This window comes from Capricornis sumatraensis, chromosome 14 (genome assembly GCF_032405125.1).
Source record: "Capricornis sumatraensis isolate serow.1 chromosome 14, serow.2, whole genome shotgun sequence".
Taxonomy (NCBI): Eukaryota; Metazoa; Chordata; class Mammalia; order Artiodactyla; family Bovidae; genus Capricornis; species Capricornis sumatraensis.
In genome coordinates, this window is record NC_091082.1 from 10942601 (window position 1) to 11014149 (window position 71549).

Below are 71549 nucleotides of genomic sequence, written 5' to 3' on the forward strand. Positions count from 1 at the left end.
GATGGTGTTACAACAACCATTCTGCAACTCTGCACGTGGAGAGGTCAAGATTTCTTTCCTAAGTAGGAAGTAACCTAGGCGGAGGGGGAGTCCTGTCAGTTTTGGCGTTGCTCTGTACACGCCCTAATGCCTTTTTCCCATCTCCTCTGTCTGCAGGTCAGGAAGCAATAGTTAGAACTGGACACGGAACAACAGACTGGTTCCAAATAGGAAAAGGAGTACATCAAGGCTGTATACTGTCACCCTGCTTATTTAACTTATATGCAGAGTACATCATGAGAAATGCTGGGCTGCAAGAAGCACAAGCTGGAATCAAGACTGCCAGGAGAAATATCAATAACCTCAGATATGCAGATGACACCACCCTTATGGCAGAAAATGAAGAGGAACTAAAAAGCCTCTTGATGAAAGTGAAAGAGGAGAGTGAAAAAGTTGGCTTAAAGCTCAAAGTTCAGAAAACTAAGATCATGGCTTCTGGTCCCATCACTTCATGGCAAATAGATGGGGAAACAGTGGAAACAGTGTCAGACTTTATTTTGGGGGGTTCCCAAATCACTGCAGATGGTGATTGCAGCCATGAAATTAAAAGACGCTTACTCCTTAGAAGGAAAGTTATGACCAACCTGGACAGCATATTGAAAAGCAGAGATATTACCTTGCCAACAAAGGTCCGTCTAGTCAAGGCTATGGTTTTTCCAGTGGTCATGTATGGACGTGAGAGTCAGACTGAGCGCCAAAAGAATTGATGCTTTTGAACTGTGGTGTTGGAGAAGACTCTTGAGAGTCCCTTAGACTGCAAGGAGATCCAACCAGTCCATCCTAAAGGAGATCAATCCTGGGTGTTCATTGGAAGGACTGATGCTGAAGTTGAAACTCCAATACTTTGGCCACCTCATGCGAAGAGCTGAGTCATTGGAAAAGACCCTGATGCTGGGAGGGATTGGGGGCAGGAGGAGAAGGGGATGACAGAGGATGAGATGGCTGGATGGCATCACCAACTCGATGGACATGAGTTTGAGTGAACTCCGGGAGTTGGTGATGGACAGGGAGGCCTGGCGTGCTGCGATTCATGGGGTCACAAAGAGTCGGACACGACTGAGCGACTGAACTGAACTGATGTCCCAATTTGCAAAGGAAGTTCCAAGGGAGACAGAAGCCAAGGCTATACCCAGCATGGGGACTCAGTTGCCACCTGGCTCAGTGAGGCACACTCACATCCCATCAGCCCCACCGTCATTGGGCCCTTGCCCATGTGTCCCTCACCCAGGGTCTACAATAGGGTAGCAATAGTCAGAGGCTGTCCTCAGCAGAGATTACCTGTATGCCTGCAGCTGGATGAGAGAAGCCAGAACGTGGCTATACGTGCAGGCTCAATGGAGCTAACCATCCATAGCTACCTTGCTGAAACACCATTTCAATGCATGTAAACATCATTACAAATCTGTCAAATTAGTACCCCAAGGATATGTCCACTGTCCTGCCTGGAGTGAGGTTATCACACTCTATTCTGGTGAAAACAAAGCGAAGGTGTGTGGGGGGGGCGGTGGTGTGCTAGCGGTTGACAGAGAGGAAAGCTAAGTGAACATGTGCGTGCATGTTTGCATGCTAAGTCGCTTTAATCATGTCTGACTCTGTGCAACCCTATGGACTGTAGCCTGTCAGGCTCCTCTGTCATAGGATTCTCTAGGCAAGAGTACTGGAGTGGGTTTCCATGCCCTCCTTCAGGACCTGACAGCTTCTACACACTCCTATAATACAGGGCTCCTAAACAAATAGTTATTACCATCTCCCTAAGTTGTGGGCACTAATCGATCTAACAGTTGTGTAACCATCTGATGCATGTAACTAACCTGGTGACTGACTATGCCATAAGGGTCACAGTCAGTGAATAAGGTCAGCAGTTACTCTTCAAGGACTCTAGCACACTAAGGCAACGGCTGATACCCAAGTGTGACCCTAGCCTCGATGAGTGAACATAAGTGTCAAAGAAATAGAAGGAAGGAAACAGATCTTTCCCCCACCCCCACCCTATCTGGCATTCTGTGCCAGGTATTGTCTTGTTTCATCCTGATAACAATCCTTAAATGTTTATATTATTATCCTTACTTTATGAAAACAGGAAAGGAATTGAGTAATTTGCCCAAGGTCACACAAGTAGTAAGACTGAGTCAAACGATTATAAATCAATTATATGTCAATAAGCAAATAATAAAAAAAAATTTAAAATAAATAAGTAAAGGCTAAACTGAATCTTGTTTGAGGCCAAAATTGTTTGAGGTCTTTTTCCCATTCTTCAGGGCCCCATGCTCTCCCACAAACTGTCACTCATGCGCGTGGCCTCTGGGACACGCCTTTGCTCACGCGAGCGGCCTCTGGAACATTTCTTCACTCACATGAGTGGCCTCTGGAACACTCCTTCGCTCATGCGAGCGGCCTCTGAAACATTTCTTCACTCACGCGAGTGCCCTCTGGAACACTCCTTCGCTCACATGAATGCCCTCTGGAGCACGCGAGTGCCCTCTGGAACACTCATTCGCTCATGCAAGTGCCCTCTGGAACACGCGAGTGCCCTCTGGAACACTCCTTCCCTTACGCGGGCGCCCTCTGGAGCCCTTGTTCGCTCAGGCAAGTGCCCCTCCTTCACTCATGTGAGTGCCCTCTGGAACACTCCTTCCCTTAGGCCAGCGCCCTCTAGAACACGCCTTCGCTCACGTGCGTGCCCTCTGGAGCCCTCCTTCACTCATGCGAGTGCCCTCTGGAACACTCTGGCTTGCCCGACCTGCTCTTATGTTAGAGCCTTCTTTCATCTCTTCTGACTGAAAGTGACTTTGCTCTCTTTCAAATGTCTGTAATAATTTTAATGCATCCCACTGTATTTATATTGTTTGGTATTACCCCACTGGTGATTAGAATAAAAATAACTTATCCATGTAGGTGGGGCTTCCCTGGTGGTACAACGGTAAAGAATCCGCCTGCTAATACACGAGCCATGGGTTTGATCCCTCCGTCAGGAAGATACCCTGGAGTTGGAAACGGCAACCCATTCCAGTATTCATGCCTGGGAAATCCTACAGTCCATGGGGTCGCAAGAGTTAGACACGACTTAGCTACTAAAAACAACAAAAACAAACATCCATGTATGTGGTTTATAACTACAAAGCACTTTATAAATATAAGCCCATTAATCTTAAGGAAAAAATTACCTCCTGTTTGTCTTTGTCTTCCCCACAATACTCAATACAACACGTTACGCACAGGACAGAGTTGCTAAACACTGTGTTCTGAGGGTGCTCTGACCAATCTAGAGAAGAATGAACACTTTCCTGTTGTAGCATCAGGGTTTCTGAAGCTAGATAAGGAAAGGAAAATTGTAATTGATTTTTCCAGGTTGTAATTGATTGTAATCAATTGTAACTGATTCCAGGTAGCATTTATTAGGTTCTCAGAATTCGTGTCCCCCAAAATATTAAGTACTCTAGTCTTAGTTTCTATACTTTTTTAAGAAATGCTGCCTTGGGGCAACCATAGGACAACTGATTCATACTGAGCTTACAGAATTAACTCCTACATGAAGCTCATCTGTTCACTTGAGTTTTATGGAGTATAGTGTGGTTACCCCAAGATCAGGGACCATGTTGAACTCAAGTGTATATTCTGAGGGTTTAGCACCTGCTACTGGAAGATGATAGAATAGCTGACCGCCACCATCTGCTGAGTCCTCGCCATGCATCAACTCCTACTCCCAGTGACTCATTTTGTCTGTCTTCCCTGCTGTGCACTCAGGTTCACCATGTGCATTCAGTGCATAACGGGTGATGGATGAACAAGAGATAAAACGCAAGCTCCTCCAATGCTGCTGCTGCTGCTAAGTCACTCCAGTCGTGTCCAACTCTGTGCGACCCCATAGACGGCAGCCCACCAGGCTCGCCGTCCCTGGGATTCTCCAGGCAAGAACACTGGAGTGGGTTGCCATGTCCTTCTCCAATGCATGAAAGTGACAAGTGAAAGGGAAGTTGCTCAGTCGCGTCCGACTCTTTGCGACCCCATGGACTGCAGCCGACCAGGCTCCTCCATCCATGGGATTTTCCAGGCAAGAGTCCTGGCCAAATTAAACTACACTTCCTTTACCTCGTTCACCACTTGTTTCACTCCCCGTTCCATCCCAACACCTACTGATTGAAGTTCAGATCTCAGCTAACATTTCATTTCCACCAGGAATTCTGACCACTCTAAATGCCTCATTTATGAATTCTTTAAGCATCCCATACTACAGCCTACTCACTTGTCTATGTTCTCCACCCGGCAGTAAGTTCTGGAAGGCTGTAGGTGCTAGCCACTGAAAGCACCTAAAATCATTAGCATGCACTCAAAAAACGTCTGTGAATGAACCGATGAGCTCTTTTTAAACATTAACTGACAAGCTTTCTTCCCTCTGTGATCACGTCTTCTTCCACAGATGACTTTAAGAAGAACACTTGTTGCTATCACCTGACTTTTGAGGAAGCCCCGTCTCATTCAGAGCCTGGGCCTCATTGACATTTTTCTTCACAGGTGCCTCCAGTGCAGCATAGAAAGAATCCAGGGTCTAGAGGTATCTTGACCTACATTCAAACTCTGGCTCTTTTCCCGTTAGTTGTACAACCTTAATCTTGGTTTGAATCTAAACCTAAGCTGAACCTCAGTTCTCTCATCTGCAAAGGAGGATGAGACAGTTTCATCATCTATTTCCTCCAAGGATTGCAGTGGGGGTGGGAATTAAGATAAGGTTTGAAAAGCTACAGGAAGACAGACACTCAGTGCTGGTGGCTATTCTTTTTTATCATGCTTTGCTTGGTATCTGTATCATTCCTTGCTTGGTTTTTGAACTTTTTCTCAAATGGCTCCTTTCCGCCTTCCTTGTTTGGACCATCTACAATAGCATAACCAAAACTGCACTCCAGAGAACTGACAACCCTTTGGAGCCACTCTTTCAAAATCTCTTGTCAGGGAACTATATCCATCTTTTCTCTTAATTAAAAAAAAGAAAAAAAAATGTCTTCCTGAATTCTAAAGTATAAATCTGACGTCCTAGTTATAATACTTTGGGGGAAAATACAGTTGCCTTCTCCCAGGTGCCCATAATATCCAACTTGCAAACAATCTCCCCATTTTGGGTCAGAATTAAATGAGTCCTCCAGTGTTCCTCGTACTTTAACTTCTTTTACCCTTTGGAAGACACTTGAGAGTGACAAGTCAGGGATGGGACAGACACTCGGGGCCCTCAGAGGAGGCTGGGCACCATTAATCACTCCAGTCTGGGTTCTAGGTTAATTTGGACCTAAGATGAGAAGAGCTCATATCTGTTTCTTCACCTGGCAAGACAAACTGTACTATTTCCTCAAAATGGAATCTCCTTGGCCCTCTCTTCCTTTCCCCTCACCCTGTGCCTCTGGTCTGCTGTCAAGGGTACTAAGTAGACTAAGACAGAAAGAGAGGAAACCTTGGCAGGAGAGGATGCCTCCATGCAAGCTTATTCCTGGTGGGCCTGGGGAACCAGAGTGAGTGACCAGCACTCAGGAAGGGCATCCACCTCCACAGTGGGGAGGTGCAGAAATAGAAGCTAACCTCTAAGACAGGATCCATGGGCTGAGATTTGGAATGAGCCATAAAACATAGTGGGAGAAAAGCCAAGGAGAAAAGGAGCCACTGCCCAGGAAACTAGTCTCGCAGTGACTAGGGTTGGCTGAGGTTAAGAGAGAAAGGTCCAGGATGAAGGGTGTCAAACACCGTTTTCAAGAAAGAAGAGTGGCAGGTGCGAAAGTTAAGGAGGAAGGAAAAAAGTTTCCCAAGAGGCAAATGATTTTTGGCCTCTTGTTGAAATACTATGGAGCCTCTGCTAGGTGAGACTTCCTACAGGAAGTTCTCAAGAAGAGGAAGGACAAATTGCTAAAGATCCCTTGTCACAGATTTTATATTCTGCCCCAAGACTATTGGGACTGCTCTCCTCTTCCTCCTCCATACCTTGCGGGCTTCTTCCCCAAAGCTCAAAAGGTGTTTTGTGTCATTAATCTCTTTAACACTATGGAGATTTGAGGACAGTGAATTCCATCACCGATATCCTGAGAGAAGAGAATTTTCCAGCAATGATAGGGTCAACTGATAGGTACATTCCAAAGTGCTAAAGGACAGGTCCTTTCATTGGTAGTAAAATGATCTGTGGAACAAGTTCCAGCATTGTTAAGAATCGCGTGACCTTGGAAGAGTCATTTCTTTGCAGAGTAATGACTTTCCAATTCTAAAACTATATGTGATCCTAGGAAATGCAAGAATTAAGGAGGTGCTATGCTGTACTAGGGCTGGGTGGAGGAAATCTGTCCCCCAGGATCTCTGTCCTTGAGAAGTGAGTTATCTAAGGTATGTCCCAGTCTGGTAACATCTCACAGGCATTCAAATCAAGGAGTCCAGTATAAATGAATTCGGTAACTCTGCTGCTCCTTTCCCAGGACCCAACATCTCCCTGAGAGGGGCACCCAAGTTATGAGCACAGGGTCTGGAGAGGGAATGCCCGCTTTGAATCTCTCCTCTGTCACTGACCAGCCAGCTGGCATCAGTAAGTGTCAGCTACAATATTATTTGCCAGCTCAGTACTACCCTGTAGACGGCAGTCAGCCTTTGGGGGTGTATATATCCCCCTGGGTCCCTAGAAATATCATTAAGTAAACTTTCCTTCTCTCCCAGGACCCATTCTAGCAACCCTATTTAAAGAGAAATACCCGAAGAATAGTCACCTGGGCATTGTCACATTACTTTCCCTTAGCCAGAAAGGAAAGTTTCCAGAACATTCTGTTTCGTATCCCTTTCCTCTCACCCCTCTCCCCCATCCCCACCAGCTTTCCCTCTCTCATTACTGAGACTAAACTCAGGATGTAAACCTACTTTTGTACAGCACTCTGCAGTTTTCAGCGCTTTTGCATACATGATTTTATTCACATGGTAAGCAGTGTTTTTCATTCTCAATCCTATGAGCCAAAGGTATTTCCCCCCATTTTATAGATATGCAAACTGAGTCTTAGGTTCATGAGTTGTTCACACTCACACAGCTAGGAAGCCAGGCCTCCTGACACTGAACCCACCCACTGCTTCTCTACTAGTCCACACTATCACACCCAAGTTCACATCCTGGGAGCATGAGGAGCCTGAAGTTTATGGCCAGTTACAAGTTCCCCCAAAGGGAACAGAGGTCCCTCATTTTTATTCCTGTTGGCCATACGCACAAGATACTTGCAAAATGTCAGGCCTTGGTGGGGTGGAGAAATCAGAGAGAGGAGACCTAAGGCCCCCAAGAATGTGGGATATCTGCGAGAGCATCGTTACATCCTGGCCAAGTACGCAGGTATTCCAAGTCACTGGACAATCCAAAGGAGCACTCCAGGGAAAGGCCTGAGGACCCAGATAAGCGGAGCCTCCCTCACCAGTCTTTCCAGGAAGAGGGAAATGGACTAGCTCCCTTCTGGCCAGGGCTGAGAGTTTGGTCAGAGTCAGACACACACACCCATGCACACTCAGCAGTAAATTCAGAGCCGTGGAAGTCAAACCTTGGGCTCACCCAAAGGCCAAAGGGGAAGCAGCCACAGCTTCAGATCAGGGCTCCGGCTCCAAGCCACCACCTCCTCAGACGCTGGCTGCCAGGCAGGGCTATAAAATGGGACTCGACTTAATTTTTCCATGGACACAGCCCCAGAGGGGACCGCCAGGCTCTGGAGGAGCTGCAGTTCTGAAGCCTCATAACTTCTGTGTTCTGGGATGCACAGCCGGAGCGCGGGAGGGAGGAGTATAGAGGGATCAGGTTTGCCACCCCCTGGACCATTTCTTTTCCAGTATCTTCCTGAGGCCTTGTGTGGCAAGAGAAGTTTTCATTCAGCGGCTGATACAGGGTTGGAATTCAGTGCAAATTACTTACATCTGCTTGGCCACAACCCATACAGTCAGGTAGTTTAGACAGAGAAGGAGGGGCATGTTGGCCCACTTCTGGAAGCCCGGGTAGTTGTGTGCTAAGGAATCTGGTGCCACGCTGGGACCAGCCACCCAGGGTACAAAATTCTCTAAAAGAACCGAGAAAAAAACATCAGGGCAGCAGAGACAATAGAGATTCCATCGCAGCCAGGCTGGAGGGACTGGGAAGCCATAAAGACCCCACAAGGGGGTGGAGACCAAGAGAAAGGAGGTCGGCCTGAAGAGCCGGAGCAATGGCAGGGTCTTCACACGCGCCCCGCGGCCAACTAGGGTGTGTGCGCTAACCTCACATGTTAGTAACCTCTTCTCACAACCCGGGAGCCTGCCGAGCCCCTGGGCTTCCCACCCCACCCCACCCGGGCTTGGCAGGCTCCCCTGGGCTTCCTGCTGCTGCGATTGCGCCCCAACATCAAAGCCACCGCTGTCGGGAGCTGAAAACCAGAGACAAGTACAGGCCGGGGGAGCTGCGCCTCCCTCCAAGGACCTGGAACTCCGGCATGAAGGCCCCTCTCCCTCTCCCAAGCTTTCCCCTTTTGCTGCAGTATCCTTATAAGGCAGAAGCCAATTTTCCTATCTGTCCGCATAAAAAAAAATGTATATCTATTATATATTCCCTAGGCTAGATGCTGACTTTTCACCTACCGCAAGAGAAAGCACCACCCCACCACTCTCACTCCAGGGCAGGTTTTGCCTTTTATTTTCTCATCTTAAGCAAACCAAAACACCAAAACCATTGGCTGATTCAGGGCGCCTTGCCGCTGGGAGCCAGGAAGTGTGTTTAGAGGGAAAGGGGTGGGGAAGAGGGCGTTCGGGGTCCGAGACACTCGGAGACCCCAGGAGCAGGGAGGCGGCGGGGCCGCCCGCTCGGGTGCGGGGCCCGGGGCTCGGCGCCCACCGCCCACGCGGCCCGCGCCCCGGGAACCCTCGGCTCCTTCCATTGTTGAACCTCGCAGCTGCCATGCTGCAGGGAGAGCCCCCGACCTCCGTCCGCCCCACTCGGCGGGTGATCCGCAGACGCGGGCCGGGTCGCCCGGCCGGGTGCGCGCCTTACCTGCGCCCACTGCGGTTTCCTGCGGTCGTGCGCTCGGAGACCCGGGCTGCCGGCTCCCTGCGGCTCCGGCGGCGCACCGCCTCCTCCGGGCCGCTCCCTCTCGGGCAGCACGCGGCGGGCGCCGGGCCCGGGGCAGCGGGGAGGCAGAAGGGGCGCGAGGACCGGCTAGGGAGTCGGCTCAGCGGAGGGCGTGCGCGAGCCCGCGGGGTCCGGCGGGCCCGGGGGAGACAATAGCGGCAGCCGCGGGCGAGCGCGGGGAAGCCATCTCCCGGAGACCCCGCGCACTGCACGGCGGCGGAGGCTCGGCCGGACGCGGGCAGGGCGGGCAGCCGCAGGCCGCGGCCCCAGCCCGCAGCGCCCGGAGCGCGGAGGAGGGCGGGCCCCGAGCCCGGCCGTCTGCCCCTCCCGCTCGGCTCCCCGCCTCCCCGGCCTTTGCGCTCGGGGAGGGAAAAGCAAGGCGTCGAGTTGTGCTTCGGGAACCCAGGGGCCGAGATCTCCACTCCCCACTCGCGTGAGGGTGTTTGCAGATGGTCGTTACCTTCCCCTGCTGGGACCCCTTTGCTGAGTGCAGGACGAATGCCCGATCATTCTACTGGAAATGACAGAGTTTTGAGGTCCGGGTATCGGTGGATGGAATTTCCTCCCCCCCATCATTAACAGAGCGATGCTCGACAGAGTCCCTACCTTGAGGTCGGAGGAGACGGCGGGGGGAAGCTGCCTCTGCCTTTTGCACTTTTCTGCTTCATCGGTTTTTCGGTTCGCCCTAGTGGGTCGTGTGACCCGAGCCCCGTTAAATAGCAGTCTACAACCTGAGGGGGAAGGGTGGTGGTTGATCCTCCAGCCCAACCAGAGCAAGGGGAAAATCTTTCATACATTACGTTCTATTTAAAATTTTGACTCAGTACCTTTGTTTGAGCAGTGGTCTCTAGAAGAATTTTCCGAAGGGCTCCACCCAAAGATACCCATATAGTTGGCCAGCACCTTATTTGCATTTGGTTTGCATAATAACGATGCTCTCTGATCTCAGAGTGTGTTTTCCTCAAAACTTGAGTCTTGCTCTCCACCAGGATCCTCCTTGTTTCTTCCTTGCCAGACTACGCTCAGCACCTGGTTCTCAGCGTCCCTCCCCTGCCGTCCCCTTCAGGTATCTAGGGCTCAGTACTCCCAGCCTGAGGTCAGAGGCCCAGGACTCCCCTGCCAGGGTTCTCAGGGAAACATCTGCAAACCCGTGCCTTCTCTGGTCTCAAAGAAATGTTTGTTAAAATGCTACTCTTACAGTCTGTTTGGGGTTCATTGGAGTTTTGTGGGGTTTTTTGTTTTAAGAGTGTCAGAAAGAACTTTTAAAAAAGATAAGGGCGTTTTAAAATTTCCTAAATGGAAGAGACTTTAGAGCTCGAAGGAGGATAACTATTTTGGGGAAGGAAATTTGAATAACCAGATGAAGTCCTACGTAGAGGGAGAAAGCAATGTAAAAAGTGAGATTATGATTTGGAGGTACCTCTTGGGATATTGTTTTGTTCTCATATAAGGTGAAATCTGGGCCAGTGCAAAGAACCATTAATTGCAGGCAACCTTGAGTGAGACTGGGAGAAGAAGCTCATGAAAGGAGAAGGGACAAAGGCTCGTGTTTGTTTTCTGCTCACTGCCCCGTGGCCTTGGGTAGTCCACTTCACCCTCTGAGCATCAGTAGTTCTGCTGGCTTTGCTTCCCACTCAGGCCTGCTGTGAAGATCAAAGAAAAGAACGTAATGGACCATTTTGATGACCACAGCCTGTGTGTTCTGTACATATAACGTATATATGACGCTATTCCTAAGGCTCAAGAGCCTCGGGGGATAAAAACATGCATTCATTCACTCGTTCACTGCGTGATCACAACACACATTTATGACCGCTTGCTATGTGCCTGTCATCAGGCTAAGCTCAGAAGCCTGAGAGGACACAGTAGTGTGGAGCCATCAGTGGTCCAGGGTTGCTGGCGTGGACAGTCTTCACTGAAGAGCTAACAGGAAATAGGCCTGCCCGAGTTGCTGGGATCATATTAAAGGCTTTTTAATGCATCTTGGTAGGGAGAAAATTCTGTATTATAAGAGAAACCAGGGCATGTCAAAAAGTTTAGGTTTAGCCCTGCACGCCACAGAGCACCCAGGGTGCAGACTGGGAGTGCTGTGATCGGTGATGCGGCCTGTTACAGGGGGATTTGGAAAATATACTGATGTCTTCCGTTTGCCCCTGGAGATCCACTCTGGGCCCTCTGGTTTCCTAGAAGCGGTGGGCCAGTGGGGAGCCTTCTCAGAAGAGCGGAAGGAGGGAGGTCAAGAGGTCTGGACATTTCTTCCTTGGGCTCCTTCTCTTTGGGGTTACTGTGGGCTGGCTGCCACGCTCAACAGAGCTTCCTCCAGGTGTTTCCCTTTCCCTCTCCCTTTCCCTCTTCTCTCTTCATTTAGAGAATCGCTCACTACCTTCCTTCGACTTTCAGGCCAAGAAGTGGAAACTCCCTTTTCTGCTGGCCCGGGGGACTGCACACTGTTTCTTTTGGCTTTCTATACCCTGCTGGCTCTTCGTAAGTTGTTCCTTCAAATTGGAGTGTGCCATTTGCACACTTAGGAGTACCAGCTGGGAACTCAGGGGAGGCATGGCTGCATTCAGGGTGCAAGAGCAGAGAATCTCGAAGCAGGGGCAGAAGTATGGGATGGGAGGGAAGGACAGATACAAGAGAGTCAGGCAGTGGAGTCAGTAATGCTTGGTACTGTACTGAATGTAGGGACCATCAGTGAGGGGTAGAGTGTAGAACTACTCCCCACCTGATGCCTTAATTAGGGGTAGGTGGTGCCATTTACTAAGTGAGGGACTGTAGTAAGACAGGGCCCGGGTATTGGGGGTGCAATCATGACTCTGATCTTGGACATTAAATCAAATTTGGACTTGCAGTGTCTCTGGAATGTTCAGGTGGGGATGTCTAGTAGACTTTAGATTTATGAAACTAAATTGAAAGTAGAGGCATGGACAAGTGGTTTCAATTTTGGACTCTTCCATTCATAGATGATAAACAAAGTTACATATGTGACATCACCCAGGTGGGCAAATAGAGGAAGGAAGAGGCCTGAATGGGAGGAAGAGCTGAGATGCCAGGGTGTCAGCAAGGAGGAGGAGAGAAAGTGTCAGGAAAGAGGGATGGGAACACAAGTGCGGCTGAGACATCCAGGGGGCAGGGCTGGAAATGCCTTTTGGATTGACAAGAAGTCAGTGAATTCTGGATGCTAGAGGGGTTTCTTGAGTTGTTAGCCTTTCTGTCGTGGAGAGGAGGGTGGTGGGAGAGAGCTTGAAGAGCCCACCAGAAACCCAGGCTGCTCTCAGTTTGGAGTTATTGGGCCGAAAACACAAAATGAAACTTTTCAGAACAACTCCTCTGTACCATGCATCTCTGCACCTTGTCATGGTGTCAACTCAAAGACTCCGTACAGTGATGGGGAAGCACTGGGTCTCTGAGTAGGCACGTTAGGCATTGGTTTAGGGACCCATTTCTTCATCCACAACTTTCCTAGCGCTGATACAGAGTTGATGGAAATTTTCAAAGACCAATGAGACTGATGAGTAGAAGAGCAAAGAGCATGTGTTTAATAATTAGTGGGGAAATTTCAGTTTGAGAAGGTGGGGGGGGGGGTGGGGGGGGGCACAAATCCAGAATCTGTGAGTTTAGACTGCCCTCCAGTGGGAGAATTAAGTTCAGCAGTCAATGTGAGGGAAGCTTGGTAGCACTCCAGGAAGATTTCACGCTTAAAAAGGAGAAAGCTCTACTGATGGTATTTTATAACCCAATATAGAAAAAGCAGATTCAGTTCATGCTACTTCAGATGGGACTTTACAATGTTAACAAGCCAAACTTTCAATTTGACTTGCAAACTTTGCTGTTGCCTATATGATAAAATTATTCTCCTCTAGCCTGAAATAAATCCCGTCAGCTGTCTCCAATCCCACACTTTCCCTGTCTACTTCCCTTTATTACAGCCAGATTAATTTATTCACCATCCCCAAAACACAATTTTCAATTCTCATTTTCCTTCCAGACTTATTGTTTTCCTTCCCACTGTGCCTATCTCATTGCTGTGGAAATAGTAGGTGCTCAATAAGCAATTCATGAGTTAGTCTATTTAAACAACTGGTTTATTTTCCTGGAGGAAAGGCAATACGATGTAATGAATGAAGCCATTGGGCAGGAAAAAAAAAACTTTATTTTTGCTTTTTTAGGGACACTGGACAGCTACTATTTCCCTTCCTTAAAAAAAAAAAAAGAAGAAGAAGTTAGGTATAATACATTTTCACATCTCATTCAAACAGAGCAAAAAGTTTTTCCTTATTTCACACATGAGTGCTCAAGAAATATCTGAATAGATAAATGTCTGTCTGGCTCACTACAGTTTCCTCTGCATACCTCTGACAGTTAATTTGTTGAAACTTAACTTTCTGTTAAGTTTCCTGTTTTCCTTGCTGAAAACTAAAGGACCCCTTGCCCTCATCTTGTACACCCTTTCTGCCCATTCTCATCTCCTGCCTCTTGTACTTGAATTCTTATTACTGCATTTATTACTTTGTTAAAATTAATTGCTTAAATGTTTGCCTCCTTTCCTAGACTGTGAACAGGATTCCAGGTCCTATATATCTCTGACTTTCATCACAGAACGTAAGCCGTAATATCCATACATGATCAATAAATGTTTGTACAATTACATTATTCCTTCCTGTTGCATTTTGAGTCTTCCTTCTAATCTTATTCCCCGCAGAAAAAGGAAGAAGAGTGGTAAAAATTTTAGATTTAGAAAGTGTCTTACAGGTCGTCTAATCAACTTCCCTCGTTTTATGGATGTGGAAACTCAGGCCTGTTTAGGATCACACGGTTCGTTGGCCTTTGTTTTTAAAGAATCAGGCAATTGTAGGAAACAAACTTCTGCAACTGAGGCTGGGCAATTTTGTTCATTGTGTCAGAAGCCTCAGGTTCCCAGAAACAAAAACTCACTCCCTTATCAGTCTTGAAATTTCATAATCCTGTTTTCCTCACCCTATGCATCACAGTTGATGAAGGTGATTTTAGGAAAAGCCAGGCTGATCTGGAGATTTTTATTCTTAATAATTTATGTTGCTTTGACTGGTATACACTAATACTGCTTTAGAAGGATTCACCTTAGGAGTCTGATTTGAAAACTGCACCTTGTCTGGAAGAGGGAGAAAGGGAAAAATTCAATCAAAATCTGAATCAAAGGTCTAAACTCCCTTTCTCTCAATCTATATTCGGATCCACCTTTCCACAGCCACTTCTCTTTTCCTATGTTGCTGCTGCTGCTGCTGCTAAGTCGCTTCAGTCGTGTCTGTCTCTGTGTGACCCCATGGACAGCAGCCCACCAGGCTCCCCCGTCCCTGGAATTCTCCAGGCAAGAACACTGGAGTGGGTTGCCATTTCCTTCTCCAATGCAGGAAAGTGAAAAGTGAGAGTGAAGTCGCTCAGTCCTGTCCGACTCTTAGCGACCCCATGGACTGCAGTCCACCAGGCTTCTCCGCCCCTGGGATCTTCCAGGCAAGAGTATTGGAGTGTGGTGCCATTGCCTTCTCCTCCTCTATTTATAAGTCAAATGTATCTTTCCTTCTTTTGTGCTAAGGAATGCCTATTTAACAGCTATATCATCAAGTGAATGGAAATACATTGTTCTTTTAAAATACGGGAAAAATACTGTAATCTGGCTTAGTAGAATGTAACCAAAATTAAGAGGCCCTGTTCATTAAAAATATGTGGAAAATACTGTAACCTGGTTCAGTAGATATAACTGACATTCAGAGGTCCTATTGATCATTAAAAATATAGGGAAAATCACTGAAACCTGGTTCCGCAGAGTATAACCGAGATTCAGAGGCCCTATCAGGGAAGCAGTATACTGAAGACAGAAGTGTAGTAAAAAGAGGTTGCAGCTGTTTGAATTTTTAATGTTCGTCTCCGTTGCCCATTTTTCTGTAATTTACTACCACGTAATTTTAGAGAGCTTAGTGAATATTGGAAATTCATCAGACATGAAATATGAAGGAACTTGAAGAAACATGTATTAAGTGAATGGAGAAAACCACAGAAAAATGAATGTTTGCGTTTGCTCATCTTACTGGAGAAAATAATACTAATTAAAATTTAGATTTGAGAGCCAATTTATTAGAATATCATCAAGTAAATAGAAAAGAAAACCGTTTTTGAGAGAGCCCGGATAGCTCAGTCGGTAGAGCATCAGACTTTTAATCTGAGGGTCCAGGGTTCAAGTCCCTGTTCGGGCGCCTTCTAATTTTTCGAAAATTCCAAGGTTTGCTTAGTTGCTAAATCTACTTCTACCTTAAGGCGCATCAATTTTATTTTTCATTGATTTCGGAGTATGATAGATAAACGTACAGTCAGGGAAGAATGAAAAGCGGCTACGCAAAATGACTCAATTTCTTGGTGAGTGCGGAGGTTTTGCACTGTGATGTCCTGCCCGGGAGGAATTTTTTTCCTTTAGATTTCTAAAAACTGGGGAAGAAAACAAAACAGAAGGTGAGAAAAATCGGAGCGCCCGAACAGGGACTTGAACCCTGGACCCTCAGATTAAAAGTCTGATGCTCTACCGACTGAGCTATCCGGGCTCTCGCGAACGCACGGCGCTCCTGCGGTGTCTTACTTAAGGACGACAAGCGCCGCGCGCCCGCTGCCTCCTGCCGGCACTTTGTGAAGCCGCGGTGAACCCGATGAAGCCCTGGGTTCGCGCGCCAGGGAAAACAGAACGCGCATCGCCAACCTTTCACCAGCATTACCGGCTAACTCAGGATTGCGAGACTCTTCTGTGCCCGATAACCATTACTAGGTAATAATAATAATTAGATAATCTCTCTGACAAGTCTAGGATGAACTGAACGGTTAAGTAGGCCACTTTTGAAGAGCCGTAGTGACATAAGGTTTATTACACTCGATAAAAGGGTGGGTATCTAAAACGTTCCCGACAATTAAAAAACAAAAACAAAAACAGAAAAAAACTCTAAGAGAATGCAGATACGCTGCTGTGAAGCTGTTGAACTGAGCTGTGTAGTGTGGAGCGGGAGAAAGGACCCCGCAGAGGGCTGGTGGGATTGTCCTGCGGGTCCCGTCATGGGGTCCGAGTCATGGTTTTACGTGACACAAACCCCAGTGGCCTTCCAGTTAGAAATCCCAGGAAACCAGACTGGAAAGCTGAACACGCCAGCGGTGAGACATTTCAGCGATCTTGGCATCGGAGGCTCTTCTCTTCCACAGCCGCCAGGACTCTGAGCGCTGCCCTCTGCCACAGGGCTGGCGTGGCGGATTAACCCTCCGTGGGGCTTAGAGCGGGACATCCAAGGGTTTTCCTTAGCTGACGTTGCTTTCCCTTAATTCCAACTGCTTTAAGTGATTCCCCTGGTCCAGCAATTCCACTCTCAGGAATTCGTCCTAAAGAAATAATCAGGGATGTCCAAAAAGACTTGATTACAAGAGAGAAAAGAACATCAAGGCATTTTAACTGGAAAAAAGCTGTAAATGACATAAATGGCTATATAAATTATGGTACGGCCTATTAAGAATGAGCGACTTCACTTTCACTTTTCACCATCATGAATTGGAGAAGGAAACGGCAACCCACTCCAGTGTTCTTGCCTGGAGAATCCCAGGGACGGGGGAGCTTGGTGGGCTGCCATCTCTGGGGTCGCACAGAGTCGGACACGACTGAGGTGACTTAGCAGCAGCTATTAAGAATGATATGTAGCCATTAATAATCATGTAAAAGAACACAATTTGGGAATAATTGTAAGATAGTGTTAGGCTATATTTCAAATTTAAAAATTAAGCAACAAAGATATACTGTACAGCACAGAAAATTACAGCCATTACTTTGTAATAACTTTCAATAGCAGTATCTCTAAAAACACTGAATCACAATGCTGTTCATCTGAAACTAATATAATATTGTATATCAACTATACTTCAACTTGAAACTTTTTAAAGGATGCTTGTAAGTACCTTCAAAAATTGAAAGGATCCATAAAGCCTGGGTGCTGAAGTTAGGTGCCCCTTTTTGAAACCTTACTACCTTGTGTGATCTAGAGTAAACTATTTCTCTGTCTCAGGACAATAAAATGATTGCAAGAATTAAATAAGATTGTTTATGTAAATTGCTTAGAATAGTGTCTGACATATAATAAGCATTCACAAAGTTAGATAAAAATATAACAAGATCAGACTCCATGGTTCTGTTTCTATGGTTCTCTGACACTATCCAACCTTCAACAAGTGCTTAACATATTTTTTAAAATTAATTTTTATTGAGGTAAAATCGACATGTTACATTGTTTCAGGTGCACAACCTAATGATTTGATATTTGTATATGCTGCAAAATGATTGCCCTAATAAATCTAGTTAACATCTGTCACCATATATAGTTACAAAAATTTTTTTTGTACTAGAACTTTCAAGATTACTCTCTTAGCAATACAAATATATAGGACAGTATTATTAACTATAGTCATGCTATATATAAAGTTTAACACATTTTTTTTTTTATTAAAGTACACTTGCTTTACAGTGTTGTGTTAGTTTTTGGTATATAGCGAAGTGATTCAGATACACACACACATACTTTTTCATGTTCTTTTCCATTACGGTTTATTACAGGATACTGAATATATTCCCCTGTGCTATACAGTAAAACCTTGTTTATCTATTTTACATACAGTAGTTTTCACCTGTTAACCCCAAACTCCTGATTTATCCCTCCTCTTCTCCTTCCCCTTTGGTGACTATGTTTTCTATGTCTGTGAGTCTGTTTCTGTTTTGTAAATAAATTCATTTTATCTTATTTTAGTTTCTACATGTGTATGATATTTGTCTTTCTCTTTCTGACTTCCTTCAGTGAGTATGATCATCTCTAGGCCCATCCATGTTGCTGCAAATGGCATTCTTTCTTTCTTTTTATGGGTGAGTGGTATTGCATTGAATATGTGTACCACATCTTCTTATCCATTCATCTGTCAATGGACATTAAGGTTGCTTCTATGTCTTGGCTATCCTAAATAGTGCTGCTATGCACATTGGAATGCATATATCTTTTCAAATTATAGTTCTCTCTGGATATATGCCCAGGAGGGAGATTGCTGGATCATTGGTGTTGAGTTGCTCAGTCATGTCCAACTCCTTGTGACCCCGTGGACTGCAGCACACCAGGCTTCCCTGTCCTTCACTATCTCCTGGAGTTAGTGGCAACTCAATTTTTAGTTTTTTGAGGAACCTTCCTCCATAGTATCTTCTATAGTGGTCGCACCAATTTACATTCCCACCAACAATGTAGGAGGGTTCTCTTTCTTCCACACCCTCATCGGTATTTATTTATTGACTTTTTGATGATGGCCATTATGACTGGTGTGAAGCGTGTACCTCAATGTTGTTTTGATTGTATTTCTCTAATAATTAGCAAAGCTGAGTGTCTTTTCATGTGCCTATTGCTCATCTATATATCTTCTTTGGAGAAATGTCTACTTTGGTCTTCTGTCCATCTTTAGATTGAGCTGTTTGGGTTTTTTGTTATTGAGTTGTATGACTTGTTTGTATATGATTTGGGAAATGAATCCCTGGTCAGGCTCATGTTGCAAATATTTTCTCCTAGTCTGTAGGCTATCTTCAGGATATTCTTTGCTGTGCAAAAGCTTGTAAGTTCGATTAGGTCCCAGTTGTTCATTTTTGCTTTTACTTCTATTTTCTTGGGAGACTGAACTAAGAAAATGATGCTTCAATTTAAGGCTTAACATGTATTTGACTGGAGTAGAGGGAGACATAGAGAATTTAGAAAGCTGACAATATTAAGTTAACTTGAAAGAATAACTGTCCCCTAAGCAATGGGGAACTATTACATTTTGGCTCACTCAAGGAATACACATTAGATTTGCAGGTCAGGAAGCAACAGTTAGAACTGGACATGGAACAACAGACTAGTTCCAAATAGGAAAAGGAGTACGTCAAGGCTGTGTATTGTCACCCTGCTTATTTAACTTATATGCAGAGCACATCATGAGAAACGCTGGGCTGGAAGAAGCACAAGCTGGAATCAAGATTGCTGGGAGAAATATCAATAACCTCAGATATGCAGATGACACCACCCTTATGGCAGAAAGTGAAGAAAAACTAAAGAGGCTCTTGATGAAAGTGAAAGAGGAGAGTGAAAAAGTTGGCTTAAAGCTCAACATTCAGAAAACGAAGATCATGGCATCCAGTCCCTCATGGCAAATAGATGGGGAAACAGTGGAAACAGTGGCTGACTTTATTTTGGGGGGCTCCAAAATCACTGCAGATGGTGACTGCAGCCATAAAAGTAAAAAATGCTTACTACTTAGAAGGAAAATTATGACCAACCTAGACAGCATATTAAAAAGCAGAGACATTACTTGGTCAACAAAGGTCCATCTAGTCAAGGCTATGGTTTTTCTAGTGGTCATGTATGGATGTGAGAGTTGGACTATAAGGAAAGCTGAGCGCAGAAGAATTGATACTTTTGAACTGTGGTGTTGAAGGAGACTCCTGAGAGTCCCTTGGACTGCAAGGAGATCCAACCAGTCCATCCTAAAGGAGATCAGTCCTGGGTGTGCATTGGAAGGACTAATGTTGAAGCTGAAACTCCAATACTTTGGCCACCTGATGCGAAGAGCTGACTCATTTGAAAAGACCCTGATGCTGGGAAGATTGAGGGCGGGAGGAGAAGGGGACAACAGAGAATGAGATGTTTGGATGGCATCACCGACTCAATGGACATGAGTTTGGGTGGACTCCAGGGGTTGGTGATGGACACAGAGGCCTGGCGTGCTGCAGTTCATGGGGTTGCAAAGAGTCGGACACGACTGAGCGACTGAACTGAAGTGATGTCCTCATGAGAAAAGGAGATTAGGATACACACAAAGTACACAGACAGAAGGGTAAACATGAAGACAATTTTTTTTTTTAATTGAAGTATGAAATATTTGAAAGGAATATATACAGGTATAAATCCTAAAAGACTAAATGGTTGCAGGGGTAAATACCAAACTCAGGATAATGGTTCCCTCTTCAGTTGAAAGAGGAAAATGTCATCGGAGGAGAGACTGAAGGGGAACTTTTAAAAGTACTTATTTTTATTTATTTCTTTGGCTGCACAGGGTCTTAGTTGTGGCATGTGGGAACTAGTTCCCCAACCAGGGATCAAATCCAGGGCCCTAGCATTGAGAGATCAGAGTCAGCCGCTGGATCACCAGGAGAGTCCCACATGCAGGACTTTTTTGTACAGGTAATGTATTGTTCTCTACAAAGAATTGTGGGGGAAAGGAGTCATATTCTTCATTATACTTTTTTGCGTGTCTGAAATAGTTTCTAAGCTTTTCAGAAAGGCTATAGGCCAATAACATTGGCTTTTAATTCCTTTAAAACTGCAATAGGCCTTAGAAAATTTATTCAGTTCACTCCCTTTACATTACAGATTGGGAAACTAAAGACCTGTGGAACTTTCTGGTTTCTAGAATAGTTAGACTAAACCCAGATTTCCTGTGTAAGAGCACAGTTCTTGGAAGCAGCGATCACTAAATCAGTTATGATCTTGTTAAACCAATTTTGTTTTCTTTTTCGGCAAGATTACTTGACTGGTAGAAGAAATACTATAAATATGATTTTTTTTCATTATAGCAAGTTATTTATTTATTTATTTATTTATGAACTCCTTGGGAAAGGTCAGAGAAATGTTGCCAGATGTTGACCTCTATTAAGTGGAATAATTGGTTTGAGAACAGCTCTAGAAGAGGAACTCTGGAATCATGAATCAGAGTCAACTATGAGGGGTAAGCTCTATTCTTTTTTAACAATAACTTACTTACTTTTGGCTGTGCTGGGTCTTCACTGCTGTTCAGGCTTTTTCTCTAGTTGTGGAGGACAGGAGCTACCCTCTAGTTGTGGTCTGCGGCCTTCTCACCGCACCAGCTTCTCTTAGTGTGGGACACTGGCCCTAGTGCAGGTGGGCTTCATTCGTTGCAGCACACGGGCTCAGTATTTGCTGTCCGTGGGCTCTAGAGCACAGGCTCCGTAGCTGTGGTACACCGGCTTAGTTGTTCTGTAGCATGTGGGATCTTCCTGGACCAGGGATTGAATCTGTGTCTTCTGTATTGGCAGGTGGATTCTTTTACCACTGAGCCACCAGGGAAGCCCCGGCTCTGTTCTTAATCTTAATCATTTCCTACTCAACATATTTATCAAGGCTTTAAATGAAAATAATTTGTATATGTTAATCAACAATATGCAAAAGCGAGAGAGTTAATCCCTCCTGACTCTCCAGGCAAGGCCAACTGCAGCTCTCATTGCACTTAGCACGTTCTCCTTACCTGGACATTCTGACGGCACCTCCAGACAGACTCCAGGTGTCACTTGTTTTAGAATCCTCTAAATTGGTGCTTGGCACATAGTAGGTGTTCAAGCAATACTTGTGGACCTTAAACTGAATTGCATAACAGGATCATAATCCAAAAAGTCCAGTAGACAGTAGGAAAGGACCTAAAATAACCAGGTGCTAGTTAAAAGATTCAAAACAAATTTTTGTTTGGGATTTTTTTAAAATTAAAATTAATTGCAGAAAAAGAGAGGAGAAATAGTTAACAGTTCACCTAGAAAAGCCTTCTGGGAGCAAGTGTGAAAAAGGAATTAATTCTTCAGCTCATTTACAGAACTCTGGATCTCCACCTAAGTCGGAGGTGAAGCCAGAAACAGGGCAAGGTGCAATGTGCAAATAAAGAGAGGTCATTGCCTCATTTTATTTTGCATAGATGTGTATCTGGTTCCGGAGGCACATTTTAAATAGGACAAACAAGTTCTTGAAGTCACAGCAGATAAGTAGTTGAAAGCTCTGAGGGGATTTTCAGCAAGCAGAAAAACAGAAGGTTAGAGATGGGACATGGTAGCTGTCTGCAAAAAAAAAAAGTATTTATATTAGAAAGAATGAAGCCTTAGTCTTCTCCGAAGTGCAGAATTAAAACCAAAAGAGGTGGTAAAATAACATATTTCAGCTCAAAAATTCCTCTAATATCTAGACTCATTCTACGATAAATGAAATGAAGTATTTGGGAGGGGTCATGCCATTTGGCACCGGCAAACAGCCTGCCTGAGAAGTTTGTTGAAGGCACTTGTGTGTTGTGAGCGAGTAGGCTAGACGACTTGAATTATGTGATCCAAATAAGCTCCACCTCATTGTCCTTTGCACTTCTCTTTTAACATTTACCACATATTTTGTAGTGATCTGTGTATATACTAATCTTATCCTCGCCCAATTAGCGTCAACACTAGCGTGCCGCTCCAACACGTCTGGGGAGTAAGAATGAATAAGCTAACACCGAGAAGCAGAGCGGGTGGCTTTTCAGCTTTCTGAAGAGCTAAAAAGGTGTCTCTGATGGTGCTTTTAGCTTTCTCTCCTCCCTGTTTGTTTTTTGTTTGTTTACTCTCCCAGGACATGTTTATTAATAGCATTATAAACATGATTATGTTTATAAATAGCATAAGACCCTGCGATTTCCTCAAATAGTATCTCTTGAAACCTCAGAAGTCTTAGTCGTCCAGGCCCTACTACTCTCTTTCCCCGGACTGGCGTCTCCTCTATGGTAGGGCGGGCTCAGCCTTCTAGCTCTCTAGCCCTCCCGTCGGCCCATCTATGGTTTCCGGAGGCCTCACCGGAAGCTCCTGTGGGCGATGGGTTGCGGAGGCCGGAAGTTGCGCCTTCACTGCTCGCCGTTTCAAAATGCTGCTAAGACCTTAGGGACAGTTGAGTGACGCCCCCACACCCCCGGGCTCGGCGGAAAGCGACTCATGGAACGGCCGTGAGGTGTGGCTTTTGGGTTTCGTTGGCGAGGTGCCGGCAGGCCGGGAGCGGGGGGCGAGGGGGAGGGAGAGCCGCGGGCAGGTGTGCGGCCCGGGGCAGGGGGTGGCCGGCGGGAGGAGCCGGAGGAGTGGGTGGCGGCGTGCGGAAGGTCGCCTGGGCCAGGCCGGGCTGGTGGGGTACGCGCCACGCGACGCGAATCCGCGGAGGACGGCGGTGGGAGTGCAGTGACTAGGCGCAGGTCCGCCGGCGGGTTACCGACCGGAAGTCGGGATAGATGGAAGATGCTCGATAGGACGCCGTGTGTGGGGACGACTGAGGCACTTTGGAAGAAAGGCGGGAAAGAGGGAGGAGAGAATGACACTGCGGTTGTCTTCAAAATTTTATGGTAGTGAGTTTCAGGGCCACGGACCATCTGTCTCAGAGGCACCTGAGTACTCGTTTGAAGTCTGCTCATTTGGGGGCCACACCCATACTTCCCCTACCAGAATATCAGGAGCGGGAGCTCGGGGAGGTGTATTTTAATCAGCGCGTTCCCCTGTTGGTTCTTGTACACCCCCAAGTCTGAAAACCATTGTTACAAAGCGACACGCAGAGAAAATGCTGCTGCTCTTTTCCTTCATCTCGGAAGCCCTCTTAGGAAGCTCCTCCGTGCCGTGGGATGTTGGCATGGGAAACAAGTATCAAAGGTCCTTGGTACTTTTTGGTATTAAGTATTACTGCATCTCAGTTTGGGTTTGGTCTCCTCCCTCTTACTTGGACCCCCCAGTGGCTCAGCGGTAAAGAATACGCCTGCAATGCCGGAGTCGTAGGTTGAATCCCTGGGTCGGGAAGATCCCCTGGAGGAGGGCATGGCAACCCACTCCAGTACTCTTGCCTGGAGAGTCCCGTGGACGGAGGAGCCTGGTGGGCTACTGTCCATGGGGTCGCAAAGAGTCGAAAACGACTGAAGCGACTTAACCTGCATGCACGTACTCCTCATACATTTCTGCTACGAAAAGTTCATTTCGTTTAGAATATTTACTCAAGAATATTTTGTTTCACAGTATAGTCAGGATCACAGCTTTTTTATTTTATGGTTTTTTCAAAAAAATCAAAATACTAATTGCCTGTTGTTGAAGAAAAGCACACAGTATAGAAGTGTGTAAAATGAACTGTCTGTTAACCTGCCCCCTCCTCAAGCTAGCTACCCTTAACTGCTGGATATTATGTTCTTCCTGACTTTTTGCACATGTATTCTTACTTTTAAACAACAGTGGGGTCATTTTGTATCTATTATTCTGCACCTTAAATTTTTCAGTAGCAACATCAGAGAAAACTTTCCGTAAAGTGTATATACAATATTTTCTTTTAAGGACTTGAGTATTGCGCCCAAGAATTTCTTCAGGGGATGTTTAGGTTGTTTCCTAAAGCATATTGTTTGTTTTGCAAACTGTGCTGGAGTATATTCTTGCTACAGTCTTCACTTTTTTAGGTGTGTAGCAGATCTGGTAAGAACTAAAACAATATCTGAATGTTAGTTTGTTGTTGTTGTTGTTTTCTAAAGGAAAAAGTTGGTTTTATTATTTTCATGTATCTAGCTGAAAGGGAATCAGACAGTAGTGTTTAGTAGAGGTGCTCAGGACTTCAAAGAATTGATAACAATGATCAGTTTTGCTAACTTCTGACAAGAAGCTTTTATTTTAGTTAGTCTTTAAATTATAGTTCTCTTCAAAGGTAGAGATCAAAGATCAGGTTTAAGAGTCTCTTGGACTAAGTGTAGGGTAAAAATGACTCTTCCATTATCCTTGAGAGACGTTTAAGACTGTTCTTGCACTCTATGATTTCAGTCCAGTAGGGGCCACACATAAAAACAGAAAATTAATATTGTGGGTATTTTAATAGAGGTGCTTTTGTGTTGTCACCTTCTTTGGGGAGTCAGAAAAGCCTTGACTAAGGAGGTGACTAGAAACCAAGATTAGTAGTTTTTTCAAGCTACAATTGGCAAACACATGGGATTTTTGTGTTTTCTTATGGGAAATGGCAGCCTACTTCAATATTCTTCCCTGGAGAATCCCATGGACAGAGGAGCCTTCCAGGCTGCAGTCCGTGGGGTCGCACAGAGTCAGACATGACTGAGCACACTCAGCATACATTTACTCTGTACCATTCAATAGGGTAATTAAAACCCATTGTTTAGATTCAGTATTGCTTTTTCTTTTTTCCCACCTTTGTAGTGAAATATTTTAAAGTTTCACAGCTGTGCCATTTTATTTACCTTTAAATATGTCATGATGTAGCTCTTACTAAGTTGTTGTTCAGCCGCTGAGTCATGTCTGGCTTGTTGCCACCGCGTGAATTACAGCGTGATGGGATTCCCTGTCCTTCACTATTTCCCAGATTTCCTCAAACTCATGTCCATTGAGCTGATGATGCGATCCAACCGTCTCCCCTGTTCCCCTCGGCCTCCTGCCCTCAGTGTTTCCCAGCAGCAGCGCCTTTGCCAGTGAGTCTGCCTCTTTGCATCAGGGGCCAAAGTACTGAAGTTCCAGCTTCAGCATCAGTCTTCCAATGAATATTCAGGATTGATTTCCTTTCAGATGGACTGGTTTGATCTCCTTGTGGTCCAAGGGATTCTCAAAAGTCTTCTCCAGCACCACAGTTCAGACGCTTTGGCACTCAACTTTCTTTCTTGTCCAGCTCTCACATCTGTGACTACTGGAAAAACCATAGCTTTGACCATACAGACCTTTGTCAGCAGAGTAATGTCTCTGCTTTTTAATATGCTGTCTAGGTTCGTCATTGGAGAAGGAAATGGCAACCCACTCCAGTGTTCTTGCCTGGAGAATCCCAGAGACAGGGGAGCCTGGTGGGCTGCCGTCTATGGGGTCTCACAGAGTCGGACACGACTGAAGTGACTTAGCAACAAACAGCAGGTTCATCATAGCTGTTCTTCCAAGGAGCAAGCGTCTTTTAATTTCATGGCTGCAGTCACCATCCACAGTGATTTTGGAGCCCAGGAAAATATAATCTGTCGCTGTTTCCTCTATTTCCCCATCCACTTGCCATGAAGTGATGGGACCGGATGCCATGATCTTAGTTTTTTAATGTTGAGTTTTAAGCCAACTTTTTTCACTCTCTTTGACCTTCATCAAGAGGCTCTTTAGTTCCTCTTCACTTTCTGCCACTGGGTGGTGTTATGTGCATATCTGAGGTTATTGCTATTTCTCCCGGCAGTCTTGATTCCAGCTTCTGAGTCATTAAGCCAGGCATTTTGCATAGTGTACTTGGCCTAGAAGGTAAATAAGCAAGGTGACAGCATACAGCCTTGACATACTGCTTCCCCAGTTTTGAATCAGTCCATTGTTCCGTGTAAGATTCTAACTGTTGCTTCTTATCCTGTTTACAGGTTTCTCAGGAGAAAGATAAGGTAGTCTGGTATTCTCATCTCTTGAAGAATTTTTCAGTTTGTTGTGATCCACACAGTCAGAGGCTTTAGCATAGTCAATGAAGCAGAAATATATGATTTTTAAAATTTTCTTGCTTTCTCTATGATCCAGTAGATGTTGGCAATTTGATCTCTGGTTCCTCTATCTTTTCTAAATCCAGCTTGTACATCTAGAAGTTCACGTACTGCGGAAGCCTAGCTTGAAGGATTTTGAGCATAATCTTTCGTGCTTGTGAAATGAGTGCAGTTGTACGGTAATTTGAACATTCTTTGGACTTGCCTTTAAATTTGGGGTTGGAATGAAAACTGATCGTTTCCTGTCGTGTGGCCACTGCTGAGTTTTCCAAATTTGCTGGCATATTGAGTGCAATACTTAACAGCATCATCTTTTAGGATTTAAAATAACTCAGCTGGAATTCCATCACCTCTACTAGCTTTGATCATAGTAATGCTTCTTAAGGCTGTGAAGACCCTTGTCTTCACAGTCCAGGATGTCTGGCTCTAGATGCGTGACCACACCGTCGTGGTTATCTGGGTTATAAAAACCTTTTTTGTACAGTTCTTACGTGTATTTTTGCCGCCTCTTCTTAATATCGTCTGCTTCTGTTAGGTCCATACCATTTCTGTCCTTTATTGAGCCCATCTTTGCATGAAATCTTCCCTTGGCATTTCTGATTTTCTTGAAGAGATCTCTAGTCTTTGCTGTTCTATTGTTTTCCTCTGTTCGCATTGATCACTGGGGAAGGCTTTCTTACCTCTCCTTGCTATTCTCCTGAACTCTACATTCAGTTGGGTAAGTCTTTCCTTTTCTCCTTTGCCTTTCGCTTCTCTTCTTTTCTCAGCTGTTTGTAAGACCTACTCTGACAACCACTTTGCCTCCTTGCATTTCTTTTTCTTGGGGATGGTTTTGGTCACCGCCTCCTGTACAATGTTACGAACCTCCATCCATAGTTCTTCAGGCACTCTGTCTACCAGATCTAATCTCTCAAATCTATTCGACATTTCCACTGTATATCATAAGGGATGTGATTTAGGTCATACCTGAATGGCCTAGTGGTTTTCCCTATTTCAGTTTGAGTCTGAATTTTGCAATAACGAGCTGATGATCAGAGCCCAGTCTGCTCCAGGTCTTGTTATTGTTGACTGCATAGAGGGTCTCCATCTTCAGTTGCAGAGGATGTAATCAGTCTGATTGCAGTATTGACATCTGGTGATGTCCATGTCTCTTGTGTTGTTGGAAGAGGGTTTTGCTATGACCAATGTGTTCTTGTCGCAAAACTCTTGTTAGCCATTGCCTTGCTTCAGTTTGTACTCTGAGGCCAAATTTGCCTCTTAGCAGTTTTTAAAAAGTTGCCACAGTGCCTTTTAACTACCGTTAACAGCTTCTTGCTGCTGCTGCTGCTAAGTTGCTTCAGTCATGTCCGACTCTCTGCGACCCCATAGATGGCAGCGCACCAGGCTCCCCCATCCCTGGGATTCTCCAGGCAAGAGCACTAGAGTGGGTTGCCATTTCCTTCTCCAGTGCATAAAAGTGAAAAGTGAAAGTGAAGTCGCTTCATCATGTCCAGCTCAGCTACCCCATGGAGGTGCAGTCTACCAGGCTCCTCCTACAGCTTCTTAGTAGTATCTAAAACCTAGTATTTAATTCAGAATTTCTTGATTGTTTAGGAAAAATGACACTTTTGCAGATGGCTTGTTTGAACCAAGACTTGAACAAGGTCCGTCTGTTGTATTAGGGTAATGTTTTTTAAGTCTCTGTGAACAGTCTTCCACTTTAGCAGTAACCCAAGGTGCTGTAGAATTTCCTACATTCTGGATTTGGCTGATTGCCTGCTTTTAATGTTCCTCAATTTTTTTCCCACTACAAATAAGTAGTAGTTAGATCTAGAGGCTTGATTAGATTTGGACTTGAGGGCAGGGGGTCATAGAAAGTACTGGCTGCTTTCCTTTGCTTCTCACGGAAAGCACACGATTTGTGAATGCCTCTCCCTCTTAGAGATAAGTTTGGTCAATGGGTCAAATGTCGTAAGCCTGCTCAATGTGTTTAAAAGTTTCCCCTTCCCCCAACCTTTCAGTTAAATGATTTTTGAGAAGATGACATTTAACCCAGAGACTTGAAATTTTAGGATGAGTCAGTCTGGTACAGAACTCAGTGTTCAAAATGAAGGGACAATGTGTGCAAAGGCCCTGTTTTAGAAACAGGAAAGATCCTTGTGGACAAGGTGCGTGGAGCGTGGGGTAGAGCAGTGCAAGCTGGAAAGAGGAAGGGTGCTATTTTTAGAACAGTACCAAGCAGTGGAGTAGGGTCTGGCAGGGTAGGATTGTTTTTTCAATCCTCTGGCTGTAGTGTGGAGTTTGAATTGAAGTGGGGTTAGAGACAGTTACAAATCTACTGCAGTGACACAGGCAAGAAATAATCTTTTTTGATGTGAGGAATTGGTCATGAAAATGAAGAGAAGGGGTGGTTTTGAAAGATTTTTAGTAGTTAAAATCCATAAAGTTTGATGTGATAATGGAGAAGGAGGGCGAGAGCAAGATGATGACTGAACTTTCTATTTTGAGAAGTGAAAGTGAACGTCACTCACTTTCTGACTTTTTGTGACCCCATGAACTATACAGTCTATGGAATTCTCCAGGCCTTTCCCTTCTCCAGGGGATCTTCCCAACCCAGGGATCGAACCCAGGTCTCCCGCATTGCAGGTGGCTTCTTTATCAGCTGAGCCTCAAGGGAAGCCCCTGTTTTGAGAAACTGAATGTAAAAGAATAAGCATTAATCTTGGACAAGTTATTTGACTTCCTTAAGCCTCAGTTTTCTCTTTTAAGGAGCGAGCAACATACCTAACTCTGTTGCACTCAAAAGAGATTCCAGGTGGGAAAGGAAGAAGATCCTGCTTTGGGTTCAAAGCCCATCAGCTGGATTCATTTCTTGCCTATGTCCTTGAGTAGTGCCATTGCTCCAGGTATTTTTCTGTCCTATTCTTCCAGTATTCTCCCATTTAAAAATCCTTCCACTGCTTTCTGTTCCCTCTTATTCCTCCTCTGTGTAGTCAAAAGTAATTTGTCCTGCTCAGAACTACTCTGGCCCTTAAACCAGTATCTTTTTTTTTTTTTTTTTTAACTGAGGCTCTGTTATAATTCATGATTTCAGTTAACTTATGTATGACAAACAATATGTAGTAAAAGCAAAATAATAGGAAGTGACAGATAATGAGATTTCATAATCAACTGTTACATGCTATTATGGATCTAAGTACTTTGTAAACTCCAGTCGTGTTTTGTTTTGTTTTTTAAATAATAATTATCGAAGATATAATTGTGCAATATTGAGACATAGAACAAAATACAATCATTAGAGGACAGTTGCTCTGCAATATTGGGTTGGCCTCTACCATATGTCCTATCCCTCCTGAACCCTCCTCCCGTCTCCCTCTCCAGTGTCTTTTTAATGGCACAACACTTTCTGCCAGATGTTAAACCCTTATTGAGGCTTAAATTCTTCAAGTCCTATTCCTGCTAAGTTGCTGAGATGGCATGACTGCTGACTCCGTTCTCCCAGTCATCTCGAGAGGCACTATAAAAGGAAAAGACTGAGAAACAAGTGGGTGATGTGGGCGTTTTTGAATTGCTGGGTGAGTGAGGGGAGGGTGGCTGGGTGCTTGGCCTTAGGCAGGAGTCAGCCAGGCGTGGCTGTAGGAGAATGAAGCCAGGGAAGAAGAGCACTGCTGGGACGCCCTAGTTTCTTCCCTGCCTCACTACCTTGGAATTATCTTTTTCCACACTTGTTGTGACTCAGCTCTGGTCTAGCTCTCCTCAAAAGTAAATTAGGGCGTAACAGGAGTCTGTACTTGGGAGGAGGGATTGAGGAAAAAAAAGTGATGACTGACTTTAGGCAGTCCATTCTCTGTCCTTTGCCTCCTTATTTCTTGTTCAGTTGCCCAGTCCTGTCCAGCCCTTTGCAACCCCATAGACTGCAGTATGCCAGGCCTCCCTGTCCCTCGCCATCTCACAAAGTTCGCCCAAGTTCATGTCCATTGCATCAGTGATGCTATCCAGCCATCTCATCCTCTGATGCCCTCTTCTCCTCCTGCCCTGAGTCTTTCCCAGCATGAGGGACTTTTCCAATGAGTCAGCTATTTGCATCAGATGACCAAAATACTGGAGCTTTAGTTTCAGCATCAGTCCTTCTGATGAGTATTTAGGGTTGATTTCCCTTAAGATTGACTGGTTTGATCTCCTTGCTATCCAAGGAACTCTCAGGAGTCTTCTCCAGCATCACAGTTCAAAGGCATCAATCTTTGGCATTCTGCCTTTACAATCCAGCTCTCACAACCGTACATGACCACTGGGAAGACCATAGCCTTGACTGTGTGGACGTTTGCTGGCAGAGTAATGTCTCTGCTTTTCGACACACTCTCTAGGTTTGTCATGGCTTTATTGTCTTCTCACTTCATGGCTACAGTCGCCATCTGCAGTGATTCTGGAGCCCAAGAAGAGGAAATCCATCACTACTTCCACCTTTTCCCTTCTATTTGCCATAAAGTGATGGGGTCAGGCGCCGTGATCTTAGTTTTTTTAATATTTAGTTTTAAGCTGGCTCTTTCACTCTCCTCCTTCACCCTCATCAAGAGGTTCTTTAGTGCCTCTTCGCTTTCTTCCATTAGAGTGGTGTCATCTGCATATCTGAGGTGGTTTTTGTTTCTCCCCCCTATCTTGATCCCAGCTTGTAACTCTTCCAGCCTGGCATTTCTCATGATGTGCTCAGCGTATAGGTTAAACAGAGTGACAGCAGACAGCCCTGTTGTACTCCCTTCTCAATCTTGAACCAGTCAGTTGTTCCATATAGGGTTCTAACTGTTGCTTCTTGACCCTCATACAGGTTTCTCAGGAGACAGGTAAAATGGTCTGGTACTCCCATCTCTTTAAGAGTTTTCCACAGTTTGTTACGATCCACACAGTCAAAGGCTTTAGCATAGCTGCTGAAACAGAGGTAGCCATTTCTCTGGGATTCCCTTGCTTTTCTCTATGATCCAGCGAATGTTGGCAATTCGATCTATGGTTCCTTTTCCTTTTCTAAACCCAGCCTGGGCATCTGGAAGTTCTTGGTTCACATAATGCTAAAGCCTAGCATGCAAGATTTTAAGCATGACCTCAATAGATGGGGAAACAGTGTCAGGCTTTATTTTTTTGGGCTCCAAAATCACTGCAGATGGTGATTGCAGCCATGAAATTAAAAGACGTTTACTCCTTGGAAGGAAAGTTATGACCAACCTAGATAGCATTTTCAAAAGCAGAGATATTACGTTGCCAACAAAGGTCCATCTAGTCAAGGCTGTGGTTTTTCCAGTGGTCATGTCTGGATGTGAGACTTGGACTGTGAAGAAAGCTGAGCACCGAAGAATTGATGCTTTTGAACAGTGGTGTTGGAGAAGAGTCTTGAGAGTCCCTTGGACTGCAAGGAGATCCAACCAGTCCATTCTAAAGGAGATTAGTCCTGGGTGTTCTTTGGAAGGAATGATGCTAAAGCTGAAACTTCAGTACTTTGTCCACTTCATGCGAAGAGTTGACTCATTGGAAAAGGCTCTGATGCTGGGAAGGATTGGGGGCAGGAGGAGAAGGGGACGACAGAGGATGAGATGGCTGGATGGCATCACGGACTCGATGGACGTGAGTCTGGGTGAACTCCGGGAGATGGTGATGGACAGGGAATCCTGGCGTGCTGTGATTCATGGGGTCGCAAAGAGTCGGACACGACTGAGCGACTGAACTGAACTACTAGAATGAGAGATGAGTGCAGTTGTCTCATGGTTAGCCATTCTTTAGTACTGCCCTTCTTGGGAATTGGAATGAGGATTGACCGTTTCCAGTCCTGTGGCCACTGCTAAGTCTTCCAGATTTGCTGACGTATTGCATGCAGCACCGTGATGGCATTATCCTTTAGGGTTTTGAATAGCTTTACTGGAATTCCATTGCATCCACTAGCTTAACAGCAATGCTTAATTCTTAGGTCTCCCCAAATCCCTATCATAATGCTGTATCTCTCTGGGGAACAAAAGATGAATCCTTGGTTGAGCAGTGATTGTATGGGGTGGAGAGTAATTGTGGTTTTCTGGTGCTTGGGATTTCCTGCTTTAGCGCTTATTTCCTACCTTACTCAGCTTACTGTGACTGATACTGAGTGGAATTTGGTCTTGTCGCTAATGCTTTACCTGTTGGAATAGCTTCCGTCCTCTAGGGAAAAATAACAGAATGTTGAAGAGCACAGGTATTTCAAAAGGAGAACAGTGTGTAGGTTTCTTGGAACAGAAATAATAGAAGAGACAGATCAAGGGTTTAAAGTTAGATAATCATTCTGCAAGAAAGAGGGATGATATTAGCAACTTGAAGCAAGAATAAGCAGAGGCTGAGAGAACCAAGCAGAAATAGCAGGCTTAAAAATACAGTGGTTGAAACATAGAACAGTGCATCAAATGGGTGAAATAATGCAATGGATACAGTTGGGCGAATTAGAATTCTAGAGTGAGGAAATCTCCCAAAACAAAGGGGAAAGACAGATACATATATATACATGAAAAGCTAAAAGATAAGGAGAATAGATCTAGAGATACATCTGAATAATGGGCCTCTTAGAGGAAAAAGAAGGCAATGGCAGTACTCTTGCCTGGGAAATCCCAGGGACGGAGGAGCCTAGTGGGCTGCTGTCTGTGAGGTCACACAGAGTCAGACACGACTGACTCCCCAGATGGCTCAGTAGTAAAGAATCCGCCTGCAGTGCAAGAGTTGCAGGTTTGATTCCTAGGTTGGGAAGATCTCCTGGAGAAGGAAAGGGCAACCCACTCTGGTATTCTTGCCTGGGAAATCCCATGGGCAAAGGAGCCTGGTGGGTACAGCCATTGGGTTGCCAGGAATCGGACACGACTTAGTGACTAAACAACACCAGGAGCATTGTAGTGAAATTTAAGAGTATCATAGCTAAAGAAAATTATAGGAGCCTCAGGAAGAACAGATCACACACACAAAAAGCAAAAATTGAATTGACATTAGTATTTTGAACAGCATCAATAAATGCAAAAAGACAAGAGTTTTTTCAGGGTTTTATAGGAAACTAAAGAGTTTTATACCTAACCAAGTTTAAATAGAAGGGCATGATACAGGTATATTCAGGTATATAAAATATTGGAAGCCTTGCCACCTAAAGACCTACATTGAAAACAGTTCTAGATAAGTACTGAGTGATTCAAATCAAGAAAATGTTACAGGAGATACATGAAGTGAAGGTAATCAAATATCTTGTCATTTATTGTGGTAAAGGCTAAAGCAAAAGGAAAAAGGGGAGAGTAAGTGGGAGAGGGAAGGAGAAAAGGAAAAATAAAGAGAGAGAAAAATAGTTCCGTTCCAGAATTTAAAGTCCAAATGATACTGTGCTTAAGTTCATAGCTTACTAGCAGGGAGACAGATGCAATTTCAAGAAAGGTAATAACATATTAAAATGAAGAATAGGACAAATTGCAATGCTAAATTAAGATGATAGAGAGATTTATATATATCAGTTACAGTAAATGGACTCAATTCACCAGTTAAAGATAAAAATCGTGACATAGTGATAATCACTGTATACTAAGAACGCACCAAGAGATACAGCAGTTTGAAGTATGAATGCCTCAGGTTAAAAATACTTACAATAGGACTTCCCTGGTGATCCAGTGCTTAAGAATCTGCTTGCCAATGCAGGGGACCAGGGTTCAACCCCGGGTCCTAGAAGTTTCCACATGTGGCAGGGCAGCTAAACCTGTGCCCCAGAACTGCTGAGCCCATGCTCTCGAGCCCGAGAGCTGCGGCTGCCGAAGCCTGCGCGCCGAGAGCTTGTGCTCTGCAGCGAGAGAAGCCACTGCAGGGAGGAGGGAGACGGGCGTCACCACAAGGAAGAGAGAGCCCAGTACAGCAAAGGAGGCCCAGCGCGGCGAAGGAGGCCCAGCGTGGCCAAAAAGTAACGTAAATAATTTTGAAAAATTCTTCCAGTAGATGAAGTGAAATTGGTAGAACTACCCTGGTGGCTCAGATGGTAAAGTGTCTGCCTGCAGCACAGGAGACCCAAGTTCGATTCCTGGGTCGCGAAGATCCTCTGGAGAAGGAAATGGCAACCCACTCCAGCACTCTTGCCTGGAAAATCCCATGGACGGAGGAGCCTGATAGGCTACAGTCCATGGGGTCGCAAAGAGTCGGACACGACTGAGCGACTTTGCTTTCACTTTCTTTCACCCTGGGATCAGTGGACAGATTCACCCATCATGGTGGGAGATTTCATTTTATGTCTCTTAATTGTAGGTCAAACCTAGACAGTGTGTTAGGAAGCAGACACATCACCTTGCCAACAAAGGTCCGTGTACTCAAGGCTATCTACGGTCTCTCCAGTAGTCATGGACGAATGTGAGAGTTGGACTTTAAAGAAGGTTGAGCGCTGAAGAATTGATGCTTCTGAACTGTGGTGCTGGAGAAGACTCTTGAGACTCCCTTGGACAGCAAGGAGATCAAACCAGTCAATCCTAAAGGAAATCAACCCTGAATATTCATTGGTGCTGAAGCTGAAGCTCCAATACCTTAGTCCCCTGATGTGAAGAGCCAACTCATTGGAAAAGACCCTGATGCTGGGAAGGAGGGAGGGGAAGGGGACGACAGAGGATGAGATGGTTGGATGGCATCACTGACTCAATGGACATGAGTTTGTGCAAACTCCAGGAGACAGTGAAGGACAGGGAAGCCTGTCATGCTGCAGTTCATGAGGTCACAAAGAGTTAGAGATGACTTAGTGACTGAACAACAGCAAAGTGTCTAATTTGTGGTATCGGGAAATAACAATAAATTCTTTTTTTTTAAGTTGGAGAGGTAATAAGATATAGTAAACAATATCACAAATGGAAAGGAGGATGTATCTGTACACTGAATAAAGGTTAAAAGAATACTATCAACTGTGTGCCATCAATTTTGAAGATTTAGACAATGGAAGAAGAAAAAAGCTTGAATAATATTTATTAAACTCAAGCAGCGATTAGAAATTTTCCCAGAAAGGAAACTGTGTTTTATAAGTTTTGTAGGTGAGGCTTTCAAAGACTAGAACATCCGAGTTTTATAGAATTATTTTTCCAGACTGTAGACAAATAGGGACTAAACAGTTTATTCTGTTAGGCCAGCTAACCCTGACATCCAAATAAGACAAAAACTTGACAGTGGGAAACAGATTTATTTCATAGAGACTTTATAACCTAACCAAAGTATTTATTAGGAAATCAAAGCCAACAGTATACAAAAAGAATAAGATCCAAACCTAAGTTGGATTGATCTCAGATGAGCAGGAATTTAATATTAGAAAATCCATAAATGAAATTCAAAATTTTATCACATTAATAAAAGATGAAAAAAATCATGGTCATTTCAATACGTAAAGAAAAAACCTTTTCTAAATCACTCTTCCATTATATATTCTTTTTTAAAAAAATTTTAAGTATAGTTGATTTACAGTGTCATGTTTCAGTTGTCCAACACAGCTATTCAGTTTTACACATATATATAAATATAGATAGATACACACACACACATATATATTCTTTTTCAAATTACTTTCCCTTACAGGTTATTGCAAAATACTGAGTACGGTTATATGTAGGTTCTTGCTGATTTTCTGTTTTGTGTATAGTAGCACGTTTGTCCTTGATATATTCTTCGGTTCAGTCTCTCAGTCGTGTCCGACTCTCTGCAGCCTCATGGACTGCAGCACGCCAAGCTTCCCTGTCCATCACTGGAGCTGGCTCAAACTTACATTCATTGAGTTGATAATGCCATCCAACCATCTCATCCTGTGTCGTCCCTTTCTGCTTTCGATCTTTCCCAGCATCAGAGTCTTTTCTAATGAGTCAGCTCTTCGCATCAGGTAGCCAAAGTATTGGAGCTTCAGCTTCAGCATCAGTCCTTCCAATGAATATTCAGGCCTGATTTCCTTTAGGATGGACTGGTTGGATCTTGCAGTCCAAAGGACTCTCAAGAGTCTTCTCCAACACCACAGTTCAAAAGCATCAGTTCTTCCACGCTTAGCTTTCTTTATGGTCCAACTCTGACATTTGTCCATGAGTACAGGAAAAAAACATAGCTTTGACTAGATGGACCTTTGTTGGCAAAGTAATGTCTCTGCTTTTGAATATGCTATCTAGGTTGGTCATAGCTTTTCTTCCAGGGAGCATGCGTCTTTTAACTTCATGGCTGCAGTCACCATCTGCAGTGATTTTGGAGCCCAAGAAAATGAAGTCTGTCACTGTGTCCATTGTTTCCCCATCAGTTGGCCATGAAGTGATGGGACCGGATGCCATGATCTTAGTTTTTTGAATGTTGCGTTTTAAGCCAGCCTTTTCCCTCTCCTCTTTTCCCTTTCATCAAGCAGTTCTTCAGTTGCTCTTCGCTTTCTGCCATCATCTGCATATCTGAGGTTATTGATATTTCTCCCAGCAATCTTGATTCAGTGAGGCAGAAAAGGAACTCTCTGAAGCCAGTAAGGTATAACTATTAGGAAAATACAGAGAAAACATGTTATATAGGGAAGCATTAGAAACACTCCCTTTAAAATCAAAGACAGAGATGCCTGATACAGTGTGCATATTCAATATTATATTGACAGTCCTAAGCAGTAATGTAAGACAAGTAGAAGAGATTAGAGGCACAAGAATTGGAAAGGAGGGAATGAAATTTTTATCCGCAGGTGATATGGCCATTTACATAGAAAACAGAAGGATCTATAGACAAATTATGAGTTTAGCAAGGTGACTGGATATGTTTATTGAAAGTCATTTGTATTTCTGTACGTATGCAAAGCTCACTAAAAAAACAGTGAAAGAGAAGGCATCACAATAGTATAAGAATATCAACTTAAGAAATCAGTCTAAAACAAATACGCTAGACCTCTAAAGGGAAAGTTGAAGACTTAATAGGAGATATTAAATAAAACCTTAATAAATAGAGGAATATGTCATATTAATGATTGGAAAACAATTTGAGCAAGGATTTTCATGGAGCTTGATGATGCTAAATTTTGTATGGATGAGTTAAGGGCCAAGAACAGCTTGTCACTTCTAAAAAGGAATGGCTGGGGACTTGCCCTATAGGGTAACAAGACTCATGATAAGATGTAAGGATTAGATGTGGAGTTGTATAGACAGAAAGATCACCTAGCAGACTAGAGAGCTTGTGAACACCAGTATGTGTTGCTACATAACAGAGGTGGCTGTCAATCAAGAAAGTATTCAGCAGATAGAACAGGAAAAAAAAAAGGCCATCCATATATTGGTGAAAATGAGACCTTGAAGAGGCAGAGACCATTGACTGCAAAAGAGAAGATTGATAAATATAAATTTGATTTCATTAAAATTAAGTTTTTGCCCATAAAAGTTTTTTTCCACCTAGAAAATGGAAAGGATGTTAAAATTGGGAGAAGGTATTTGCAGGACATTATATTAACAAAGGGTTAATATTAAAAATATACAAAGAACTATTGCAAATTGACAAAAAATCAATTAGAAAAGTGTAAAAGACAACATTTCACAAAAGAGGAAATATACATGGCTGATAAACATGTGGAGATAACATCATTAGTGATCAGGTAACTAACTATAAACCAAACCCATACCTATTTGGGAAAATTCCTGTAATTACATATAATGTACTTCTTTTTTTGTAGGTTGAAAGCAACCAAACTAAAAATATGTATTTTTTTTAGGATTCCATTTTGATGCAGTGAAGTGCTTAAAAAGAAGAGAAAATTGAAATAGGATTCAGAATGATTGGAGGAGGCAGGGGATCGTAGGAGAGAACCTTATGGTTAAATGTAGATTGTTGTCAGAATCATAGTTTGTGGGTGCTTATTGAATTATTTAAAAAACCGGGTAAAAGTGGGCCAGGGCCTTTCTGTGTGGTCTCCAGTAGGACAGCCAGTGGGGAGACGTGGTTCATTGGGGGACATTTTTGGAAACCATCCAAACTATTACTAGTATTTGTATTCACCATGCTGTTCTGTCGTGTATACAGTTGACAATTTGGGCACTGGGGATATATTAGTGAACAAATAAGTATGCATTCCTTCCCACTTACAGCTTATGTCTTAGATGATAAAAACTGAACTATGTGATAGGTCGATAACAAGGACAGTGAAGAAGAGAGGAGTAAATCAGGAAAGGAGATAGGGGATACTGGAAGGTTGGGAGGCGCAGTTTCAAAAATGTGTTGTCTTTGGAAGGCCTCATTGATAAACTGACATTTTAAGCAGAGACAAAAGGAAGAGGTGTAGGAGCCAGAGGGGCAAGGGTGGAGCAAGGAAACCTTTAGGAGCTAAGGCAGTTGAGAGATGGGCATTTTGGTTAGTGTAGTAATAATGGAAGTAGTGACACGTGGTTTTATTTTGAAGATAGAGCTTCAGATTTGTGAAGGGCGAGAGAAAAAAGGAAGCATGGACAGCTTCCAGGTCCCTGACCTGTGTAAGCACGGTCATTGGAGACTAGGACTAGTAGGTTCAGGGACATGAGGGTTTTTTAATAGGTTTGAAATGCCACTGAAAAACTAGCTGTTTCAGGGCTTCCTTGGGAGTCCAGTGGTTAGGAGCCTGCCTTACAGTGCAGGGACATGGGTTTGATCCCTGGTCCAGGAAGATCCCACATGTTCCAGGACAGCTAAGACCATGGTGCCACGACTACGGAGCCCACGCACCGTGGCTGCTGAGACCTGTGTGCCCTGGAGCCTGCGCCCTGCAGCGAGGGAAGCCCTCCCACTATAGCTAGAGAGGAAGCCCGTCCCTTCAACTTGGGAGCCCTCGTGCAGCAGTGGGGACCCAGCGCAGCCATAAATTCATAAGAAAAAAGAGCTGGCTGCTTTAAAATGACAAGTTATGCACCCTGTTTGACTTCCGTTTTATAACAAGGGAAGCTGATAGAAAGAGGGTTGAATTTAATTAATTAATTTAGGGTAGCACTAAAAAAAAATTTAGTTTTGACTGCGTCAGATCTTAGTTGTAGGGTCTTAGAATGCGCCGTGGGCTCTTTGTTGAGACGCGCAGGGTTGTGGTGGCTGGGCTCCAGAGCCCCACAGCGTGAAGGCTCTTAGTTCCTGACCTGGGATCAGACCCTGGAAAGCAGGTTCTTAACCTCTGGACCACCAGGGAAGTCCTGAGGGTTGAATTTATACTTTGTTGTCTTTAGTAAGTCTTCTCAGAAGAGTGAGGAGTCTTGTTACCTGCAAACCAGACTCTGTTGATTTTATTTTATTTATACATTTTGCTGACTTTTATCAGCTTTTTACTAGAAAAAGTTCTGAAGGTAAACGCAAGTTTATTTAAAATTTTTTCTTTCTCTATAGTTTTTTTTTAATAGAAATACGTCTAATTTTGACTGTGGTAGGTCTTGGTCGCTGCCTGCAGGCCTTCTCTAGTGGTGGCAGGTGGGAGCTACCCTTTGTCGCGGTGTGTGGTGGTTTCTCTAGTCGTCGTGGGCTCTGGGCGTGCAGGCCTTCAGTAGCTGCAGCGCGTGGGCTCAGCAGCGGTGCGTGGGCTCAGTTGCTCGGTGGCATGCGGGATCTTCCTTGGCCGGAAATTGAACCGGTGTTCCCTGTATTGCAAGGTGGACTCCTAACCACTGGGCCATCAGGGAAACCCCTGTAGGGTTTTTGTTTTGTTTTAAAGGACAAGAGATAAAAGGTGAAAAATAATTAAACCGTACTTACCCTTTATTCAATTCATGTATCTCTCCTTTGATGCTGTATGTCCACCTTGGTTTAACCCATTTTGTAGGTGTTTAGTTGCTATAAACACTTCGGGCTTGGCACATTTTAAAAGCTGCTTCAACTGATACTGAATATTTTGACTCTCTTTCCTGTGGTCTCTTGCCAAGACATGTTTCAACATGTTGCAGAGGTTTTCCTAGGCATGCTCTGGGAATCTTAAACCTGTCACTTAATCTTGGTAATTCCCTCAGCCCTGCATCTGTCTCCTAGGGGGTGCTCTTGAGCACTGTCCAGAAGAGGAGGCGATACTGGAGAACTGTGTGATCTACAGGGGAGGGAATGATTGTAAGTTTCACTTTCAGCTGAAACAGTGTCCTCATCATCATCACTGTAGAGGCTGGAACATGCCTGAACAGATTTTTCTTGCAGACTTCACTCGAGGGAAGTATAGATGGTTTTTACTCTTAATTATGCTCTTCTGTTTTTTGCAGAATCAACTAGAAAGTGATCAGAAGAACCGCAGCATGGGTATATTGCACTTGTGTAGGGTGCTCTGATACATGTGTCTTTTTTTACTTCTGCTTGCTGCTTTTTTTTGGTATATCCTAAAGAGAATTTTCTACTTTAGAAGATATTTTATAATTTTTTTTCCGTTTAAACTTAACAGCAGACTTCACTTCACTTCACTGCCAAAATGACATCATTTTCCACCTCTACCCAGTGTTCAGCATCTGACAGTGCTTGCAGGATCTCTCCAGAACAAACCAATCAGGTAAATTATTTTTAGGCATTCTTGTTTTTCTTCAAGTTTTTGAATAGATTGGGGCATGTAGCTGACTTCAGTGACTAGGATTTTATGTAGAGCAGAAAAGATTACTTTTTAAATGTCATAAATGGCATCAGTGCTCATAAATTTGAATTGATCATCAGTTAAATAAATATTTAAAGGTTACAGATTGCTCAAAATGGCACATTTTAAACACCACCCTGTTTTAGGATATGACTGGCTAGTGGAGAATTTGGGGCCAAGTTATATATTTGTCTTCTTTCTTACTTTGTTGTAGCTAGTTTGTTTTCTTTAAAAATCAGTTTTAAATGGTAATTATAGCAAGTGTATTCTTATTAAAAAATTCAAACTTTATCACATACTTATCTGTAGAGATTCCTGTGACCATCTCCTCTCTTCGCTCAAAGTTCTCTCCCCGTAAGATAACACTATTATCAGTTTGGTGTGTCTTGTTCCAGATCTTTTCCTTTAACATGAAAATAAAAAATTTTGTTTATTATTTCATATGTATTATACCATATATAGTATTATGTATCTTAATTTATGATAAAGCTGGAATTTGGATTTGATAAGGGAAAATGTGGCTTATGTAATAAAGGGCTTTTTCTTAATTGGCCATCTCTAGATGGAAACAAAGGAAGACCTCAAACCTTAAACAAAAAAGAGATTTAAATGTAAAAAGTGAAATGATAAAAAATATTAGAAGGACATTTAGAAGGTGTTGTAAAACTTTAGAATAAGAGCAACTTTAAGACAAAACCAAAGAGGCTGTAAGAGGAAGAAAGACAAATTCGATCATATAAAGTGAAAAAGATTAAATTGTTTGACTAAAGATATACACCACAATCAGAAGATGGCAGAGTCACTATTCCATATCTGTATATACCACACCTCATCCATTCATCAGGCAATGGTATTTAGGTTATTTCCATATTTTGGCTATTACGAATAATGCTGCTATGAACAGTCGTGTACAGATACTTACTTGAGTCCCTGCTTTCAGTTCTTTTGGATGTATACCTAAAAGTGGAAGTGCTGGGTCATATGGTAATTCTATGTTTAACTTCTTGAGTAACTGCCAAACTGGTTTCACAGTTGCTGCACCATTGTACATTCCCATTAGCAGTGCATGAGGGTTCCAGTTTCTTTATATCCTCTCCAACACTTTTGTTATAGCCATTCTAGTGGATATGAACATGCTGTCTTTTGAAAATGTGATTTTACAGAAAATTAGCAAGGAATAGTCTGATCATCAGTAGTTACTAGATGCTGAATGTCTACCAGGGTTTGTTAAAAAAAAAAAGTTTAAGGTTTGTTTTTCCCTTGGATTTCAGAGACCACTCTGATTGAAATGTACATAGCAAGTTTATTTTATGTTTGTATCAGGTACGACCAAAACTGCCTCTTTTGAAGATTTTGCAAGCAGCAGGTGCACAAGGTGAAATGTTCACTGTTAAAGAGGTAAGCTGGGACTTCCCTAGTGGTCCAGTGGTCAAGACTTTGGCTTCCAGTGCAGAGGGTGTGGGCTCAATCCCTAGTCAGATACTCTTCTGAGGACTGTGAGTTATTTTAAATACACATTTAAATAACTTTTTTAAAAACCAAAACAAATAAAATTTTTTAAGTGGAAAAAACTCTATTAAAACATTAGTCTCTTTGAACTGCTTGAATTTAGTAGGGTAAATATCTTAACCCTTCTTAAACAGAGGGAAGGAACAAAATTATCAAGCTTTTTTTGACTTTTCATAAAAGCTTATCAGGGCTTTCCAGGTGGTACAGTGGTAAAGAATCTGCCTGCTAATGCAGGAGACACAAGAGATGTGGGTTCGATCCCTGGGTTGGGAAGATCCCCTGGAGGAGGAAATGGCAACCCACTCCAGTATTCTTGCCTGGAAAATTCTATGGACAGAGGAGCCTGGCGGGCCGCAGTCGATAGAGTTACAAAGAGTTGGACACAACAGAGCACACACACACAGCAGCTGACACCTGTTAGCAGTGCTGTGTTCCTGAGTCACTCCACCTCTTCAGGAAACGAGTCTGGAGGCATTCCGATTTTCCAGAATACTCATGGTTCCTGTGTCACTTTAAGTGCATCGTCTTGGACTTTATATTTTAAATTCTGATAAAACTGTTTTCCAAACTCTTAATAAAATGTGGATTTTTATATCAATAAAGTTGTTACAATGCATTATGTAGTCTCCTTCAGTAGCATGGCAGAGTTTGCCTGAGTAAGACAGAATTAAGTATATATTGTTTTGGGAAACTGTTTTATGGGGGAAAAGTTGGACAGTTTACACAATAAGCTCTTTATTATGAATCTTGACACTATTTGGTACATGAAGAATTTTCTCATTTTTATTTTTAAATATTGCTTATCATATGTGCATTGAGGCAGTATAGTATAATGAGAATGGTCAGTTCAGTTTAGTTCAGTCGCTCAGTCGTATCCGACTCTTTTCGACCCCATGAATCATGGCACGCCAGGCCTCCCTGTCCATCACCATCTCCCGGAGTTCACTCAGACTCATGTCCATCAGGTCCGTGATGCCATCCAGCCATCTTATCCTGGGTCATCCCCTTCTCCTCCTGCCCCTAATCCCTCCCAGCATCAGAGTCTTTTCCAATGAGTCAGCTCTTCCCATGAAGAGTTTCCAAAGAAATCCCAGGGTTGATTTCCTTCAGAATGGACTGGTTGGATCTCCTTGGAGTCCAAGGGACCCTCAAGAGTCTTCTCCAACACCACTGTTCAAAAGCATCAATTCTTCGGCGCTCAGCCTTCCTCACAGTCCAACACTCACATCCGTACATGACTACTGGAAAAACCATAGCCTTGACTAGACGGACCTTAGTCGGCAAAGTAATGTCTCTGCTTTTGAATATACTATCCAGGTTGGTCATAACTTTTCTTCCAAGGAGTAAGCATCTTTTAATTTCATGCTGCAGTCACCATCTGCAGTGATTTTGGATCCCAAAAAAATAAAGTCTGACACTGTTTCCACTGTTTCCCCATCTATTTGCCATGAAGTGATGGGACCGGATGCCATGATCTTCGTTTTCTGAATGTTGAGCTTTAAGCCAACTTTTTCACTCTTCATTTTCACTTTCATCAAGAGGCTTTTTAGCTCCTCTTCACTTTCTGCCGTAAGGGTAGTGTCATCTGCATATCTGAGGTTATTGATATTTTTCCCAGCAATCTTGTTTCCAGCTTGTGTTTCTTTCAGTCCAGCGTTTCTCATGATGTACTCTGCATATAAGTTAAACAAGCAGGGTGACAATATACAGCCTTGACGTGCTCCTTTTCCTATTTGGAACCAGTCTGTTGTTCCATGTCCAGTTCTAAAGAGAATGGTAGTATGTACAAATTCAGAGTAGTGTTTTTAAAGATCTTATTTTGTATACTTACAGTGGATTTATTTTTTTCTGGAAGTTGGATAGACATAAATGTAAAACTTCCTTTTCCTTTCAGTAGACGTTCTTTCTCATCTTACTTTTCTCTAGATAGTCAATTAGATATGAGAGCTCTGTTAATACTGGGACATGTTTCCTGGGATGGAGGAGCGCCTGAGAGCATCGTTATTCCAGCATAGTAGAAACAGTATAGGGAAGAGTTTTGTGCAGATACCTAATAATTCTTGGGAAGTCAGGGACTAAAGGTAAAAACTGCTGCTTTGGTCTGTTCGGTGGTCTGTGGTAACATTCTTAGTGTCATCAAGTGAGCTTAACTATGAAGCAATTGAAACGAAGGGCTTTTCAGGTGGAGCAGCCGTAAAGATTCTGCCTGCCATTGCAGGAGGTGCAAGAGATTCTGGTTCGATCCCTGGGTTGGGAAGATCCCCTGGAGTAGGAAATGACAACCCACTCCAGTATTCTTGCCTGGAGAATTCTATGGACAGAGGGACCTAGTAGGCTATAGTCCATGGGATCTCAAAAGATCGGACACAACTGAGCACACGCTCACACACACACACTACCCACACGCAATTTTTAAAAAAATCTACCACCTGGAGGAAACATTTGGAAAATTAGATAATTAAAAATTTTTGAATCACTAACTTCTGTGTCTTCCCTTCCATTTTGTTAACTCTGTGAAAAGGTCAGATAGACTAAATTTTTATTTAATAAACACTTAAATTGTTTTATGTACTTACAGTGCTGATGGCTTATTAACCACTGTACTTCCATTTGCCAGAAAGACTTAACACACATCAAAGTCTATAGTGGTTGTGTGCCCTAGAGTTGGAAAACATTTTTATGATCCAGGCAAATTTAAAGTTTATTACTTATAGTAATAGAGCAGATCCCTTTATTTGGACTGGTGAGAGCATTTTTAAGGGGATACCTGGTAAATTCACCAGTTTTCCTCATTATCAGACTGGTATATTTCTGTTCCAAAAAGCAAGGGTCTCCTAGTGTCCAGAACGATAGTGAGTAGATGAGCTTAGTGACTGGGGGCAACTATCCTGTTGTAGGACCCCTTACGCAAGCACTGGTAGTCATGTCCATAATATGTTCTCTCTTCCTCTAGCAAATGAACTGACCTTCTCTCCTCTAATTCGTATTTTGGGCTGCAGCGAGACAAATCTCTTGGTGGCATTCTATTCCCATGTAGGTTATGCATTATCTAGGCCAGTATATCATGGTGAAGCAGCTTTATGATCAGCAGGAGCAGCACATGGTATACTGTGGTGGAGATCTTTTGGGAGAACTCCTAGGTCGTCAGAGCTTCTCTGTGAAAGATCCAAGGTAAAAACAATGAGTGTTTCTTTATCTTTTGGGGTGCTTATACCTAACCACTTAATCCCCGTTGGTTATTAATGTTTATTTAATCCTTTAGTCCACAAGTTATTTGTTGGGCCTGCATATATCAGGTGACTGTGAGGTGCTGGAAGCATGACAGTGAGCAACAGTGTCTAATTTTACTGAGTTTAAAGAGTAGTGAGACAGTAAACACTGTTCCTCATAGTAAAATTATATAGGTAAGTGTTACATAAAAGAGATACATGAGACTGTATTGGGGGATGGGATTCAGGGTCTTAGGAGTTGAGGAAAGGTTCCTTGAGGAAGTGATATTTGAGTTGAGAGCTGGATAATTAAATACTTGGGAGAGCCTATTGAAGGAGAGCTTCTGGCAGATTGAACATCGTATATAAAGGCGCAGGTAGGAGCTTGATGTAACTAGGTTAGATTTTGTGAAGCAGTGTTATAGAGAGAGGAAGAATGAGCTGACGAGAGAAATGTAGAGTTTCTGGGCAGTTAAAGGTTAATGGTGGGCTTCATAAGAATCACGCTAGAGCTGTTCTGACCTGCTGTGTGGCATTTTCCAGCTGCATGGGGTATATGGTTATTCACTTAGACAATCAGGAGCTAATTAATAGTTGAGAAGTCAGTGTTCTCTTTCTCTCTATAGCTTTGTGATCAGTTTTCTAAGACTCCCTTCCTATAAAATGTAGGAGGAGGGAGTAGTCTTAAAGGAAATCTCCCCAGTTAGGTTACTGTTAGCTTATGAAATAAAATGTAAAATGTTTTTATGAAGGCAGAGTGATACAAGGGCTTGGATACTAACATGCTGATACTTAATAATTAAAAAAAAATGTATTCTGGGGAGAAAATTCTGCCTCTTTATGTGTTACAGAGAATGTTGGGACATAGCATATGAAAAATATATTTTACATATTAATGGGAAACCATGTGATTATTAATTTTCTAATTTATCTCTTTTACAGCCCTCTCTATGATATGCTAAGAAAGAATCTTGTCACATTAGCTACTGCTGCTACAGGTACGTCACATCGTATTTCTTCAGTCCTTATCACAGTTTTAACTTTGGGGGGCAGATCATGGGAAAAAGGGAGGATTTAGATGGAAATTGAATGCTGTCTTGCCATGACTTGGGGGGGATGGCGGTCACACAAAATGTTGCTACTGTTTATTTGAGTTTTCATTGTGAAAATTTTCAAATATACTAAAAATAGAGATTAGAATAAGTGAAGCCCACCTCTTAGACTTAGTGATTGTTAACGTTCTGCCATATTTGTTTCATCGACACAGGCTTTAAAAGTCTCTTACAGATAAGGACTTTTTTCTTTCAAATATAACTACAGTGTCACTATTACACCCAACAGAATTAATAATAATAAACAAAATAGTAACTCCATAACATTACCCAGCAGCCAGTTCATGTATGTTAACTCCACTTATTTCAGAAATATCTCTTACGTTTGGCTTATTCAAATCAGTATCCAAACAAAGTCCACACTTTGCTTTTGGTTGATACGTCTTGCTAAGTATTTTTAATCTATAAAACTTAACCCTCTTTTCATTATATTATTTATTTGTTGAAGAAATGGATCATTTCATTTGTCTAATAAATTTCCCACATTCTGATTTTCAGATTGTGTCCTGTGATATTGTTTAACATGTTTCTCTGTCTCTTCTATTTTTGGTGAACAAATAGTGCTTGAACAAATAGTGTTTGGATGGATTCAAGGTTAAATTTTTTGCCAAGATTTCATAGGTAGTGCTTCATACCTTTATTGCATCACATGAGAGCCATGTAAGGTCTATGTATCCCTTTTTCAGTGGTGGTAATATTTTGTGGGCTTTATGTGATGTTTCCCTGACCATCTGTTAAAAAGGTCCCCCTCCCCTGCCCCTGAAGAACCTTTTTTCCTAAAGGTTTTAGTTTTCTGTTATTTGAATGCCAATTCGCCTGACCTTTTGCTTGATTCCACATATTTTAAATATTGTCCTTTGAGTTTAATTTATTAGCATTGTGAAGGAAACTGGCTGCTTTGGGGTCTGAAGTATGGTGTGTTAGAGATAAGTGAATAAACTGTATACAGCTAAAATATAACCCTCTCACTCATTTCCAAATAATGAAACTTTTTTCTTTTTCCATTCCTACATGAAGCCCTTTTGTGAGTTTCAGATTAGATTTTAGGTGACGTTGTTCTTTGAAGAAAACCCAAGTTGGTAATCTCTTTAGATTGGGTATTTTTCAATAGTTTACTGAAACAAACAGGTTGAAAAAAAAAAACCATTTCTAATAAAGATTTACTCTTTACAGTGAGAGCAAAGAGACTCTGCTCTCATACTGAAGTGTCAGTTTGAACTTGCATTGAATTTTGAAGCCTGTTGGTTTCACTGAGCCACTTCACCCATCTGTAAAGCTCTGTTTTAGAGGGAAGGCCTTGCAAATGATACGACACTTTTTTGAAGTTCAGGCACTTGTGAAATAGTATGGTTTTCCTAGGATAGTCACTATTGTCTTGAAATACACAAGTAATTTTATATTTGCTGATCTGTTCTTCCAGTAAAATTTGCTTTCTGACTGATCTGTTCTCTAAATATCTAGAGTGAGCATAATTCTCACTTTTTCTCTCATTTTCTTTCTTCTACTTCCTCATCAGAATTTAACATGCTGTATATTAAATGAACTCTGCTCTAACAGACATTTCAATTTATCCTCACAACCCTATGAGGAAGGTCTGGAGATGAAGAAACTGAGGATTTTTGAGTTTTTTTTTTTTTTTTTAATAGAATGAGTAATTTGCCCAAAATGAGATACCACTGATAAGAGAGCAGATATTTGTGACTGTCCCACCCTTGCTCTTTCCTTTATGCCACACATTGATGTCTCTTTAATCCCTGCTTTTAAAAAATTTGCCCCAATTAATTTTTTAACACATTTTAAAAAATCTGAACATTAAATCTTTAAAACATTCTTTGTTCTTTAATTTATCACTTTTAAATAATTTCACTTACAAAAATGTTTCAAAGATACTAAAAAGAGTTCCCAGATTCCCCAGTGGTACTAACTGATTTAATTGCAGTACAGTGATCAAAACCAGGAAATTGCCCCAAAGTAATTTTGACTGGTTGTCTGTTCTGAATTTGAACTTGCATTAGTGCTTGTCGTTGCCCATCTCTGTTGCTGTTCATAAATTGGATTGCATGTTTTTTATTTGAAAGGACAAATGAGAAAACTGCTTTCCCTATCAATTACTTTATACCTTTGCAAATGAAGTAAACCTTTTATTTTGATGGTTGAAGAAATGAAGGTGGTTCTTTATAAATTATTTCTCCAAATTTCCACATGTATTCGAATAAAATGAAATTTATATGACAAATTTTGTATTGAAATTTCCTTGTACATTGTAGTTTCTACTGATAATTTCTTTTTGCTTCTAATTGTTTTAACCTAAGTAAGGTAGTATTTAGAACTAGAAATGACAGTAATCAAATTACTTTATTGAAAAATGCTTCACTGCATTGTATGTTAATTGATCTTTAAAAACTGCTGTGCTCAGAAAATGCTGGCTCTTATAACTTTTAGTATCTTCATTTTATCTATAAAAATGCTTCTAGAAATAATGCTCTTTATAATTACAATTTTGAAAATATTTGCTCTGTGCCAAACAACTGATTTGTCAGACCTGTTGTGGGATCTGTAGCCTTTCTCTGGAAGTCTTTATTGGATGAGGAGTGACATTTTCTATTAAGTGTCTTATTTCTGGACCTAGTAGTAGCTGATGAACCCAATCCATGATAGTCTTATTTGAGTGCATATAGTTACGTAGAGCCTTATATTATGAGTGGTCCAGGCTTATTAAGTTTTCTGCATCTTTTCTTTTCCTGTAGCTAAATTTGCATCTTCTCTTTGGCTTGAAAAATTTGCAAGGCCTTGAAATACATTTTTCTCTGATTATCTAAGTTCTCTCAGGTTATTCTTTCCTTCACTTCTTTTTGTTGGCCTTGAGAGAAACTTTATTTTCTTCCTCTTCCTTAGGAAATGTTTACAGGAACTGGGAAAAATAAGACTTATTCATTAAAAAAAAGTATATACCTGGTGATGATAGTTTAAACTGAAATATCATTGACACTTAGAATGTAACTTTACATGAGGGAGCTATTGTCTCATAAAGCAAACCTAGGTTTTTAGATTTCATAATTCTCTATAGCTTTAACACTTGAAAATAAAAATTAAAAAGTCAGATTTTTTTTTTATCATTTAAAAAAGGCAAACTTGGAATACGCCTATAGGAATTGACAAAATACTCTCCATTATTCCATGCTTGGAATCGCTGTCATATTAAATTTGAAAGCATGATATGGAAGAACATTTTTTATTCATTTTTCATTTTTCTTCAATTATATTTTGGTAATATATTTTGAATAGAGCCTCTTTTGGTCTGTGCCATTTTTATTAATTTTTTTCCTTTCCTTTTGGATGAGAGCCTTGGCCAGTCAAAATTAGGGATCGAGCCTGGCTTCAGGGTTGTTTGCTGAGGTCCTTTTGGTGTGGAAAGAATGGCTATTACCAGGGAAGGTTTTCCTTTTGTTTTACTTGCTATCCAGATGCTGCTCAGACTCTCGCTATCGCACAGGAGCACAGTATGGATATTCCAAGTCAAGACCAACTGAAGGTAAAATCACCACACGGTGACTTCTTTTGTTGTACAGAGTGGCCCCTTCTCTGTACCTATGATCTTGGACTCCCAAGACCTTTCCTGAATGTGGTAAGAATTTAATAAGAAAGGTTCTTGGGAGTTCAAAGACTAGGGACAGAGCGAACCTTCTCTGTTCTGCCCATAACAGAGTTCCAGTCTCTGAATCTTTCTTTGGGATGTAGCACTTCCGATCTTCAGTTCTTCCAGTTTCATTTTCTTGGGGCTTGTGTGTGATGGTGTATGTATATAGGTGTTTGAGGAAATTGCTTGATTAGATTTTAACAGACTTGTTGCAAATAAGTTCATGTCAGGCCATTTCTTAAAGCTTCCCTAAACCTGCAAAACCTTTATGATCATCTTGGTATATGTTTTCTGCATTATGCCTAATTCTGTGTAGGCTAGAGGCTTTATATTGATAGCCTGTTTGTAACAGTAGATTTTGACCTTTGGTGCAGATTTTTTTCCCACAGTGGGTTGAGAGGTTGCCTGTATTTGATGACTGTTGTGAACTCCAGAGTTTTCTTTCCTGGTGCGTAACCCATTGTGTCGCACACTCACTGGTGAGCTGGAATGGAACTGCTACATCCCCTGGTCACAGTCATTTCTGCTGTACTGATGGGTGCCTTTCGCTTCCTTTCAGCAAAGTGTAGAGGAAAGTTCCAATTCCAGGAAAAGAACTGAAGAAGGCAATATTCCCACGCTGCCTACCTCACAGTATAAATGCAAAAATTCTAGGGAAGGTAAGTTTTGGATTAAAACTATGTAGACTTTTCTTTCTCTTTCTTTTTCTGGTGTTTACTTTTAGAAATGGCATCTATTAAGACCGTTACATCGAGAACTCAAAAAATACTAACGCTGTCTCTTATGTGATGTAGCAGCGGTATATGTCATACCTATTTTCACTCTTTTCTGAAACCTTTTCTTTATCCTGCTTACTACTGTTAACTTTGAAGAAGATGGTAGTTCTCTTTTAGCAACACATGGTGACCAGGATGGAGCAAGACCATCTTTAGCTAGCATGCTAATAGAAGATAGCCATGCATCCATCAAGTTGCCACCTGGTAACTCGGCTGCCTTGGCGTTTTAAATCTTGGCTCCCCTGTATATATTTGATCTGGTTAGCATTTTATTTTTATTTGTCTGCTTGAGGCAAAGGCTAATTTCTATATATTTTTGAAGTTTGCAAAGATGGTAAAATGGACCTAATGTCTCAGAGCCAAGAATGAGACATAAGATGCCTGGTGGTTCCTCTGTCCTTGGATGGCAGTCACTAGATCTTTCCCGCTCATGTTGGATATAGTGCAGTCGGGTTAAGTGAGTCGAGCAGCATTTCAGGAGTTTCCCCTAAACCCTGCTTTACAAAGTCTTTCCTGAACTCTTTCCTGCAAAGATAATGTAAAGTCATAAATTTCTCAAAGATATTTTACAGCATGACGGTTTCTAGTGTAGGTACCTGACTCACCTTTGCACAAGTGGCAGGTTAGACCTCTAGCAACATCCCAGAAGGTTATGATACTACAGTTGTTGTAAATGATAAATTTTAATCTGTTTATTATGTTAGGTTGTTTTCTTTAAATTGCTTTGAATATAAGCTGAATTTTGGGCCATCTAGTTAGTTAGCTGGGAGCTTATTTCCGTCTGTATGGTCCTAAGTGTGTAATTTTGTTCCTTTAAATACAAGCCTTTGCTTATTTTCTACTCAAAGGCTGTTTAATATATAACAACAGCCAAGACAAGAAATTGTAGTTCATGATGTAAATTTTGAGAATTAATAGTTTAATATTCTCAAGGATGTGTATAGGTAGAAAGTACAGAATTTTTACATGTGGAAAGAATGGCCTTTTTTTCATTCCCTTCAGAAGAAGTTACAGAGCTTGAATAAGATAAGAGTTGAAGATAAGTTTAATGTGATACCATCTGAAAATTAGGTTTCTCATAATTTCAGCAGTGAGTAAATAAAAGGTAGTTGAAGTTTCCCTGAACACAGGTATACCTTTTAATAGGAACAGCATAATTTGTAAGTAGATAGGGTAACTGTTCTGGCAAGGATCCATTTATTGCAGACATTTTTTCAACTGTATGTACCTTAGCACATTTAAACACCTTTCGTTGCCTTTGGCATGCCTAGTGTATTAGGAAGAGGTAGAGAAGAGTAAGAAAGTACGACAAAAAAGACTGGACAGTGGGAAAGAATGAAAAGAATTTCATGTGGTAGCAACAAACTTAGGTTAGTAACTCCCTTGAGTATCATTTAGATGTACAACACAAGATCTTTTATTTGGAATGTGTGGGCCCTTCCTATGTCCTGGGTTGGCAATATTTCCAGCTTTTAGATATCTTAACTCCAGAAGAGCCTGTTGATCCAGAAAGGACATAGATGTGTATTTATTTGGACAGCCTAGAGTTCAGTGTTTCGTAGTGGTTGTTACCTACTGAAACATAGGAATCATTGAGAAACATCCGAAAATATGTGGTACTAGTGAGACTGCCTTGACAGCCTTGTGATTGCTCAGGATGGTCTGTGCACCTAGTTTCTGTCTCAAGGGTTGGGCCACTATGCCGTCAACATTTGCAGTCACGAGTCAAGTCATTCCTTAGTTGTTATAGTGGTGGGCATGTTTAAAATGCCACCAGGTGACCATTTAGAAATCCTTTTAGAACAGTGTCATTGTTTGGATGCTTTCAGAGTTTATGTTTCTTGATGAATGACCTCTAGTTTCATTATTTGCTAATGAAATCTATAAGCAGAGGAAGGAGATTTGGGCTTTGCAACTGATACAGGTATTTGATTTCTGATTCTTTCTTACCGGGAAAAGGATTTTCTTTTTGCTTGCCTTGTACGAGAAATTTTAAGCATTAGGAAGAGAGTCTTGATTCTTAAGTGTTGTATACAGTTATCATCTTTTCCATTTGACTTTTGTAGATGAAGACTTGGTAGCAAATTTAACTCAAGAAGAGACGTCAAGACTGGACCTCGGGTTTGAGGAGTGGGATGTAGCTGGCTTGCCTTGGTGGTTTTTAGGAAACTTAAGAAATAACTATACACCTAGAAGTAATGGCTCAACTGATTTACAGACAAATCAGGTAAATTTCACATTTGAAGAGGAACTTTTTTTTCTTTTGATGGAGTGACATTCTTGATTACTCTTGAAACATACATTACCTTGTCTAAGAATTCCCATTCAGTGCTAGGACTTTTCAGTGCCATCTATATGCATGCGATGCTCAAATCTGTCTCTTCAGCCCTGATGTCTCTCCTCAGTGCCCAGCTTCCACATCTAACTGCCTACTCAACACTGGATGACCTGACATTCTCCATGTTCAAAACAGAACTCTCGGGACTTCCCTGGTGGTCCATGGCTAAGATTCTGTGCCCCCAAGGCAGGGGGCCAGGTTTGATCCCTGATCAGAAAATTAGATCCCATACTCTAGAACTAACAGTTTGCATGCTGTAAGTAATGATGCTGTGTGCTGTAATTAAGACCTGGCGCAACCAAATAAATGTTTTTTAAATCCCAAAAGAAAGCTCTCGATATTTTCATTAAACATTTATTATTGTCTATTTGGCTGCGCCGATCTTAGCTGCAGCATGTGGAAGCTTTAGTTGCAGCATACAAGCTCTTAGTTGCCGCATGTGGGGTCTAGTTCCCTAACCAGGCATCGAACCTGGGCCCCCTGCACTGGGAGTGCTGAGTCCCAGCCTCTGGACCACCAGGGAAGTGTTTCCTTTTACTTACGTCTTCCTTCTACTCAGTTATTCTAGCCATGCATCCAGAGACTTCATTGATTTCTCTCTCTGTCATATACCGTGTTCAGGTTGTCCACTCTGTTTCTAAAGCATACCTGAGGTCTAGCCACTTTTTATTACTTCCATAGTCTAATCCATCACCATTCTGCTCTTTTATATTCCCCGTTGCACTTCTTTGTGTTATTATATTTTGTTTGTGTATCTATTGTCTGTTTGACCCCATTGAAATACAAGTCCAGGGCTTTTAATTGACCACTCTTTTCTATTGCTTTTATTGACCACTCTATTCCTATTGCTTAGTAAGTAGTACCTGCTTCGTATCTGACACATAATAGACACTATTTGTTCAGTAAATGAATGGACATACACAAATAAAATAATCAGTTGTCTCATGAATATTGTAGAAAAACATGTCATAACGTATCCGTAGATGAGTGTGAAAATAAAGTTATATTTAAAGTTGTTTAAGAATTAAGAAAGAAGTGTTATATACCAGCTTTTCCTCAATAAAACAGAAGAATTCAGAAAGAGGATAGAGGTTTGCATTATCATCAGTATCTCTCATATTTCTTTAATAAACATCATTGTGTTACAGGGAAGAACATGTCACAATTAACAGAAAGTTGTCTAGGTCCTCAGATTGCCACCTGTGAAAAGGAATGTAGATGGATTTTATTTAGTTGAGCAGCTAAGAGTTTTTAGCTTTTAAGCACTTCATTGCTGTTTCTCTAGTGTTACTATTAAAATAGAAAATTCCTTGCTAAGTACTCTCATATCCACCCGTTAGTCTATACATAGTCACTGCCAAGTAGATATTTGTTGAATGAATAGAAATCTGTAGAAGAAAGGCGAGGCATTCTTTTGAGATGTATGAGGACATTGACTTTGGGGCTCATCTACTTTGGTTCAACTGGCACCCCACTCCAGTACTCTTGCCTGGAAAATCCCATGGACGGAGGAGCCTGATAGGCTGCAGTCCATGGACTCGCAAAGAGTTGGACACAACTGAGCGACTTCACTTCACAAAAACTGATGTTTGTTTTTTTCTGTTAGGATATAGGTACTGCCATTGTTTCAGACACCACAGATGACTTGTGGTTTTTGAATGAGTCAGTGTCAGAGCAATTTGGTGTTGGAAAAAAAGTTGAAGCTGCTGATCCTGAACAAACAAGTGAAGAAGTAGGGAAAGTGACAGACAAAAAGGTATGTTGTGGAGGAATTTCACACTGATTGTATTTATGTACACGTAGTATAGCTTGTTCAGATCGGTTTACCGGACACGGTGCTGCTTTGTGCAACAAATGACTCGTGTAATCTCCCCTTTTCATTTTTTAATGCTTTACCCAGTTTTAAGATTTACATTAAGTTAACCAGGCCTGTCTTAAAAATAGGATAGGACTTTGTGGATCACAGAAGTGAGGTTTTAATTTTTAGAATTTTAAAGTTTAGAAGACACTCCCCACATTTTCTCATGCAATCCCATTTTATTCTTATGAATGCCTTCCTAGATTCTCAAGACAAACATTTCTATATTTAATAATTTATACCCTGATACTGTTTATTTAAATACATAAATTTGGGAACGCGCTCCCTTTCTGAATGCTGGAGAGATCTTTGGTAGCCCTTTTTGGTGCTTTTCAGTCATTCATTCTGCTGAAGTGCCAGCTAGGTACGTACAGAATCATGTTCTCGACCTCACACATAAACTGTCTCATTTCTAAGTGCTAGTGATGGGGGAAGAATGTGAGCTCTCAACTGAAGCTCTGCTCTTTTTGCTCTCAGGTAACAGCCTCATCTAAGATACATAAACCTGGCTAATGAGATGTTTTTGCTTTCTCAGGTGATTGAAATGGGAAAAAATGATGACCTTGAGGACCCTAAATCCATAGGTGATGATACTGATATAGAACTTACCTCTGAGGTATGAATTTCTAATAAGCTGTTTGACACACTGCTCATGTCTTCAGAGGTTAATGTCCCAGCAGTTCACTTGTGTTGAAGAGTGCCCTTTCTCCCCATTTCTGTCTACTTTTCCTAGGTGGTAGGAGATGTTGGTTTCTTTATATCTTGTTAGATTTTTATTGGAAGTTGAGAAGAGAAGGGAATGAGTTGATCGAATGCTTTCCCTGCCTTGGGAAGAGATGACTTAAATGCCCCTCTGTGTGCCTTTCTTCCTGCTTTCAAAGCTCTTTGGAAATCATGCAGTGGGTGCCTAGATTGAAAGGAGTCCTGTACTGCTTTTCCTGCTAAACACCTCTCTCTAGTCCCAAAGAGACCTGTAAGCTATCTGAAAGTTTTTGTCAAGTATTATACTTTTGATGCTTTCTTAACTAGAAACAAATGGAAAATGGCTTAATTTCCATGTAGGTTTATATGAATGAAGGGTTGCTAAATGAATTTTCATTAAGCTGTTAGGTAATGGGTTTGGATTTGTCTTCAGTTGGCCACTCAGGTTTAGACTCAAATGAATGTCTTGCTCGTCTCTTTTCATGCTAGCTCCCCATTGGCTCTTTAGTACTTTCTTCAGCTAACTCACTGCGGGAAGAAAGATGGCGGAGTAAGGTTAAGGAGGGGATTTTACAGTTTGCTGCTTGGGGATATAAAAATCTTTGGTTGTCTCTAGTGTTTATCCTGTCCCCTAGCTCCCACCCCACCACTGCTGACCATTATGGTAATTCATTGCAAATTATTTGTCTGTACATGGCTAAGTAATAGCGTCGGATATATTGGTCCATTAAGTGTTCTTGACCATAATACGAATAGCAGAGGTAAGTGCTATCCTAATCAGATTTTTGAGAGTCTTGGGGCCCAGGAAACCTGTTAAGCAAATAGGCTATATTTCATCAATTCAGAGCTGCCATAGAATTTAATAAACCCTATTACTCTGTGTACTACTAAAAGAAGAAAAGTGATGCAGATTAGACTCTGACACACCATCAGTTATGAATTCCAAATCTTTATGAAGTTCCTTGCATATTTGTATTGCATTGCAGATGAGATCTGAGGATCTTAAAACTGGCAAGAATGTTCTGAGGCTCTCTGGAGAAGCATCCCAGTTTAACAAATGGTCATATCCCTGCCTCTCAGTATAGGCAGTTGCGTTGTGACTTCTAAACTTGAAGTGCTTGGCCTTTGTTCTGAAAGTAATCAAGTGAGCATGTATCAAATCATCGATCCTGTCAAAACCAGGCAGTTGCCCACATTTAAATGCACTTGACTGGTTCCAGGTAGCTACCTTTGAATTGAGCAAGGCATTTAAAATGCATTGCACTCTGGTATCTCCTAATTTGAATGTGGAGAAGTGGGGAAAAAAATCACCTGGCATTCAAGGACAGGAGCATTCATTTTTCAGAGTGATTTAGGCATGCAGTCACCTACCTATTCCTGAGAACAGTGGGAGAAGGAGTAAATGTAGCGGCTGTCAGATACCAATTTTAGCTTCCTTGCTGACAAATTTCATAACACTTTCTAATCAGTAGTAAAGAATGACATCTTGAGTATTACCTTTGCTTCCGCCTTTAGCCTCTTGCTGGGGAAAAGAGTAAGTTGTACAAAGAACGGCCTTTTTGTGAAAAGAAGGCAGTGGGTAAAAGCAAACACTGCAAATTGCACCCAGACTAAATAGAAAGCTAAAACAGTTTAACTTTCTTAAAGACAACTACGTCACATTTGGCTTAAAGTGGGAATTATGTCACTATCGTTGTAAAGCTGCTCAGGATGTCCTTACATGTAGCTGTAGACTTTGTTCAAGTTCTAGGCTAGAACTTCAGTGTCTGGTGTGAAATGCCTGGATTCTTACTATCCTAGTGTGAGATGATGAAAATTTGGCCTATTCTCCCTTTCTCTCAATATCATGTTTTCCACTGAGTGAGTACTAACTGGCTACATTTGTCTTTGTAGGATGAGTGGCAGTGTACTGAGTGCAAGAAATTTAACTCTCCAAGCAAGAGGTACTGTTTTCGTTGCTGGGCCTTGAGGAAGGATTGGTATTCAGATTGTTCTAAGTTAACCCATTCTCTCTCCACATCTGATATCACTGCCATACCTGAAAAGCAAGAAGGTGAAGGAATTGATGTCCCTGACTGCAGAAGAACTGTATCGGCTCCAGTTGTTAGACCGAAAGACACATACATAAAGGAAAAAAGCGCGAAACGTTTGGATCCTTGCAACTCGGTGGAGTTCTTGGATTTGGCTCATAGTTCTGAAAGCCAGGAGACGATATCAAGCATGGGAGAACAATCAGATAACCTTTTTGAACAGAGAAAAGATACAGAAAACATGGAGGATTGCCAGAATCTTTTGAAGCCATGTAGTCTGTGTGAGAAAAGACCACGAAACGGGAACATTATTCACGGAAGGACAGGCCATCTTGTCACTTGTTTTCATTGTGCCAGAAGACTAAAGAAAGCTGGGGCTTCTTGTCCTATTTGCAAGAAGGAGATTCAGTTGGTTATTAAGGTTTTTGTAGCATAGCTGAATCAGTGAATCACAGACAGATATTAACAGAGCTGGTGATGTGTCCAAATATCAGTATTGAACATCTCTACGCAGGGTGCCCATTTCATTTATTCATGTGAACTTTTATGTTCTAGGACAGTTTTACCTCTAAACTTATAGTATCTGAGAATAAGTTCTTTAGAACTAAATCAACAATTTGGAGACTATTAACATTAAAAGAGAAGTTAATCATTCTGTCTTCAAAGATGAGGGCCTGGGAGGGAGCAGTAACAGATAGAAATACATTCATTTTTATTTAATTTAATTTCTTACTGTTATTTTCTGGGAGGGAATGTTCTGGGGCATCAAAATCCAAGGTGGCTATTAGAAAGATACTAAAGCTATCAATGAAAAAGCATAAGTAATTAATGTATAAAGTAGATTACTTTATGTTGTGTGGTTGAGAGAAACGATTATTTTTGTAAAGTGCCTAGAACAGTGATATCCAACATTTTTGCTAACATACCTCAAAAAACAATTTTGAAAAAGTACATATGCCTTTTTGCACCTTTTAAAAATTGAGGTGTAGTTAGCAAACAATAAAGTGTTCCCTTCTGCTGAGTTCTAGACATCTCAGTAGCCACCGGAAGCAAGCAGTAGCACATCTGTGTCTCGCGGAATGTTCTCTTGGATCCTTTTCCAGGCAGCTCCTCCATCATTTCATGACTCTCACCCTTGATTAGTTTTCCTTTTGCACCTGTTGAATTTGACTTCTAAAATTTTAAAATAAATTTAAGTACTTAAAGAGGATGTATCCAATATATTGCAGCTGTGCTTTAAATATATTTTTGCCAAAACCTTGGAGCTGTATATTTGGCTGGTTGAATTTATAGAAAAAGTCCTGTCATATAAACTGGCAAAGCCTATTCACATCATAAAACTAAGCAGCCAAAGCAGACTTCATTTTCAGTTGAAACGTTTGACTTTATATTTATTTTTTGGCCGCACTGTACGCCATATGGGATCCTGACCAGCATGGAGACCCGTGCCCCCTGCATCAGGAGCATGGAGTCTTGCCGCTGAACCGCCAGGGAAGGCCCTGTTTGGCATCATTTTTAGTTCAGGTGCGTGTGTTGCATGCACCTGTGGCACAGCCGTCTCAGTTGCAGTTCTAAGACAGGCGCAGAGATTGTGACCAAAGCAATCTCTGCCATACGCTGCCCTCTTTGTCTCCTGGGAGCCTGCTAGCGGTTTCTGTCTTTTTATTTGATGCCTCTAGCGGTTTTTTTTAATGTTCTGAGGTAATGCCCCATGAGATTCTAGACAGGTGAGAAGCAGCCTTTCTTCTGAGAATAGAGATTATAGCCGTTGGGAAAAGGAAAGTATTTAAAGATCACTCTGAAGAGGTTTTATCTGAGCACATAAATATTAGGATAATACATATGGAAATTGAAGATCTTTAAGTTGCTTTCCTTATAGATATTCCTATCTAGTTACCCTATTGGAAAAAATTTTGGTGTATGCTTAGGGGTATGAATATTTTGAAGATCAAGGTCCTAAAATTATTAAAGTTAAGGATCTTAAGAATCAACTTGGGTTGCTTGTTATAAGCCCAACTCAACTCCCTGCCCCAAACACACACACGCACGCATTCACAGGTGCTGGTGCACACGCAGGTACAGACAGTAGAACACAATCCCTTTATTTAGCATTGTGTTTAGAGAAATTTTGTTAAACCTGTAGAAATTAACTAGCACGCACTCATATACTCAACCTCTTATTTTGCACATGAGGCGGAAGGGATAAATAACTGCTGAAAGTCACAGCTAGTGATAGAGCTCTTTCTGGAATCCAAGTCTCGTACAGTAAATCTCTAAACCATGCTTTCTTCCTTCTCATTATTTGTTAACTGTTTAAACTGTGGTGTTTATTAAATTTGGAATAACCGATGGCCTTAAAATACTGAAGAATATGAGCTGCAGCCAAAATAGGACTTCAGAGAGAATAGAGACTTAACCGTTTGTCCTCAAAGAGAAAAGGCAGTACATGTCCGCTTCTCGTACATAATCCGGTAAGTCACTCCTCCCACTGGAAAGACAAGTACAGGCGGCAGAGGAACCTGAGCTGTTTATCCAGTGTTTGTCCTCCTTGGGGGATGGAGCTTAGGTCTCTGGCTGTCTCCAGGCGTTAGGGACAAAGGTTTTTTCCCCTCAGTAAATAGAATCAGTCCCTCAAGTTCAGTGTTTCGTTAGACTATGGTAAGTGCTCTAAAAATTTAGGAAGTTAGGTAACTTTATACCCCATTCCCCCCCCCCCCAACCCGGCCCATACTGTTCTTCATCATAGTTTGATAGCTATTGATTTTGTTTTAATTTTGCCAGGTTATTGCTTTTGCAAGTAAAATGAGGAATAGGGAAAGCTGGGATCTGCACTTGTACCCTATGGTCCCTCTTATATAAAGTTGAGTTTTTGAAGAAAGCTTAATAAAAAGTCTAAAATTTTTATTTTTGTATATAGATATTTGCTGCTAATTTGGTGAATCCTTGCCTAGCCCAGAATCGTCTTACGCTACTTTTTTTTTCCCCTTGGATCACCTGGGTTTTTACTGTCCCCATTAGCTGTAAGTACTTTGCTTAGAAGATTTTAAACTACACATTTGAGCTGAAAATATTTCAATAAATACACTTAGGTTTACTGAACCCCTATCAAGAGTCTTGAACGACTGAAATGTTACAAAGAATTGTATCTGCAGAAGGAGGTGATATTTTGTAGCTTATCTGAAATCCAAGATGCTGCTTCTGCAGTTTGTTTTCCATCATCCAGGATCTTTGTTTTATTTTTAAAATATTTTATATCGGAGTGTAGCCAATTAACAATGTTATGATAGTTTCAAGTGCACAGCAAAGTGACTTAACCATACATATACATGTATCCGTAAGAATTGGCCTGTGATGTGGGAGACGTAGGTTTGATCCCTGGGAAGATCCCCTGGAGAAGAAAATGGCAACCCACACCAGTATGCTTGCTTGGAGAATCCCATGGACAGAGGAGCCTGGCGGGTTCTAGTCCTGGGGTCTCAAAGGAGTCAGACACAACTGAGCGACTGACGCTTTTCACTTCATTCTACCCTGAGCTTCCCTTGCATCCAGGCCAGGCTGCGGTGTGACCTTGAACAGAGCTCCTTGTGCTGTGCAGTGGGTCCTTTTTGTTATCCGTTTTAAACATAGCAGTGTGTACATGTCAGTCTCAGAGTCTCTCATCATCCCTTCCCCCCACTTTTCCCTACTGGTAACTAAGTTCTCTAAGTCTGTGAACTTGCTTCTGACTTGTAATTAAGTTTGTATAGTTTCTTTTCTGATTCTGCATGTAAGGAACGTCATATGATATTTCTGCCGAGTCATACAATGTCTCTGGGTCGGTCCGTGTTGCCGCAGATGGCGTGCGTTCCTCCTTTTTCGTGGCTGAATAGGATCTCATTGTGCATATGGACCACACCTTCCTTACCCACTCCGCTGTGACGGGCACTTAGGTTGCTTCCATTTTGGGGGCTATGGAAACAGCACTGCAGTGAACTCGGGGGGGCATGTCCTTTCCGACCTGTTTTTCTCCACATAGATTCCCAGGAGTGGGATTGCAGGGTCATATGGTAGCTCTATTTTTAGTTTTTTTTAAGGAACCTCCATCCTGTTCTTTGTAGTGGCTGTACCATTTTACATTCTCACAACAGCATAGGAGGGTTCCCTTCTCTCCACACCCTGTCCAGTATTTACTGTTTATGGATTTTTGATAATGGCCATTTTGGCTGATGTGAGGTGGTAACCTCATTGTAGTTTCTATTTGCATTTCTCTAATAGCAGTGTTGAACACCTTTTCATGTGCCTCTAAGCCATCTATGTCTCCTTCTGAGAAATGTTTGTTTAGGTCTTCTGCCCATTTTTGTTTGTCTTTTAATTAAATTTTTTTATTTTAAGGTAATTGTAGATTCATGTGCAGCTGTAGGAAACAGTACAGAGAGATGCCTTGTAATCTGTAATAATTTCCCCCAATAATAACATCTTGAAAAGCTGTAGTATAACATCACAACCAGGATGTTGACGTTGATGCGGTCAGGATAAAAAGCATTTCCATCACTGCTGGAATCCTTCTATAATCCTTTATAGCCCTGTTATGTTCCTTATAACCCTTCCCCTCTTCAGCCCTAGAAATTACTAATTTGTTTTCCATTTCTGTGATGTTGTGACTTCAGAAATGCTCATGCATGGAACCATATGGTATGCAACCTTTTGGGATTGGATTTTTTTTTTTTCCAGCATAATTGCCTGGAAATACATCTGAGTTGTATATGTGAATAATTTGTTCTTTTAACTGCTGAGCAGCATTTTAGGATATAGCTATACTATAGTTTGCTTAATCATTCACTCTTCAAATGACATCTAGATTCTTTCTAGTTTTTGCCATTATAAAAAAAGCTGCTATAAGCATTTGTGTACATATTTTTGGACAAACTAAAGTTTTAATTTCTCTGGGATAAATGCTTAGTAATACAATTGATAAGAAGGTATGGTAAATGAATTTTAGCTTTTAAGAACTGCCAAATGCTTTTTCCTTAATGGCTATGCCATTTCACTTTCTCACCAGCAATTTAAGAGTGATCCAGTTCTCTCATGATCACTAGAATTTGGTGCTTTCACTCTCTATTATATAATATTTAATTTTAGTCATTCTGATAGATATGTGATGATATCCCGTTGTGGTTTTAATTAAAATTTTCCTAACAATCTTTTAATTGAACCTGAGACAGGTGAACCTGAACCATTTGTATGCCGTACGCATCCTCTTTGGTAAAGTGTTTATGTCTTTTGCCCATTTTCTAATTGCCTTCTTACTGTTGAGTTTGGGGTTCAGTTGCTCAGTTGTGTCCGACTCTGCAACCCCATGGACTGCAGCACGCCAGGCCTCCCTGTCCATCACCAACTCCCAGAGTTTACTCACACTCATGTTCATTGAGTTGGTGATGCCATCCAACCATCTCATCCTGTCGTCCCCTTTTCCTCCCGCCCTCAGTCTTTCCCAGCATCAGGGTCTTTTCAGATGAGTCAGCTCTTCACATCAGGTGGCCAAATTATTGGAGTTTCAGCTTCAAAGTCAGTCCTTCCAGTGAATATTCAGGATGTACTGGGAGTTCTTTTTATGCTCTAGGTATCAGTCCTTTGCTGTATATGGGGTTTGTAAATATTTTCTCCCACTCTGTAGTTGGTCTCTTTATCCCTTTCAGAGGATCTTTCTCATAAATAGTTTGTAGTTTTGATAAAGTTCAGTTTATCAGTTTTTCTGTATATATTTTGTGCTTTGCTGTCAAGTCTAAAAATTCTTTGTTTTAGCCCCAAATCTGGAATATTTTGTCCTTGTTTTCTGTAACAGTTTTGTGGTCTGATATTTTACATTTAAATCTGTGATTCGTCTTGCTTCAATTTTGTGTAAGTTGTGGTAATTAGATGAAGATTTTTCTTTTCTTTCTTTTTTTTTTTTTGTCTATGATGCCCTATTGTCCCAGCAGCATTTGTTCAAAGACTATTCTTCATTTATTTATTTATTTTTAAAACCTTTTTATTTTATATTGGAGTGTGGTCAGTTAACAATATTGTGAAGTCAGGGAGTACTTTGGCTATTCAGGATCTTGTCTGTACAGATTTTAAGATTTTTTTGTTCTGGTTCTGTGAAGAATGCCATTGATGATTTGATAGGGTTTACATTGACTCTGTAGATTGCCTTAGGTAGTATAGTCATTTTGATACTGTTGATTCTTCCAGTCCACAAAGTGTGTTTCATTTTCCCATTTGTTAGTGTCTGTGACTTCTTTCATCAGCATCTCACAGTTTTCAGAGTACAGGTCTTTTGTCTCCTTAAGTAGGTTTATGCCTAAGATATCTTATTCATTTTGATGCAATGGTAAGTGAAATTGTTTCTGGAATCTCTTTCTGATCTTTTGTTGTATAGAAATGCAAGGTTTATGTGCATTAATTTGTAACCTGCAGCTTTATGAGCTTCGTGGATGAGTGCTAGTAGTCTTTGGGCTGTGTCTTGAGGATTTTCTGTGTGTAGCATCGTGCCACCTGCAAGCAGTGACAGTTCAACTTCTTTTCCAGTCTGGATTCCTTTTATTTCCTTTTCTTCTCTGATTGCTGTAGCTAGGACTTCCAAAACTGTTGAATAAAAGCGGCGAGAGTGGATACCCTTGTCTTGTTCCCAGCCTTAGAAGAAATGTTTTCAGCTTTTTCCGTTGAATATAACGTTAGCTGTAGGTTTGTCGAATATGGCATTTATTATGTTGAGGTATGTTCCCTCAGTATACACTTTGTGGAGAGTTTTTATCATAAACGAGTACTGAATTTTGTCAGAACCCTTTTCTGCATCTGTTGATCATTGGGCTTCCCTGGTGGCTCAGATGGTAGAGAATCTGCCTGCTGCAATACAGGAGACCCAGGTGCAGTCTCTGGATTGGGATGATCCCTTGGAGAAAGGAATGGCAACCCACTCCAGTATTCTTGTCTGGAAAATCCCATGGACGGAGGAGCCTAGAGGGCTACAGTCCATGGGGTCTCAAAGAGTCAGACATGACTGAGCAACTTCCACTTTATTGGGCATATGGCTTTTATTCTTCAGTTTTTTTTAATGTGGTGTACACACTGACTTATGAACATTAAACAATCGTTGCATAACTGCTTAGTAAATCCCACTTGATCATGGTGTATAACCTTTTTAATGTATTGTTGAATACGGATTTCGTGTATTTTGTTGAAGATTTTTGCGTCTGTGTTCATCAGTGGTATTGGCTTGTAATTTTCTTTTTGTGGTATCTTTGTCTTCTTTTGATGTCAGGGTGATGGTGGCCTCGTAGAATGAGTTTGGGGGTTTCCTTCCCGTCCAGTTTTTTGAAAGGGTTCCTGGAAGGATAGACATTAACTCCTCTCTAAATGTTTAATAGATTTTGCCTGTGAAGTCATGGGGTCCTGGACTTCTGTTTGTTGGGAATTTTTAATCACAGTTTTCAATTTCAGTGCTTGTGATTGGTCTGTTCATGTTTTCTACTTCTTCCTGGTTCAGTCTTGGAATGCTGGACCTTTCTAAGACTGTGTCCATTTCTTCCATGTCGTGCGTTTTATTGGCGTACAGTTGCTTGTATTAGTCTCTTATGATCCTTTGTGCTTCTGTGATGTCAGTTGCAGCTTCCCCTTTTTCATTTCTAGTTTTATTGATTTGCGTCCTCTCCGTTTTTTTTCTTTGATGAGTCTGTCTAAAGGTTTATCAATTTTGTTTACCTTTTCAAAGAACCGGCTTTTAGTTTCATTGATCTTTGCTGTTGTTTTCTTTGTCTCTATTCCATTTATTTTCTCTCTAATCATTGTGATTTCTTTCTTTCTACTATCTTTGAGGATTTTTTTTTTTTTAGCTTTGAGTTTTGCTTGTTCTTTCTCTAGTTGCTTTGGGTATCAGGTTAGGTTGCTTCTTTGAGATTTTTTTCTTGTTTCCTGAGGTGAGACTTCCATAGACTTTCCTCTTAGAACTGCTTTTGCTGTATTTCATAGATTTTGGATTGTTGTGCTTTCATTTTCGTCTGTCTCTAGATATTTATTTTGTCTTTGACCTTTTTTCAGTGATCCATTGGTGGTTTACTAGCATGTTGTTTAGCCTCCACATGTTTGTTTTTTTATAGTTTTTTTTCCTGTAATTTATTTCCAGTCTCATAGCCTGATGGTAAAAGAAGCTTGATATTCTTTCAGTTTTCTTGAATTTGCTGAGGCTCGCCCTGTGGCCCAGCTTGTGGTCAGTCCTAGAGAGTGTTCCGTGTGCACCTGAGAAGGGTGTGCATTCTGCTGGTTTTGGATGCAGAGCTCTATAAATGTCAGTTAAGCCCATCTGGTCTAATGTGTCAGGTAAGGCTTTGTTTCCTTGCTAATTTTCTGTGGGGTGTTAAAAGCCCACCACTGTTGTGTGTTCCCGTCAGTTCCTCCCTTTATGGGTCTGGTGCTGTGCTTAGCCACTCAGTTGTGTCTGACTCTTTGTGACCACCTGAACAGGAGCCCGCCAAGCTCCTCTGTCCATGTGATTCTCCGGGCGAGAACAGTGGAGTGGGCTGCCGTTTCCTTCTGTGTGGCTCTTGGTGTCTGCCTTACATATTGTGGTGCTTCTGTGTTGAGTGCATTTATGTTTACAGTTGCTCTGCATTTCCAGTGTCTTCTTGGATTGACGCATTGATCATTATCTATTGTCATCCTGTGTCTCTTACGTGCTCTGGGTGCTAAGTCGCTTCATAGTCTTGACTCTGCGACCCCATGGACTGCAGCCCGCCAGGCTCCTCTGTCCGTGGGCTTCTCCAGGCAAAAACACTGGAGTGGATTGCCGTGCCCTCCTCCAAGGGATCTTCCCAACTCAGAGATCGAACCTGTGTCTCCTGCGTCTCTTGCATTGGCAGGCGGGTTCTTTAACGCTAGTGCCACCTGGGAACTAGCACAGAGTTTATTTTAAAGTCTGTTTTGTCTGATATGAGTATTGCTATTCCAGCTTTCTTTTGCATTTCCACTTTCATGGAATGCCTTCTTCCATCCCCCAGGAGGTTTATTAAATGTTGTTTGGGAGCACAGCACAGTGAGCAGAACTCCCTGTGTTTCTCGGGTTAGGGTGGGTTCAGCTCAGTTCAGTTCAGTTCAGGCGCTCAGTCGTGCCCGACTCTTCGTGACCCCATGAATCACAGCTCGCCGGGCCTCCCTGTCCATCACCAACTCCCGGAGTTCACTCAGACTCACGTCCATCGAGTCAGTGATGCCATCCAGCCATCTCGTCCTCTGTCGGCCCCTTCTCCTCCTGCCCCCAATCCCTCCCAGAATCAGTCTTTTCCAGTGAGTCGGTTCTTCACATGAAGTGGCCAAAGTATTGGAGTTTCAGCTTTAGCATCATTCCTTCCAAAGAACACCCAGGACCAGTATCCTTTAGACTGCAGTCTCCTTGCAGTCCAAGGGACTCTAAAGAGTCTCCTCCAACACCACAGTTCAGAAGCATCAATTCTTCAGCTCTCAGCTTTCTTCACAGTCCAACTCTCGCATCCATACATGACCGCTGGAAAAACCATAGGGATCCTAAAAAGGGCTAAATAAAGCTATCAGAGCAGTGCTTTACTTGCAGTAACTTTTAAATCATCTTCTTGATGTATTTTTGATTTTGTTCTTTTTTCAGTAGCAAGGCGTGGTTTGTATGTTAAGACTTCATAGTTATTGCCATATGATGATGCAACTCTTGACTTCCAAACACTAGCGTTTAGTTTGTAATTAGGGTGATTATAATGCTCTGGTTTTCTGGAGACAGGGCCAGTTTACTTCTGTTTTTCAGCATCTTACACAGGTTTTCTCTTTCTCTCCGTTTTCACTTTCAAACGTCTTCTTTTAGACATTAAATTATTATGGTCCTAGTTATAGATAAGGCATGCTTAGCTTGAAATCTTAATTGTGTGGAAGAGATCTGTTAAAGTAGGTGTCAGTGGAGTTTATTGTTTCCACTGCGTTACACCATAGACTTGTGATTAATGAGATCATCCCACATTAGCATCAGATTTCTTATTTTAGTTATTTAAATTAATATTTATGACCGTGTTATCCCAGACAAAATGTTCAGACCAGAAATGACAAATCCTTAGAAAAGCAATGAATTTCTAGTTTATAGCTAAAAATGTCTCCTGCCTCTTATTAATTCATTTTACTTGCACTGTACTTATAATCCTTGGTGTGCTTGGTACTTATAATCCTTGGTATGCTTTTGTATTTTATACTTAATCAGACTTTATCTTAGAGCAACGCTTTAAGTTGATATTAACATTTCTTCAGAGCCCATCTATGGAATATCATAGATTCCCAATCCTAGACTTGAACAATGGATCAGCATCCAGACAGACCAGCTACTAAACTGCCATAAACTTGTCTTAAGATTGAATCACTGCCAGGCATTTGAAATATTCAGTTGTGTTTTAATGATAATTTATGTATTAAAGCTGTGTAATGCTGTATGCGATGTAGTTTTGTAAGAGCTTACTTTTAAAGATGAGGATCTTATTTTTAGGTAGCCTGTTTTTGAAATGTTCTTTGAATGCAATGCTGGCTTCTTTGACAGTTGCTAAGGGGGAAATATGTGAACTGTTGGATCAGTGTATCTGCAGAGCTATTGTAGTGTTATTGCTTGGTTTTTCTTTTAGAAAGTAGGAAACTTGTTAACCAACTATTTGGTTTCTCCCCACAGACAGTTATAATCTTCTGAAAGTATGATTTCCTCCCTTCTCTCTCTTTGCCACATTTCATGGCATGTGGAACTTCTCCAACCAGGGATTGAACCCGTGCCTTCTGCGCTGGAAGCACGGAGTCTTAACCACTGCCAGGGAAGTCTGTGAAAGTGTATGATTTTAGATACTGTGAATCTGTTGTTTTCCATTTAGCCAAATACCTGCTTACATTGCTCATGTCCTGAAGAAGCATTCATTTTGACAGCTCTCTCATTTGTGGGTGTTTATGTATGTGCATACACTATCAAGACCGTTAATGCTTTTGCTAACACTGGCTGTGGACCGGGTGATTTTAGAATCTGCACTTCAAAGATAAAGAGACCCACAAGCTCTCCCCTGTGCCAAAAATACCATATACAGTGTTTACAAATGTCTAGAATTTTGCACTGCCATAGGGTACCTGAGGCTACTTTACTGGAATTGTCCACATTTATGATTAGCTGAGTTGCAGTTTAGCGTATGAGGAGAAATGTTGGAGACTCCAAAGCTAAACTGGAAATGGAAATTATCTGAGGTGCTGGTTCAGGTGACCCCCCAGACCTAATCTGGGAACAGTTTTTTCCAGATCGTCTTGAGATATTCTTTTTCTTGGTAGAGCTTTCCTTGCTTGCCATTACTATATTCTTTCCTTAGCAACCAGATCTCTCTTTCTTCTGTGGGAAAATGTCCTATTAGTATTTTGAGATCTTTTAATGCAATGAACGTGCAATCCCAAATAATGCCACTGTTGGTGAACGTGGTATTGTTAAAATATTATAACAAGCTTACACTTGGGGTTTACTGTACTTCTCTCAAGAGCCTTTTGAATGACTGGGATGTTACAGAGAAAGAAGTGTTCAGAAGGAGGTAGTTAGTATTTCTTGGGAGCTTACCTGAAATCCAAGATGCTCCTTCTGCAGGTGGTTTTTCTCCACTGGGGATCTTTATTAAATGTCATCGTGGAGGATAGCCCAGCAGGTAGAACTGCTTATTTCTTGGGGCAGGATGGGTCAAGAACCCTAACAAGGGCCAGATGGTGCTGTCAGAGCAATTCCTCTCTCAGTTGCTGTAGTTTGAAAAATATTTGTTGTAGTTGCTGTAGTTTGGTAAATGGTTTATTGAAAACTAATACTGTTAAAACATCAGAATATCTAGTTTCTTATCCCAAGGGTTTTCTGGTTTTTGTTTTTAACCAGTAAGTACTTTGTTGTCAGACATTTCCCATTCCATCCTGTTGTTCTTTTTCCTTGGAATTCAAAGTTATTACCTACTTCTGGATATTGCTTTTATACCGAAGGCCTCTCTGTATCACCTCTCGGACAGTTGTAACTCCAGTGTCTTTAGATAATATTCCTCTTTTCCCGTCAGTCCTGGGGAATGTTTCTCCTGCAGAATTAGGTGGTGGAATCTAGCAATAAGAAGCAAAGAGATGACATCAGAGCTACTATCTATTAAAAACAATTGTGGTTGAAGATCTGTGTATATGAACTGTTCATTTCATCAGTGTCTTGGAGTGTAGGTGCTTAACGATGTTGTGTTGGTTTCAGGTGTACAGCAAAGCAGTTCAGTTATACCTATACATATATCTGTTGTTTTTCAAAGTCGCTTCCCTCTTAAGTTGTTAGATAATATTGAGCAGAGTTCATTTTATTTTGCTTTAACTTTTTACTTAATATAAAGTATGTTGGAGTATAGCCGATTAACAGTGTTGTCACAGTTTCAGGCGCACCGCCATACATATACATGTGTCCATCCTTCCCCAAAGTCCCCTCCCATACAGACTGCCACCCAGTACTGAGCAGGGTAGGTCCTGATTGGTTGTCCATTTACATATAGAACTGTGTACATTGTCCCCCTACAGTTTGCCTCATTTTTTCTTTTTCATAAAGAATCAAAATGCCTCATTTAGTTTTTTCTTTTCCTCTCTAGAAAGTTACAGAAAATGTTTTTTAAAGGAGTGAAATGTTTCTGGCCTCAGCACCTAGCAAGGCAGCCTCTTAAATAGGACTCTCTTCTAGTCTATAGCTAGGCACTGTTAAGTGCTTCTTGGATAGAGATAAGGATTAAAATTATTCTACCATCATGAGTCCTAATCTTGACCTTAAGCCTCAGTTTTTCTCATCTGTAAAATGAGTTCACATACTACTCTTTCTACCTCATAGTTTGTTGGGGGGATTAAGTGTGGGGAGTAATAGAACCTCTGATTGCCTTGAAGAAGATACTAGAAGTTGTTAAGCTTTTTTGGTAGACCACGCTCTGGGGTATATATTCAGAGGAAGCTGGGCTCCCCATTGTGCCTGCCTAGCAGAGCCTACGTTGCTTCCTTTTACCCATGCCTCTAGCTTATGTACCCTTTGCTTCACATGATCTCTTGTCTAGAAGAGTTCTGGCCCTAGGTTCTGAGAGAACTGTGTATGTAAATTTGGGTAGTAGCTATAACTGCCTTGCTATGGTCTTGATATAAAAAATTGTCTTACATGCACTTGAATAGGTGGCATAAAATGCAGTCAGTATATAGAAATCATGCAATTTTCCAAATAACATCTAATTAGGTAGTCATAATTAATAATAGTAGCAAATACGGTGGAAAAAAAAAAACTTTGAAACCAGCCTAGAACATGAAGAAAGAAAATATTTTCATGAGTTCTTGCCTAATCTTTATAAGCGTCACTAAGTTGATAGCTCTGTATCTTTTTGCACTATGTATTTGATTTTGTTGTGCTTTT

General features: G+C 41.8%; 1 protein-coding gene and 3 non-coding genes across 8 annotated transcripts; 2 read left to right on the top strand and 2 right to left on the bottom strand.

Annotated features, from left to right (window-relative positions):
- Nucleotides 1-1837: 1837 nt before the first annotated feature.
- Nucleotides 1838-1967, bottom strand: LOC138090958 (small nucleolar RNA SNORA3/SNORA45 family). Its single transcript, XR_011145924.1, has one exon. It is a non-coding gene; the product is annotated as a small nucleolar RNA SNORA3/SNORA45 family (small nucleolar RNA).
- A 13311-nt stretch (nt 1968-15278) lies between these two features.
- Nucleotides 15279-15351, top strand: TRNAK-UUU (transfer RNA lysine (anticodon UUU)). Its single transcript has one exon. It is a non-coding gene; the product is annotated as a tRNA-Lys (tRNA).
- A 269-nt stretch (nt 15352-15620) lies between these two features.
- Nucleotides 15621-15693, bottom strand: TRNAK-UUU (transfer RNA lysine (anticodon UUU)). Its single transcript has one exon. It is a non-coding gene; the product is annotated as a tRNA-Lys (tRNA).
- Nucleotides 15694-40793: 25100 nt separating this feature from the next.
- MDM4 (MDM4 regulator of p53) lies at nt 40794-59315 on the top strand. 5 transcript variants are annotated; one of them, XM_068986164.1, is made up of 10 exons: nt 40794-40871; nt 42273-42347; nt 45496-45629; nt 46610-46665; nt 50244-50311; nt 50976-51075; nt 53259-53419; nt 55137-55286; nt 55924-56004; nt 57984-59315. In XM_068986164.1, the coding sequence occupies exons 1-10, from the start codon at nt 40794-40796 to the stop codon at nt 58554-58556; spliced, it is 1476 nt and encodes a 491-aa protein (XP_068842265.1). In that variant the 3' UTR covers nt 58557-59315. The 5 variants fall into 5 exon arrangements, with proteins under 5 accessions (XP_068842265.1, XP_068842266.1, XP_068842267.1 ...); XM_068986165.1 differs by lacking the exon at nt 55137-55286; XM_068986166.1 differs by lacking the exons at nt 42273-42347; nt 45496-45629; nt 46610-46665 and having other exon boundaries at nt 50273-50311.
- Nucleotides 59316-71549: the final 12234 nt, after the last annotated feature.

Coding starts and splice junctions, on each gene's coding strand:
- MDM4 (XM_068986164.1), top strand. CDS start 40,794: ATGACATCATTTTCCACCTCTACCCAGTGTTCAGCATCTGACAGTGCT. Junction 42,348..45,495: donor AAATGTTCACTGTTAAAGAG/GTAAGCTGGGAC, acceptor ATTCCCATGTAG/GTTATGCATTATCTAGGCCA. Junction 55,287..55,923: donor GGAAAGTGACAGACAAAAAG/GTATGTTGTGGA, acceptor TTGCTTTCTCAG/GTGATTGAAATGGGAAAAAA.